At 64.1% G+C, this 64,145-nt stretch overlaps 9 protein-coding genes, 1 long non-coding RNA gene and 1 pseudogene across 16 annotated transcripts in view; 6 read left to right on the top strand and 5 right to left on the bottom strand.

Annotated features, from left to right (window-relative positions):
• Positions 1-4,797, top strand: part of MZF1 (myeloid zinc finger 1) — an 8,983-nt gene extending 4,186 nt beyond the window's left edge. For all 4 annotated transcript variants that reach the window (XM_081107259.1, XM_081107257.1, XM_081107260.1 and 1 more), the window contains one exon: positions 3,484-4,797. In XM_081107259.1, the coding sequence (XP_080963385.1) occupies positions 3,484-4,673 (1,190 nt within the window). In that variant the 3' untranslated portion in view covers positions 4,674-4,797. The remainder of the gene's footprint in view (positions 1-3,483) is intronic.
• LOC308530569 lies at positions 317-2,649 on the bottom strand. The gene is made up of 3 exons (XR_013996866.1): positions 1,818-2,649; positions 1,203-1,381; positions 317-665 (listed from the first exon to the last, which is right to left on the bottom strand). It is a non-coding gene; the product is annotated as an uncharacterized lncRNA (long non-coding RNA).
• A 1,955-nt stretch (positions 4,798-6,752) lies between the features above and the next one.
• UBE2M (ubiquitin conjugating enzyme E2 M) lies at positions 6,753-9,860 on the top strand. The gene is made up of 6 exons (XM_081107281.1): positions 6,753-7,436; positions 8,437-8,531; positions 8,660-8,698; positions 8,790-8,893; positions 9,199-9,262; positions 9,347-9,860. The coding sequence occupies exons 1-6, from the start codon at positions 7,328-7,330 to the stop codon at positions 9,485-9,487; spliced, it is 552 nt and encodes a 183-aa protein (XP_080963407.1). The 5' UTR covers positions 6,753-7,327; the 3' UTR covers positions 9,488-9,860.
• Positions 9,861-10,051: 191 nt separating this feature from the next.
• CHMP2A (charged multivesicular body protein 2A) lies at positions 10,052-12,647 on the top strand. The gene is made up of 6 exons (XM_081107279.1): positions 10,052-10,440; positions 11,023-11,223; positions 11,854-12,033; positions 12,101-12,231; positions 12,306-12,367; positions 12,457-12,647. Exons 2-6 carry the CDS (start codon positions 11,056-11,058, stop codon positions 12,582-12,584), a joined length of 669 nt encoding a protein of 222 aa, XP_080963405.1. The 5' UTR covers positions 10,052-10,440; positions 11,023-11,055; the 3' UTR covers positions 12,585-12,647.
• Positions 12,648-13,116: 469 nt separating this feature from the next.
• On the bottom strand, positions 13,117-18,632 carry TRIM28 (tripartite motif containing 28). 2 transcript variants are annotated; one of them, XM_081107245.1, is made up of 16 exons: positions 18,254-18,632; positions 17,796-17,911; positions 17,499-17,631; positions 16,051-16,186; positions 15,865-15,981; positions 15,665-15,779; positions 15,407-15,553; positions 15,221-15,335; positions 15,035-15,144; positions 14,915-14,951; positions 14,767-14,812; positions 14,443-14,692; positions 13,915-14,355; positions 13,735-13,821; positions 13,517-13,654; positions 13,117-13,439 (listed from the first exon to the last, which is right to left on the bottom strand). In XM_081107245.1, the coding sequence occupies exons 1-16, from the start codon at positions 18,618-18,620 to the stop codon at positions 13,263-13,265; spliced, it is 2,532 nt and encodes an 843-aa protein (XP_080963371.1). In that variant the 5' UTR covers positions 18,621-18,632; the 3' UTR covers positions 13,117-13,262. The 2 variants fall into 2 exon arrangements, with proteins under 2 accessions (XP_080963371.1, XP_080963372.1); XM_081107246.1 differs by having other exon boundaries at positions 17,796-17,908; positions 18,254-18,630.
• Positions 18,633-29,130: 10,498 nt separating this feature from the next.
• Positions 29,131-30,070, top strand: LOC308530556 (small ribosomal subunit protein uS2-like; annotated as a pseudogene). The gene has a single exon. The product of its transcript is annotated as a small ribosomal subunit protein uS2-like (transcript).
• Positions 30,071-31,684: 1,614 nt separating this feature from the next.
• On the bottom strand, positions 31,685-33,375 carry LOC308530553 (patr class I histocompatibility antigen, B-2 alpha chain-like). Its single transcript, XM_081107275.1, has one exon. The coding sequence runs from the start codon at positions 33,339-33,341 to the stop codon at positions 32,148-32,150; it is 1,194 nt and encodes a 397-aa protein (XP_080963401.1). The 5' UTR covers positions 33,342-33,375; the 3' UTR covers positions 31,685-32,147.
• A 140-nt stretch (positions 33,376-33,515) lies between these two features.
• ZBTB45 (zinc finger and BTB domain containing 45) lies at positions 33,516-40,127 on the top strand. The gene is made up of 3 exons (XM_081107268.1): positions 33,516-33,565; positions 35,726-36,995; positions 38,139-40,127. The coding sequence occupies exons 2-3, from the start codon at positions 35,726-35,728 to the stop codon at positions 38,393-38,395; spliced, it is 1,527 nt and encodes a 508-aa protein (XP_080963394.1). The 5' UTR covers positions 33,516-33,565; the 3' UTR covers positions 38,396-40,127.
• Positions 40,128-40,315: 188 nt separating this feature from the next.
• Positions 40,316-48,959, top strand: SLC27A5 (solute carrier family 27 member 5). Its single transcript, XM_081107290.1, has 10 exons — positions 40,316-41,021; positions 42,020-42,229; positions 42,536-42,694; positions 44,730-44,854; positions 46,132-46,326; positions 46,403-46,493; positions 47,298-47,496; positions 47,905-48,002; positions 48,112-48,242; positions 48,332-48,959. The coding sequence occupies exons 1-10, from the start codon at positions 40,331-40,333 to the stop codon at positions 48,506-48,508; spliced, it is 2,076 nt and encodes a 691-aa protein (XP_080963416.1). The 5' UTR covers positions 40,316-40,330; the 3' UTR covers positions 48,509-48,959.
• Positions 48,960-50,511: 1,552 nt separating this feature from the next.
• On the bottom strand, positions 50,512-54,487 carry ZNF446 (zinc finger protein 446). Of its 2 annotated transcripts, XM_081107273.1 has the most exons (6): positions 54,055-54,487; positions 53,786-53,972; positions 53,525-53,619; positions 52,315-52,399; positions 51,855-51,956; positions 50,512-51,717 (listed from the first exon to the last, which is right to left on the bottom strand). In XM_081107273.1, the coding sequence occupies exons 1-6, from the start codon at positions 54,394-54,396 to the stop codon at positions 51,305-51,307; spliced, it is 1,224 nt and encodes a 407-aa protein (XP_080963399.1). In that variant the 5' UTR covers positions 54,397-54,487; the 3' UTR covers positions 50,512-51,304. The 2 variants fall into 2 exon arrangements, with proteins under 2 accessions (XP_080963399.1, XP_080963400.1); XM_081107274.1 differs by lacking the exon at positions 51,855-51,956.
• A 4,014-nt stretch (positions 54,488-58,501) lies between these two features.
• Positions 58,502-63,915, bottom strand: ZNF324 (zinc finger protein 324). Its single transcript, XM_081107272.1, has 4 exons — positions 63,580-63,915; positions 61,399-61,525; positions 61,020-61,136; positions 58,502-60,446 (listed from the first exon to the last, which is right to left on the bottom strand). Exons 1-4 carry the CDS (start codon positions 63,595-63,597, stop codon positions 59,059-59,061), a joined length of 1,650 nt encoding a protein of 549 aa, XP_080963398.1. The 5' UTR covers positions 63,598-63,915; the 3' UTR covers positions 58,502-59,058.
• Between the last annotated feature and the right edge of the window lie 230 nt (positions 63,916-64,145).

Raw genomic sequence — 64,145 nt, 5'->3', positions numbered from 1 at the left:
TCCCCAGCCCACACCTCCCGGCTCTGGCATCCCATGGCCAAACTGGAGTGTCGGCATAGGGAGGGTCAGGAATGGCAAGGACAGGTTAGCAGACGGGGGCAGGCAGCACAGCGGGGGTCACACCAATCTCCCAGGTGTCCACTGGGCACTCAGCCCGAGGCTGGCCGTCACCCAGGTCCTGGTCTCTCTTCCTGTTTCTGTGACCCCTCCTCCCTGGTTCCTTCCCGTATTCTCAGACCTCGCTCTGAACTCTGGTGTGGGACTCAAGTAGCATTCGGAGACACACCCGTCTACACGCCCCGTCACACGGAAGCTTGCCAGATAAAGGATTCATTTTATTAACGCGCTCACAGGTTTTTCTATCACATGTTGGTGAGCCTGACCCATCTGAAAAGCACATTCGATCGTGGGACACTGGCTGGAGTGGTTTCTTTGATTTCCTTCTCATTGTTTCGTTCTGACTCCAACGTTCTTCTCACTCTGACCGTCGTCCCTTTCTTTGTATTCTGTGGTCCAGAGTCCTTCACTGACATCTTCCAGACCCTCCGCGGAGACGCTCGTATCTGCTCGTTGGTTTTAACTTCCAGGAGGTTCCATTCCCTGAGCTTTCGTTTTCATAGCCACTTCCTGTTGTCCTCACAGTTACAGTGTCTTTCCTTATTTCTCTGAGAATAGCAGTAACTTGTTCTAGGTTTTCTTCTCCCAATATGGTCTCTGTTCCCTCCAAGTTGTCTGCTTACGTTTAAGATGGGGACCACCAATCTGGGGGCTCTGAGCAGGTGGGTGAGGGGCTGGGAAGGACATGGAGGCATCACTCCCCAAGACCCACATCTTGGGGGATATGAGTGGGGAGAGGGGGTGTCAGTGATGGATCTGTCGGGTACTCTGGCTTGTTTGGGACACCCGAGCCCCCCAAGAAGGCACTTCCAGCCTTCTGCCAATATCCCAGGAGAGGCTGCTGCTTAGCACACAGTGTGACTTCACTTAACCCCTTAACTTCCTCAGTTGGTCTCCTGCCTCAACCCAGCCTTTTGCCAGATGGGAGGAGACCCAGAATCCAAGCAACAACAGAGCCCGCTGTCCGCTCAGCATCCTGTGCAGACAGCCTAGAGCTGGTCCTTGCCCTTGCCCTGCCCAGCTGCTATCAGTCTCCCTGACCTGCATGGCACCCCTCACCCTGAACGGCCAGATGTGCCTGGTACCTCCGACTCCTGAACTTTCTGAATCTTCTTTGGGGTAAAACAGGTTGATTTTGTTCGTTCCCCCGCTGCTGACTTGATGTTCGCCTTCTCCAGTCTCTACAGTCATCTGCCCCTCGGCTTTCCAGAGGACAAAACGTCAGTGGTGTTTCCTTTTCTCTTCATCTTTGGGGATTTGATGCCTTAAAAGAAAAACAAAAAGGATTTTATTGTCGTCTTAGTGCTGTTTCAGGATGGAGCAAATTTCAGTTGTTTTCCACTCGTCCCCGTCTGCTGTGTCACCAGCAAGGATCCAACTCACTCTCCTTTCATGTCTTTGTTTCAGAGATGCTGGTCCCCCTTTGAGGCTTTGGAATAATTTCGCTTCCTCCCCAGACTGGTTAGCTCGCTCGGTGTGCTGGGCTGGGTTCTCCCACTGGCTGCACGGTTGGCAGCTCGCTGGTCCCTGCCCTCAGCCTAGTCCCCGGTGAGGGGTGGCCACGGGGCCCATCGAAACCCTGCCGTGAAGGTGCACCCAGGCCCCAGCCCATCCGGGGCGCTCCCTCTGCAGCCCAGGTCTGTGGGTGGCCGGGGCGGACCCACCCCGGACCCACCCTCAGCCCAGGCTCTATAGCTCACCGCCAGCTGTGGATCCTGGGTCTCACCAGCCGGCCTTTCTTCCTTGGGCACTGCCCACGGTGTTCTTAAGTCACGTTCCGTGTTTTGGAGCCGAGAGCAGGATCGGGCACCTGCCCTTGCTGCTGTTTAATTCTCAGCTGCCAGCGAGGCCCAGCCTGTGCCACGCGGCTGACTCCCCCTCTAGCTGGGCCTGCTTCTCAGTTCACCGCCCGTCTTCCCAGCCCACCGGCAGCACCACCTCACAGCTCCCTTCTCTCCTCAGGCTGCACTCCCTAGACAGCCGCAGCGCCCACCTTCAAACACGGGTCCCCATCAGCTCCTGGCTGCTCCCCGGCACGTCCAGGGAGTGTTGTCTGTGTAGCCAGCACCTTCACCACGAGAATATTCCTAGTAACTCACACGTTAGAAAGTTCAAAAGGCAGAGGCAGTCCTCAGTGAGCCCCCCCTGCCTGTGACAGCCCTGCTCCCCCGCAGCCAGCGTGACGTGTCCTCCAGAGCGCGTGCACACAGGAGCAAACACGCTCAAATGCACTGCTCCACGCCTGGCATCACGTGCAGCCAGGCCGTCCTTGGACGGCTGCAGAGCCCCACTGTGCGCACTGCGTCCGTCCCGGCTCCTGCTGGCGTTTGGGTTACTTTCCAGTGATGAACCGAGAAACCAAGTGCGTAGGTCACTTCACGGGGGGAACACAGCTGCAGGACCAGTGTGGGGAAGGTGCCATCTGGCGTCTCTGGCAGTACGGGCTTCCCGTCTACGTCCACCAGCAGTGCACGCCGAGGCCTGGTCTGCAGTGAGGGTGGGAGACCGTGGGTGCGTGCAGCTCTTAGGTACAGAAGGGACTACGCGTATTTTGTGGTATTTCAGTGTTCGTCACGTTTCCTTCCCTGTTGGCATCCTTTGCCCACACGGATCAGGTTGTTGGTCTTTCGTGTCGGTTTACTAGAATTCTTAGATTAATTAGACCTTTGCCCCTGCAGTTTCTGATTCTCGTTTGTTTTATTTTTTACTCTTAAGTAGCTTTTGCTGTGCAGGTATCTCCTTTTATGTGGGTTAGCTGCCCTTTGATAACTTAGGGTTTTCCTGCTGCCATTGAAGCCGCTGCGACGCGGTCTCGTCGGTCTGACCTCCTCTGGGCTTCCTCTGCTCCGGCCCTGCTGCTCAGTGGCCTTTGCTTGCACCAGGCCAGTCGCCCAGCATCTCCTGCTCTCCACGCCCCGTCCGATCTCATGCAGGCCCAGGGCTCCCTGTGCCGTGCACAGGTCGCAGCACAAACATTCAGGTTCCCAAGAAGACCCCCGACTCCTGCACCCACAGCCTGCAGGCACCCACTGCCCCTCAGAGGCCCACTCAGCGCTGTGCTTTCTGAAGGCTCTCGCCCACCCGGACGGTGCCAGCGCCACCTTGCACCACAGCCCTTCCAGAAAGGTGGTGATTGCAGACTGAAGTGAGACCCGGAAAGCTTGTCCGGCTTCTCAGGCTTCCTCCTCATGCCAGGTCCGTCCCCTTGTCGCTCCCCGGGGAAGCTGCACAGATACAGTCCCTGCCCCGGCCCGGCCCTCTGCCTCCTTGGTCAGTCAGGAGCCTCCAGTTCACACTGCGGACCCAGGGCTGGGATGCCCCGGGCACGGCGGGCTGTCACCGAGTGGGTCCCCTTGTGCAATGCAGGGTCTGCGCCCCAGATGGACAGCGTGTCTGCCAGCCCGGGCGCTGTGAGCCAACGCCAGTCACGCTCCCGACAAGGTGGCTCCTCGCATGCGCTCACGCCCCCCAAAGACCCGGGAGACGAGCGGGACCGCACAGACAAGGATCCCCACCGGGGCACGGGCCGCATCGTGCGAGGTGGCCGTTGCGACGTGTGTGGAAAGGTGTTCAGCCAACGCAGCAACCTGGTGCGGCACCAGAAGATCCACACGGGAGAGCGGCCGTTTGTGTGTACCGAGTGTGGCCGCAGCTTCAGCCGCAGCTCGCACCTGCTGCGCCACCAGGTAACGCACACGGAGGAGCGGCCGTTCGTCTGCAGCGACTGCGGCCAGGGCTTCGTGCGCAGCGCGCGCCTGGAGGAGCACCGGCGCGTGCACACGGGCGAGCAGCCCTTCCGCTGCGGCGAGTGCGGCCAGAGCTTCCGGCAGCTCGCCAACCTGCTGCAGCACCGGCGCACCCACGGCGACCCTCCCGGCCCGGGCGCCGGGCCCCCCACGCCGCCCGGTGCGCCCGAGCCCCCGGGCCCCTTCCCGTGCAGTGAATGCCGGGAGAGCTTCCCGCGGCGCGCGGCGCTGCTGGAGCACCAGGCCGTGCACACGGGCGAGCGGCCCTTTGCCTGCCCCGAGTGCGGCCAGCGCTTCCCGCGGCGCGCCAACCTCACGCAGCACCGGCGCATCCACACCGGCGAGCGGCCCTTCGCCTGCGCCGAGTGCGGCAAGGCCTTCCGCCAGCGGCCCACGCTCACGCAGCACCTGCGGGTCCACACGGGGGAGAAGCCCTTCGCCTGCGCCGAGTGCGGCCAGCGCTTCAGCCACAGCACCAAGCTCAGCCAGCACCAGCGGGTGCACACGGGCGAGCGGCCCTTCGCCTGCCCCGAGTGCGGCCAGAGCTTCCGGCACCGCGTCAACCTCACGCAGCACCAGCGCATCCACACGGGGGAGAAGCCCTTCGCCTGCGCCGAGTGCGGCAAGGCCTTCCGCCAGCGGCCCACGCTCACGCAGCACCTGCGGGTCCACACCGGGGAGAAGCCCTTCGCCTGCCCCGAGTGCAGCCAGCGCTTCCGGCAGCGCGTCAACCTCACGCAGCACCTGCGCACCCACCGGCGCGAGAAGTGCTCCGGCCAGAGCGCCCAGCTCGCCCACAGCGTGCAGTAGGGCGCTCACCGACCCGGCCCACCTCAGCCTCTGTGCCCACGCGGGGCGGGGACGGTACACCTGCCCACGGGTTGTGAGGCCTCCGCCGCAGCCCCGGTAGATGCTCAATAAACAGCAGAAGGAACCTGGTCTGGGTCTCCGCGCGGGTCCCTCTCCAACCACTAAGTCCACACACCCACCCTTCCCACTGCGACCTCGCGGTCCCCGAGAGCCGTGACCCCCCAAGAGGGGGCTCCAAGCAGCGCCAGCACGTCTGTGGGTGCCTCCTCTTAGGACGCCAGTGCAGTTTGCACAAGACACACACACCCGCTGCCCGAGCCCGGTGCCGGGTGGGCCTGGAAGGCCTAGTTCTCCTTGGCTGGCAAAGCTCATCGGATGCAGAAGAAGCAAGCCGGTGCCCAGCAGCCCAGATACGGCCTGGCGTGTGTTTGTCAAACTTTAAACCTGGGAAGACATCCCTGAGGTGAAAAAGCTGGAAGGTTTTATCTGGAAATACACATTCTTGCAGACTTTCCCGCATCCTCCTATGGGAACAGGGTGGGGGCAGGCCCCAGGCCAGTTCCCAGCCCTCCAGCGGGCATTCCCACCCCCGCGCTGCACGTCCACCCTCATCCTCTCCATCGGGCCCTGCCTTCCCGCCAGGCTTTTGCAGGTGCCAAGCGCTTGCTGCCTCCCAAGGGCTCGGGCCCCTACACAGGCAAACCGGCTGTGCCCTCTGCACCTCCGGTGGCCAAAAGACGCTGCTGCACCGCTTCCAATCCGGCCCCCGCCTCAGTCCGGCCACCCCCTCCCACCCTCCCTCCCTGGTCCGGCCCCCATGGCCTCCTTTGCCCAGAATTGTTTGCACGGCTGAGTCGAAGCCATGACGTTAGCCCAGCGTCACCTCTCCAAGGCACCCACTCCCTATGCCCAGAGACGGACACGCGGGCCAGGCTGGCCAGAACCGCCACCCCTGAGACTCTGGCTGGGAAAAGGATGGTCATCCACCCGCCCGAGGAGACCAACACGACAAGAACAGGGCGGCCGGCAAGAACGGGGAGGCATACCCCTGACTCCCAGGACCAGTCCCGCCTGCAGCCTGGGAACGCCGGCGTGCACCCCCGCACATCGCCAGCACCCCGCTCTCCTGGGGCTGGAGGGGGCCTGTGGGTCGGCGGCAGGGAGGACGGCAAGGCCGGGAGGAGGGGCCGTTACAGAAACACAGCCGGGGTCAGTCCAGGGGGCCCGGGCGCCGAGGGGCCCGGCACTCACGGGGCACAGCCTCCGCCGAGGCCGCGGTAACTCGCCGGTTGAGGGAGGGTGTGCGGTGGATGCCGGTCCGTCCGAGGACGAGGAGGACGTCCGGGCGACTGCGCGGAGCTGAGATCCGCGCGCCTGAGACCGGCGGGCTGCGTCTCCCACAATGCTCCGGGCGCTCCGCTAGAGCTGCCCACCCGGGTCCTGCGCTCGCGACCCACCTCCTCACCGGCCGGAAGATTTCTGCGGTGACGCCGGAAATTGCGGAACCACCCACGTCACTGCCTCCCGCCCTCCGGAGCTAGCTGAGCCGTGATTGGGGGAGAAGCTGGGCCCGCCCACCGCGCCCGTGGCGGCGCCGCGGGACCCCGCCCCCCAAGTTCACTGCATAACACTTCACCGTGCTGACCGTTCTCTGGTACAATAGGTGTTTGGTTACTTTAGCTCAACTAGCATCTCCGCGAGCGGGTGGCTGGGGTTTGCAATGGGACATGAGGGTGCTCCATCCCTTACCCTCCGGACAACACCCCTGGCCTCACCCCAGGCCCTGTCCCCGGCATCACCATGCCCCTGTCTGACCTCCGGGACAAGGGCCTCATTTGACCACCCCCCGCCGCGGTCTGCAGTAGGGCAAGTGGGAATGGCCGGAGCGCGAGTGAGGCGGACTGCATCTGCCCCACTTAAAGATGGCGGCGACACCGTCCCCTGCCAGGAACCTCGAACGTTTCCGGAAGTGACCGAGGGACGCCCCGCACGAGCGGAAATACTCGAGCCCAGCCGAAGGAACCCGAACGCAGCCCCGTCGCTGACGAACGCTGGGCGGGGACCGCGGCGGCTGCGCAGGCGCACAGCGCAGGCCGGGCGGGAAGAGCCGAAGCGCGGACTGGAGGCGGAAATATCCGAAGTGGTGGGGCGCCCGAGGCCGTTGCGGACCTCCGCGCCGAAGCCGCTGCTGCCGCGGAAGCCGGCCTCCTCCAGGACACGGCCGCCGCCACTGCGGTCGCCACCGCCTCCTTTCACCTCGAGCCGCATCCTCTTCACGGAGGGAGCGAGGGAGCGGACAGGCGGTGCGGCCCAGGGAGCCCGCGGCCGCGGCCGCAGCGGGGCCTGAGCGACCGGAGCGGGCGAGGGGGCGGAGGGAGCGGCCGGTGGGGGCGGGGCGAGCGGGCCGAGGACAGCCGAGTCGGCCCGAGTGCCGCCGAGCGAGGCCGAGGCGCCGGGCCAGGCCGGAGCCGGACTACGGGAGCCGACGCGGGCCGCGCTGTGGGCGCGGAGCGGCGCGGCAGGCCGGACGGGCCGCGGCAGCAGCGGAGGAGGCCGCGTCGGCCGGTCCGAGTGGCGGAGGCGGCGCGGGCAGCGGCGGGGGGCCGGGCGGCCGGGGTCCCGGGCCCCGCGGCGGCGGCGGCGGCGGCAGCAGGATGATCAAGCTGTTCTCGCTGAAGCAGCAGAAGAAGGAGGAGGAGTCGGCGGGCGGCACCAAGGGCAGCAGCAAGAAAGCGTCGGCGGCGCAGCTGCGGATCCAGAAGGGTAGGGGTCGGGGGGTGGGGTGGGGTCGGAAGTCCGGGACCGGGGGCGGGGGGGTGGCGAGGGAGTCGGCGGGGGGGCACTGCGCGCGCGGGGGTCGGTGGGGTCGGAGGTCAGGGCCTGGGTGATGGGGACCAGCGGTGGGGTGATGCAGTCAGCGGCGTTTCAGGGACTGGGGGCACCGGATGGGGCATTCGGGGTGCTCAGAAAGCCGGGCGCCTGGTATTGGGGACCGAGGCGGGGGTCCGGCGGGCACCTGGATGGCAGGCAGAGGAGAGGGGAGAGCAGTGGGCTGCGCTGGGGTCCCCGGGAACATGCGAGTCAGACGGGGGAGCAGGTTTCAGGGCTTGGGATTCATGTGGTCTGATTGGGTGACAGGAGGAGGAGGCAGGGCTAGGGAAGCCAGAGAGGATCAGACAGGACTGGTGGAGGTGGGAGGCCGGGGCCTCCCGGGTGGGGGGGGGGGGTCAAAACGGAAGCTGGGTTTGGGGTGACAGGCAGGGAGAAGAGAGGAGGGATGGTTGGGACCCGGGATTGGTGAGGGGGTGATACCGGGTAAGAGGGGCAGGGTCCTTGAGTTTGGGTGGACAGGTGGGGGCCAGCAGAGTCCGCTAGATAATGGGTTATGGCTGCGGATCCTGGGGTTTGAGGCAGTCAGAGGCTTTTGGGGAACACCTGGGAGTGGGGCTGCTAGGAGCTGGGTTGGGGGGCCCAGCTGTTGAGTAAAGGGGTTTGGGACTGTGGGTCCAGAGGGCCTGGAGTTTACGCTCGGCAGATGCTAGGCCACAGGCACCTTTGAATTTGCATGTTTGGGGTGTGTGTGGATCCAGAAGATCCTGCTTGCAGACTGGGGAGGGGAGCATCGGGAGAGGGTTGGGGATGTGGGGCACAGCCCGGGACAGAGCCCCAGGGTCCGGGAGGGACCCTGGGGCCTGCTGAACACCCTCCTCTCTCCTCCCCCTTCCTTGCCTCTTTGTTCCCCGTCTCTGCTGTACGAACCCAGACATAAACGAGCTGAACTTGCCCAAGACGTGTGACATCAGCTTCTCAGACCCGGACGACCTCCTCAACTTCAAGCTGGTTATCTGTCCTGATGAGGTGAGGACACACCCCGCCCCACACCCAGGCACTGGCTGGGCCCTGGCCCGTCCTGAGGCGGGAGACCTGGCTCACCTGCCAGGCCCTGCAGGACGCGCGCTAGGGCCTTCCTCCTCTCTTCCTCGCAGGGCTTCTACAAGAGTGGGAAGTTCGTGTTCAGTTTTAAGGTGAGTCTCAGGTGGGCTGAGGAGGCAACGGCTGAGGCCCCGCCAGACCCTGCTGGGCGCCTCTCCACCTCCCCTCTCTTCCCGGAGCCAGGTGGGCCAGGGTTACCCGCACGACCCCCCCAAGGTGAAGTGTGAGACGATGGTCTATCATCCCAACATCGACCTCGAGGGCAACGTCTGCCTCAACATCCTCAGGTGAAGGCGCGGCCCCCCACCCCCCGCTCTCCCTGCCCTGCCGGCCGGGCCCCTCACGGCCTCGCACTGAGCCAGTGCCCAGCCCGTTCCTCCCGCTGTGGTCTGTGTCCCTGTGCCTCTGCATTGGTTTCCTTCCTTGTGGCTTGACCTTGACTGTCTCCCTGGCCGGTGCTGCTCTGTGTGCGCCTCCCCCCGGCCTCCTGGCCACCCTGTCCTGTGCCCTGGGCCTGACCTGTCCGGTCCCAGCAGGGCCTGTGGCAGCCGCCCCCCCACCGGCCCCTGAACCTCATGCTCTCTGCCCACAGAGAGGACTGGAAGCCAGTCCTTACGATAAACTCCATAATTTATGGCCTGCAGTATCTCTTCTTGGTGAGTAGGGGCGGTGCGTAGGGCTGGAGAGGTGGGCGCCTCTGCCCCTCAGGCCTGTTGACCCCCCCCTCCTACTGGCCACAGGAGCCCAACCCTGAAGACCCACTGAACAAGGAAGCCGCTGAGGTCCTGCAGAACAACCGACGACTGTTCGAGCAGAACGTGCAGCGCTCCATGCGCGGTGGCTACATCGGCTCCACCTACTTTGAGCGCTGCCTGAAATAGGGTCGGCGCACACCCACCCCTGCCAGGGCCACAGCCCCGGCGTCCCCTACAAATATTTATTGGGGGCCACAGGTGGAGGGATGGGGCAGCATGTGGGGCCATTCCACGCCCTGGCCTTGCCTCCCCTTCCTGCCACCGGCTCCTAGTTATTTTTTTTTTAACCACCATGTGATTAAGGTCGGAGCTGCCTCCGCCCGACCCGCTCAGCGATGGGAAATGAATTGGCTTGTCTAGCCCCCCGCTGGGTGCCGCACAGCCTCCCACTCTGGGCTCTGGGGTGGGTGGCCAAGGGGACTGGGTGGCTGGGGCCCCGCCACCCCATTCCTCCACCAGTGGAGGTCCCGCCAGGCTATTAAAGGGGAATGTTACTGCATGGCCTCCGCCTCTTCCTTCTGTGGGGCGGGAGGGCGGGCGAGGTCCACCTAGGCTCCTGGGACGAGAGTGTGGTCCCAGGGTGCCCAGTGCTGAGGGCTGGGTGGGGCCGTTCCGCTCGGGTCCCGCTGCCAGTCGCCGCCCCGCCCCCTCTGCCTTGGGGGGGGGGGGGGGCTGCCTGCTGCGACCGGGTGCCTGAGAGCCGGGGAAATCGGGGAGGAGTCCGAGTTCCTGAATTAGCCGCCCCTCGGTGCGTGGTGTGGCGGGATGTCGGACCCGCGGGTCCCGCGCTCCGGGCGTGGCTCGACTTGGGCGAACCTGTGCACACTCTCCGCCGGTCGCGGGGAAATGGGAACCAGGGCGCATGCGCCTGAGCGCCGGCCAGCGGCAGAGCGCGTGCGTGTTTTTACCGCCTCGCCTTCCGGGGGTGGGCGGGGCCTGCGACGTCAGAGCGTTTAATCCGGAAACGGCGGCGGCGGCAGAGGCGACTGAACCGAGGGGCTGTCGGTGGTGGGCGCTCACGGGATTCGAGCGAGAGGCTCGTAACCCGGAAGCGGAAGCGGGTTCCCGTCCCAGCTTCGGTAAGTGGCCCCTACCAGGCCTCGGGTCCCGGGTGGGCTCGTGGGCGGCCAGGTACGAGGGGGCCTCGCCCTTCCCGGGGCCCTGGCCTCACGGTCCGGGCGCCCACAGCCGCCTTGTTGTCGGCGCGCGGGGCCCCGCCCCCCGTTGGTGCAGAGGCCCCCGACGCCCCCCGCGTCCCCCCGTTTACCCTCCGCAACCGGGTTTCCTAAGCGTTCAGGTCTCCCGATCGGAATGGCGTCCCTACACTGTCAGCTCGGCACTCGGGGCCCCCACTACTGCCCTGAGCCCAGCGTCCAGGGGACCCCTGACCGCCCCCTTCCAGTCTCCCCCCGAGACAGCCGGCGTCACCCGGCTGCAGGGCTCCGGGCGCCGATGGAGAGGAGCTGGCGTGGTCGCGCTCAGTCCGCACCCTGCTGTCACCGGTGCCCCAGGGGCACCCACCCCCAGACTTCAGGCCGCGCGCTCTGGCTTCCATTCAGCCTCCTTCCCTGTTCCCCCTCCCCGCCTTGAACACTGCCTCCTGTCTGGCCCCTCCATTCCTGCTGCCTTTGCCGCCGCTCTGCGCCCCATGCCGACCGCAGCCAGGCTTCCCACCAGGGGCGGGCCCCGCCGCCATGGACCTGTTGTTTGGGCGCCGAAAAACGCCGGAGGAGCTGCTGCGACAGAACCAGCGGGCCCTGAACCGCGCCATGCGGGAGCTGGACCGTGAGCGGCAGAAGCTGGAGACCCAGGAGAAGAAAATCATCGCGGACATCAAGAAGATGGCCAAGCAGGGCCAGATGGTGAGCTCGGGGCGGAGGCGGGGCGCCGGGCGAGGTGCTTGGGCACTGAGGGCGGCCAGCAGCCGGCGGGCATCACCTCCAGGGAGGCAGGTGCTTCCAGGAAAGCGGAGGGAAGGGTGAGCTCGGCTCCCCCGTCTGGGGGCCCATAGGGCCGCCTCCCTGGAGGTGATGCCCGAGGCAAAGCCTGAGGAATGAAGATGAAGAGCGGGTGGCGGTCCAGGCAGCACATGTCAGATGAGAAGTGATGGTGTGGGGAGGGGAGGGGGAGCGGAAGGGCTGATGGCAGGAGACGCAGGCTGACCCTGCCTGAGCCAGAGCGAGCGGGGAGCCTGTGGTGGCTGAGGAGCTGGGTGAGCTGGGATGTGGGCAAGGCCAGGAAGGGGTTGGGGGCTGAGGGTCAGGCCTGGGGAGAGGTGGAAGGGCAGCAGGTTCATGGCCACATGGGAACTCGGAACGGGTGCTGTTTTGTCTTCTGGGCACTTAATGTGTTAAGGGGGGCCTCAGGCACAGGGTCCGAGAAGTGAGGAGCCGTGCAGTGGCTGCTGGGAGCAGTGTGAGCACTGGGTTTAGCCACGGGGAGGCCTCGGAAGTTCTCCACTGAACGTGGCTCCCTGCCACCTGTCCCCTCAGGACGCTGTGCGCATCATGGCCAAGGACCTGGTGCGCACGCGGCGTTACGTGCGCAAGTTCGTGCTGATGCGGGCCAACATCCAGGCCGTGTCCCTCAAGATCCAGACACTCAAGTCCAACAACTCCATGGCGCAAGCCATGAAGGGTGTCACCAAGGCCATGGGCACCATGAACAGACAGGTGCGTCCCTCCCGTCCCCCTCGCCGCCCCACACCTCGGGGCCACACTCACCCTCCCCCCATTGCAGCTGAAGTTGCCCCAGATCCAGAAGATCATGATGGAGTTCGAGAGGCAGGCAGAGATCATGGACATGAAGGAGGAGATGATGAACGATGCCATCGACGATGCCATGGGAGACGAGGAGGATGAAGAGGAGAGGTTTGTGGACACCAGGTCGGGGAGGGGATGGAGGCCTGGCCCCCAACGGACTGACCCGCGTTCTCCTTCCCCAGTGATGCTGTGGTGTCCCAGGTCCTGGACGAGCTGGGACTGAGCCTGACAGACGAACTATCCAGTGAGTGCGTCCGGCCTTGGGCCCTGACCCCACCCCGACCCCCCTCTGCCTTGCTGCTCTCACAGGGGCTCCAACCCCTCTCCCTGCAGACCTCCCCTCCACCGGCGGCTCCCTCAGTGTGGCTGCTGGAGGGAAGAAAGCAGAGGCCGCGGCCTCCGCCCTGGTGGACGCCGACGCAGACCTGGAGGAGCGGCTCAAGAACCTGCGGAGGGACTGACTGCTCTGGGCCTCCCAGGGGCCTGCTCGCTGTACCCCTTCTGCAATAAAAGCGATTGGACACTAGTCCCTGGGCCTGTGTGACTGGCCTCGTGTGGGTCAGACCGGGGTCCCTTGGGCAGGAGTCACTCAGGGCGGGTCAGTGTGGCTGCCCAAGGGATCAAGTGCCAGACGTGTTGGGGGGGTGGGGGGGGGGCTGGGAGGACAAGGATGGACTGACCCCTCCCAGGCTTCCAGCACCTCAGCCTCCATAGCATCACCTCCAGATGGGTGGTGCCCACTCCGCTTGGCCAACAGGAGTCGGCCCACCAAGCTCAGATGGTCACAGGCCAGTGCAGGACAAGCCTCGTGTGGGGCCTCCCAGAAAACGAGGGTGCTCCTCCATCACCAGGGCCGAGAGGGATGCTCCTCCCACTCCCTGGACATCGGACAGCTGGGAACGAGTGCCCCCGGCCCTACTCGGCCCACAGAGCTTGGGAGGGACAGATGTCGGCAGAGATCAGACCCAGAAAAACTGCCCCCACCAACCAGGACAGGAGGAACTTGTGACGTTTTTATTAAATCCACAGAAGTAAAAACCATATTGTGAGGGGCCGGGGAATGGGGCTACCAAGGAATGGGAGCCAGACCACCAGAGGGGAAGGGCAGGGCTGACAGGACACACCCAGGCTGAGCTGGCTCAGGGGCCATCACCAGGGCCACTGGACAGCTCCTGGGAGCTCAGGCCGGCACCAGGCAGGCTCAGCGGTGGGGGCTCCACCAGGACAGCAGAGAACTTGGTGTCACCGAAGGCCTCATTCATACGAGTCTCAAAGAAGCGCTGCAGGCCGATGATGGACTGCACGTCCGCCTTGTCCTGGGCACACACAGGTGGGCGGTGGGTTCCCACTCTCCCCAGCCCCAGCCCCAGCCCCAGCCCTCGCACAGACTCACCTCTGTCAGCTTGTTGAACTGCTTGAACATTCGGCCCACGTCCTGGGCAAACTCTTGAGGGGAGCTGTAGGGGGGCGACAGCTTCTCCTGGAGGCGGGCGCGGATCAGCGTCAGGTCCAATGTGCCACCAGGCTGATCCTAAAGGCAGAGGCCACAGACTAAAGGTGAGGCCAGGCAGCCATGGCCCCCCACACCCCACCCCAGAGCCCAGGACTCACCACAGAAAAGCTGGAGTCGGTAGCCAGCTGGTGCAGGGGCCGGCAGGGCTCGTGGCAGAAAAGGGCCAGCAGGACACGCTCACACTTCTGTGGACAGTCGGGCAGGACTCATCAGAGCACAGTTGCAAACGGGAGCGGAGCATGCAGCTGCTGAGCAGCCAAGGGAGCGGCCCCCCTCACCTGCTGGTTGGCTGGCGAGAGCTTGGCCACCACACCACTGCTGTCCCCACCGTCCAGGCTCAGGCTGCCATCCTCCTCCTTCAGATCAGGCAGCACGTGGCAGAGCGAGCAGCTCCACTCCTCCCCGGGCACATCCTGCAGGGCTGGCAGGTGGCAGTCCAGGTGGAAGCAGAACTCGCACTGGTTGCACATGACCAGGTCGCCTGGCTTCTGACAGACGCGGCAGATGGTGGCACTGTCATCCAGGGCACCAGGGCCGCCAGCTGGGGCTGAGGTGCCCTCTGGAGCCACCACCTCCAGGCCGGAGCTGGTGCTGCCACTGGGGGAGACCAGGCGGGGGCCCTCCGCACCGGGGCCCTCCGCCAGAGCCACCAGCACGGGCTTGGTCTCCGGGCCCTCGGTGGCAGGCGGGGCGCCGATGGCAGCCTCTGTCTCTTCCTCCTGCAAGGAGATGTTGGGGTTCAGCAGGGTGCAGGCCTCAGCAGAGGTCCTCTATGTACCAGCCACGTCAACTGGGGACGGGCTCACCTTGACAATGGCCATGCCAGGCAGGGGCTGGGCACCAGGGGTGCCAGGCGCAGTCCCTGGCTGCCCGGCGGCGGCAGCTGCAGCCCCGCGCTCAATGACGATCAGGTTGTAGTCCTCGGTGGTGCTGCCTGGGAAGACCTTGAAGACTGGCGGCTGGCTGTCAGCTGTGAGGTCAAGATCCAGGCGCTCGAGGCTCACCCGGGGCACCTTGCGCATGAGGCCGCTCACTTCCCCCTCACCTGAGCGGGACCTGCGGGGGCAGCTTGGTGTGAACACCCCTACCTATCCCTATGCCCACCGGCTCCAAAGGACAGCCACACTCACCGTTTCATGCCTGACACATGGGGCTCTGCACTCATGTAAGAGTCATCTGCTCAGAAGACAGAGGGGGGGACGGTGGGTGGGTGGGTGGGTGGAGCTGGCGCCCTGGAGCTCTCCCACCCACCCACAGACCAGACCCAGACCCACTCACCTGACGCGAAGCCAAAGCCTTCCTGCACGTCCATGGGCTGCAGACAGAGCAGATGGACCTCAGTGGGCAGGTGTCCCAGAGGACCCCCCCCTCCTCCCCAGAGCCCCTGGCCCTGCTCACCTGGCTGCCGCCAGAGCCCTGCTTGCTGCTCAAGGGTCCGGGAGCCCGGGGAGGGGCCATGGGCGCAGGGCCCGTGGAGTTGGTGCCAGGACGCTCCGCCACGATCTTGCCTGCAGGAAGGAGACACGCATGAGGCACGGTTCCTGGAGAGCCGGTCAAGGCAGCAAGAGGACGACCAGGACCCACCGAAGGCCTCGGCGCTCTTGGTCCAGGCGTTGAGGTCCCACTGGAACTTCATCTCGCCGTGGGGCTCCACGGGGTCCACGATCATCTTGAGAGCCCGGTGCAGCTGGAAGTAGATCTGAGGGTGGAGGGAGGGGCGTGAGCTCCCGGCAGGAGGTGCCTGAGCCCCCACGGGCACCCAGCACACACCAGCTTCTTGGAGAGCAGCAGGGCTGTGTTGTTGTCGCTCTCCAGAGCCCAGGAGGCGAAGCGCAGGATGTGCTCCTGGTGCTTCTGGATCTTGGTCATGGTCCAGTGCTGCCGCTCCAGGCGCTCCTGCTGCCCCTCCGTTACCTTCTGCGCCCGGGGGAGGGGTGTGTCAGGAGGGAAGAGGGCCAGGGCCCTCCCCATGCAAGGACAGGGCCAGCAGAGGGTGCCTGTCCCCGGGACCCTCCCCCGTAGGTGCACCTGGGCATCATTGACCAGCACGCGGCCCCGCTTGTTCAGCTCCTTCATGATCTGCAGAATAGCCATCTTCACGTCCACCTGGACGCGCTTCTGCACGTCGGACACTTGGCGAATGCTGGGGGAGGGTGGGCCAGGTTAGGTCTGGTCAGGCAGATGGCAGCAGCTCGGGGGGACGCCCCATGGCCCTGGCATTCACTTACGAGCTGCGAACCTCCTTGGTGTTCTTCTGCAGGGTGGCATGCTTGTCCCCGAGGCGCTTCACCAGCGAGGCCAGGAGCTTGCGCTGGTTCCTCACGGCGTCCTCCAGGAACTGGTACCTGAGGGCAGACAGAGGTGAGCCTGGGCGCTGAGCACGGAACAGGCAGGGCCCCACCCCGCGGACTCACTGGTGGTCCTTGTGGGCGTTGAGCTGGCAGTCCCGGCAGGTGAGGGTGTCGCAGCTCTCGCAGAACAGCACCAGCGGCTCGTGCTTGTGCACGCTGCAGTACACGGTGCGCTCCCCATCGCGGGACTTGGCTGGCCCTGGGGAACGGGTGCCGTGAGGACAGCGCATCCTCAGCACCTCCAGCTGCGGGGGCCTCACTCCCGTCTACTGTGAAGCCGAGGGCCCTGCCAGGGTGGCCAGGGAAGGGCCCAGGCCCCCGAGGCCAGGTCCTTGCTCTCAAAACCCTCTGCCCAAGCCTCGCTGAGACCCCCCACACACAGGTCAGTCCCACTTCCAGCTCCTCCAGGAGATGCAGTGTGAGGAGGATGGACACCAGGAGCTTCTCCGCCTCCAACAGCCCCCCTTCTCCTCCACTCAGCTGGCTGTCCAGCAAGGGGGGGATTCCAGAGGCTGTGGCAGCCCAGCACAAAGAATGTTTGCTTTCTGGCACACAGGCGTCAAACCAGGGCCTAGAGACCACTGCTGGGGGTGGTGCCCTCCCCGCTCCTACAAGCACAGGCCCACAGGGGCCTTGTGAGCCTGAGGCTGGGAGGTGAGTTGTCAGCCCTGGATGCTGGGACAGGTGCAGGCCCCTCCTGTGAGGGAGGGTGCGGAGCTCAATTAAACCACCCAATGGGGACACCTTCCTGTCCCACCTCAGAGCCTGTCACCAGGAGGAAGCTGTTTGGGAATCCGGTCCTTTCCTCCCCAAATCCACAGACATCCCACCTACACCAACCCCTCCCGACAGGCCAGCCAGGCTGGGTCCCTCCAACACTGCCTCCTCCTGCGCCCTGACCTCTGCCTGAACCCCAGGATCCTGAGACCTCCCTCCTCCCTCCCCCCTCCTCCCCCACCAGTACCGTCCTGGGCCAGAGCAGCCAGGGCAACTCCCGAAGGGCCACTGGTGGGGAGTTACAGACCAGAACCCAAGGCAGACTCAGGAAGGCATCCGGCCTGTCTTCACGCCACTGACAGCAGCCACAGGAGGTGTGTTAGCCCCGTGACCTTGCAGATAAAACCCTCCAGGACTCACTGAAGGTTACGGCCCGAGGGCTCTCTCAGCTCCTGAGGCAGATACAGCCACAGGCCTCTCGCCCACAGTCCTGAGCCAGGTGCCAGGCGCCAGGTCACCCCAGGTCCAGGAGGCCCCTCGCTTTCCAGGTCCTCACACCCACATCAGCCTCTGCACCTGCCAGTGCCTCCACCAGCGGCTCTCCCCTCCCTGGGGCTTCCCCGACCCACTCCCCACCCCCCCTGGCCGCGCCCCTCCCACCTGGACCAGTAGAGCCCCCACTCCTGCCCTGGTCTTTGCAGTCCTGTCCCCCAGAGCAGCTCCAGGGCCCACCCCCCGCAGCCACGTCATCAGCGGCGACAGCAGGCCCAGGGCCGGCCTCCGCGGGCGCGTACCGGTGGAGCGCACGGTGTGGTCCTTGGTGTACTTCACCCGCTGGTGCGCCTCCACGCAGGTCTCGCACAGGGGCTCGGAGCACTCCACGCAGTAGCTGGTGGCCGGGGCGTTGTCCTCGCAGCTGGTGCAGCACTGGGGGCGAAGGCACAGTCAGGGCGCCCCCCAAAGGCTCCCAGTTACACCGCGGGCAGCCTAAGGGGCTGGGGCGGCGCAGAGCCTCCTCGCAGGGGGAGAAGCTCGGAGCGGGTGCCGCTCCCCAGGGCCCGGGCCTCGGGGGTGGCTCGGGCAGCACCCACCTGGTTCGCGTCCTGGGAGTCCGCGGGGGCCTTGCTGCCGCTGTCGCGCATGAAGTAGTTCTCCACAATGTCTTTGGAGAAGCACTGCTGCTTGCACACGGGACAGTCCACGACTGCTGAGGGCGGGGAAGCGCCAGGCATTGCAGGTCGCAGCCGGGAAACCGGCCCTCCCCCGCCGGCCCCCAGCCTCGGCCCCACACAGGGCCGCCCCGCCCCTCCCGCCGGAGCCAGAACCTTCCATCAAACTGGAAGCAGACGCCCCTGCCCCCATCGCAGCGCCGGGCCCAGAACCCACGGCTCGCACCCGACCCGACCCGACCCGACCCGACCCGGCACTTCCCGGCCTCCACCCCTGTCCTGCGGCCGAGGCGGTCCCCCCACCGACGCCGCGCTGAGCGCGAACCCCAACCTGCGCGCAGCCGGGGATGGAGATGGGGGAGGGGCCCGACGGGACTCACCGGCTCCGTCGCCCGCCGCCCCGGCGTCCCCCGAGCTGTTGGCGGCGGCCGGCGCGGGGGGCCCGAGGCAGGCGCTGCAGGCCGAGTGCAGGCAGGGCAGCAGGCGCGGCTCCCGCTCGGGCCGCAGGCGCTCCCGGCACACGCCGCAGTGCTCCAGCAGCTCCAGCGCCTCGCCGCCGCCCCCCGCGGGCGACGACGCCGAGGCCGAGGCCGAGGCCGAGCCTGAGGCCGCTGCAGGGGCCGCAGTCGAAGCCGCGGCCGCGGCGGGGGCGCGCTTATCGCCGCCCGCCGAGCCCTCGCTCGGGCCCGGGCTGCTCGAGGCGGCTGTCGCCGCCGCCGCCGAGGCCGCTGCCGCCGAGGCCGCCATTCACACGCCGCCGGGGGCGCCCAGGGGGGGGAGGAGGGGCTCGGGCCTGCCGCGCAGGCGCAGACACGCTCGCCGCCAACGGCTGGGTCGGCGCCGCCGCTGCCGCCGCGAGGCCGACGCTGCCGTGCGCCGCCTGGGACGCCGCCCGCTGCGCGCGGGGCGCTGCCGAGGCCCGGTCGCCCGCTGCCTGCTCGCGCGCTTCACCGCCGCCGCCGCCCGCGTCCGCTCCTCAATGGCCGCCGAGACCCCGGACGCGCGCCACGCGACCAGCCGCTCGCCGCGCGCCCCTCGCAGAAAGAGCCGCGGCTGGGGGGCGGGACAGAAATAACTGGCGCCGCCGCCGCCGCGCACGCGCTCTGGCAGGCTCGCGGCCGGGGGCGGAACCCAGGCGGGGGCTGCGCGGCCGGACGCCAGTGCGCACGCGCCTCATCGGGGTCCGCCCACCGCCGCCTGCACCGCCCGGCCAGGTCCAGGAGGAAGGGGCGGGGCCTCCGTGTCGTCGTCTCTGCCTGGGGGCGGGGCGCGCGCGCCGCATTTAAAGCGCGTTCCCCGCCCCTCCGCCGCGCAACCCGCCCCGGGTCGGCTCCATCCTGTCGGCGGACTCCGCCTCCACCCCAGGCCCCGCCCCTTCGGCGGCCCGGAGACGTCACCGGCATCGCCAGACGGGGCGGGGCCGAGACTGGGAAGGGAGGCCGGCCAGGGAGAGGGGCGGGGGTCCCCATCCCAGAATGCCGTGCTGTCCAGAGCCCCGAGGCTGTTTCCTATTTTTATTGTTTTTTAAAAATGTATTTTCGCCGATTTAAGACGGGGAGGTAGAGGGAGGGGGAAACAGCCACGAAGAAGAAAGAAAACACCGGAGGCACCGGGGACCAGAGGGCGTCACCCAGCGGCTGCCTCCCGCGCGCCCCGCACGCCCCGCACGGGGATGCAGCCCGCAGCCCGGGCCTGTGCCCTCTGGGCTCACAGGCCGACTCTCAACCTCCCAGCCTCACCGGCCCGGCCCTATTTTTTAGTCTTTTTGTTGTTTAACGTCAAACACACGGGAGCCGGCCCAGCCCGCCGGCTCCCAGGAGGCAGTACAGGCTCGGTCCGCAAGGCCGGTCCGGGCGGGCGGGCCGATCCTCCCCGCCGGCCCCGGTCCCGGGCGGGAGGAGAGTCGGGGAGGATCCGGTGCGAAGGAGCGGCCCCGGGCGGGTGCGGAGCCGCCGGGCCTGCAGGTCCAGCCCGGACCCGCCCGCCTCCCGGGCTCGCACCCGCCTCCGGCCCCTCGGGCGCCCGCACGTGGCGGCGGGGGCGTGGCGGGCGATCGGGCCGGGTGCGGCTTTGTTCCCCGCGGGGCCGGGGCCGGGGCCGGGGGCTGTGTGCGCGCGGCCTTTGTTCCAGCCCCGGCCCCGCCCCTCCGCCCGCCGCAGGGCCCCGCCCCGCCCGCCGCCTTCCCCCCCCCCCCCCGGCTGGGACCCCCCCGCTTCCTCCCTGGGGTACCGGGACCCGGGAAGGAAAGAGGGTGCTGGCACCGCCCTGGGGGAGCCGGACGTCCTAATAGCTGCTGGACTCTGCACGGCCCCTCGCCCTGGGCTTCCGGGGGAGGGGGGTCCAGGGACCAGCGAGCCCAAAGGAGCAGGTGATGGTACAGAGTGTGGGCGGGGACCCCCATGCACCCCCCTGCCCCCCCCCCCGCCCCCAGCACCCGCAGGGGGGGCAGTTCCAGCAGAAGGAAAGGGCAGAGGCCTGAGGCTGGCGGCCCTGGGTGCAGGTGCGGAGGGTGGTGGGAGGCTCCGGGCTGCACAGCCGCCTGGGCACCCTGTTACACACAGGCCCTCACTGGCAACTAGGCCTGTGGCTTTTCTTTCTCTCTCTTTCTTTCTTTCTTTCTTCCTTTTCTTTCTTTTTCTTTCTCTCTTTCCGGACAGGGTGAACATGCACTAGGGTCTCTTGGGGCTCCCCAAACTCACAGTGGCTGCTTGCCCAGGAGCTCCCCGTCTCTGGCCACCAGGCCTGCAACTCTCTAAACAGTCCCCCCTTCCTCCCTCTGGGCCAAGGACCTTCCCTTCCCAGCCCAGAGCCCCCCAAAACCAGCAGAGTCGCAGCAGAGGCCTGAGGGCCCTTCACACCCTGGCCAGGCCACGCCCAGCCCCTGGCTTAAGTGGGGCAGCCAAGCCCCCTGCCCCCCATGGCTCAGAGGTTGGGCCTGGACCCATAAACCAGGAGGTCAGGGTTCCATCCCCTGTCAGGGCACATGTCCGGGTTTGAGGCTCAATCCCCAGGGGGGCCGGGCAGTAGGCAGTGATGGGTCCATGATTCTCTCTTATCATTGATGTTCCTATCTTTCTCTCCCTCTCCATTCCTCTCTGAAATCAATGAAAATGTATTTTTTTGAAAGTCCTAACCGGTTTGGCTCAGTGGAGAGAGCGTCGGCCTGTGGACTGAAGGATCCCGGGTTCAATTCCGGTCAAGGGCATGTACCTTGGTTGTGGGCTCATCCCCAGTAGGAGGTGTGCAGGAGGCAGCTGATCTATGTTTCTCTCTCATCCATATTTTTAACTCTCTATCCCTCTCCCTTCCTCTCTGTAAAAAAAAAAAAAAATCAATAAAATATATATTTTTTTAAAAGAAATAGAAAAAAAAACAGTGACAATCATTGACACCCAAAGAATCCACACTATCCATGAGTCCTTGACGGTTCTCAGCCAGAAAAGTAGCCCATCTGTCAGCATCCGACACCACCTCCCGCCAGCCCCTCGCCAGCCCCTGGCTCTGAGAAACCGGCCAGATCCCGCCTCCCAGGGGAGCTGTCCTCCAGAGGAACACATGGGCCGGTTCTGCTTTAGATAATGACACGCTAGGATCTGGAAAACATCCAACCGATAACGAGATTCCTGAGCAGGCCAGGGTTATCCGTGTGGACACCCTAAGGTGAACAGAGGGTCATGGGGCCAGCGTGGCCATCCAGGGAGGGGGCACATGAGTGGGCAGAGCCAGCCAGGCTGTGACTGCCCCCGAGTCAGGGTGTGGGAACCCTAAAGAAAGCACATCGATGTTCAAGGCCAGTGTGAGCCTGGGGGGCCTGTCCTGGGTACACGGGGGCTCAAGGCCGACGTTACCAGCTGCAGGTGCAAAAGCGAGGACACAGGACACTTACTTTCCTACCCAGGGGAGCCTCCATAGCCCACAGGCTGAGGTTCAGCAAGAGGCCTCCTTTGTCTAAATTGGTACAAAGTATGTTACTGACCAGCCCGTATGTGGCTGCTTGGTCCACTGCTAGGCTTGTTTGTTTCTTTTTCAATATATTTTATCGATGTTACAGAGAGGAAGGGCGAGGGAGAGTGAGAAAAAAATCAATGAGAGAGAAACATTGATCAGCTGCCTCCTGCACACCCCCTCCTGGGGATAGAGCCTGCAACCCAGGTACATGCCCTTGGCCGGAATCGAACCCGGGACCCTTCACTCCAAGGGCCAACACTCTACCCACTGAGCCACACCGATTAGGGCGGGGCTGCTCCGCGGACAGACTATCGGCCCCAAGACGGAAGGGTCCCAGGTTGGGTTCGATTTCCGTCAAGGGCAGGTCACTCGGTTGCAGGCTCAGTCCCCCGCCCCTGTCGGTGCACCTGGGGGAGGCAACCAATCAACGTCTCTCAAATCATGTTTCTCTCTCTCTGTCCCTCTCCCTTCCACTCCCTCTAAAAATCAATGGGAAAATATCCTCGGGTGAGGAATAACAACAAAAATAATAAACAATATATATATTCTTAAACACATCACTTATAAAATAAATAAATAAATATATATATATATATATATATATATATATATATATATATCCTTGGGTGAGAATTAACAAAAAAAAAATAAGGTGCTGGGTCACAAGATGGTCAGCTCACTGACAATGGTCGATTGTACACACACTGGGAATGAGAGAGCCCTGGGAGCCAGGTGTCCCGCGGGAAAGGCTGGGAAAGAGAGAGAGAGAGAGAGAGAGAGAGAGAGAGTTGGTTAGAGCATCTTCCCAATATGCCACGGTTTGGGCTCCAATTCCCACTCCGGGCACATACAAGAAGCAACCGATGAATTCGTAAGTCAGACGTGGAACAATAGGTTGTTAGGTCTGACCAAATAAATGAATCCAGCCCTGGCTGGTTTTTGCTCAGTGGGTAGAGCGTCGGCCTGCAGACTGAGGGGTCCCGGGTTCGATTCCAGTCAAGGGCACATGCCCGGGTTGCGGGCTCAATTGCCATTATTCGGCGTGCAGGAGACAGCCGATCAATGATGGCCATCATTGATGTTTCTCTCTCTCTCTCCCTCTCCCTTCCTCGCTGAATCAATAAAAATATATTTAGAAGAAAAAGCCAGCCTAGAGTCCTTAAGACCTCTGACTCCTGGTCCCTGGGTGCTGGAGCCATTTTGGGGCTCATCTCATAATAATAAAAGTGTAATATGCTAATTAGAATGCTAATTAGACCGATGTCCTTCCAGACAAAGTGGGAGAGGGCAGGGGGGTGCGAGGGAAGCCAGGGTCCCAGGTGCCAGAAGGAAGCCGGTGCTGGTACCTGGCAGCCGGCAGAAGGATTGCCTACTCTTTTTTAAAAAATATATTTTATTGATTTTTTTGCAGAGAGGAAGGGAGAGGGATAGAAAGTTAGAAACATCGATGAGAGAGAAACATCGATCAGCTGCTTCCTGCACACCTCCTACTGGGGATGTGCCCGCAACCAAGGTACATGCCCTTGGCCGGAATCGAACCTGGGACCCTTCAGTCCGCAGGCCGACACTCTATCCACTGAGCCACACTGGTTAGGGCAGGAAGGCCTAGTCTTGCACCAATTTCGTGCATTGGGCCTCTAGTACATTTATAATCCCCTCACCACCCTCAGCCTCCTCGTTCCTCCTTCAGGGACCCTAACACAAATTGATGTCTCTCTCTCTCTCTCTCTCTCTCTCTCTCTCTCCTCTCTCTAAAATCAATCAATAAAATAAAAATTAAAAACACTTTTGGGCTCAAATTTTGCTTTTAGTAAATACAGGAAACACACACAAAAAAGACAAGGAAAATAAATTTCTGGCTTGCGGATGAAAGTGTCCCAGCGTGTTCTCCATGTTTCCTGGCCTTTTTAACTTTTCAAAATCAACCCCAGCCCTAACCAGTGTGGCTCAGTGGATAGAGCGTCGGCCTGTGGACTGAAGGGTCCCAGGTTCGATTCCGGTCAAGGGCATGTACCTTGGTTGCGGGCACATCCCCGGTGGGGGTCGTGCAGGAGGCAGCTGATCGATGTTTCTCTCTTATCAATGTTTCTGACTCTCTATCCCTCTCCCTTCCTCTCTGTAAAAAATCAATAAAATATATTTTTTTAAAAAATCAACCCCAACAGCCCAGGTGTGTGGGGACCCTGGATGGTGGAGGTACTTGCTATAATAGAGATGATTTCAATGCAAGTCTCCTGCCCTCCCGGTTTCCTCAGGCAGGAGGCCGAGAGGACGTTCTTGATCTTCGCGTTTTACATATGAAAGCAAATCAAACCTTTCTGTGTTGCAAATATTCCTCACCCCTGCCCCACCCGATGCCCTCATGGGCGATCCACTGATACTGGCTGCTTCCCTTTTCCTAAATCTTTTCTCCATCCGATCAGGGAGACTAAACACCTCCCTGCTGACACCTCCCTTCTCAGGGGCCACCCTGTCTCAACCCTGTCCTGGTATCAGGATGTATTGTTTTTTAAATATATTTTTATTGCTTTCAGGGAGGGAGGGAGAGGGGGAGAGAGACAGAAACATCACTGATGAGAGAGAATCATGGATCGGCTGCCTCCTGGGCCCAACATGCCTTTTTCCTGGGGACATGCCCATTGTCCCAGGGAGGCTGCTGGCCTCCTGAGGTGTGTGTCTGGGTCGTGGAACCCGCATCCCACACCTGGCACAGCCAGAGGGCTTGGTGGCTGAGGGCTGGGCTGCAGCCAAGGGCAGATTGTGCCTAGAGGGGACCCTGGCTGGGAAGCCTGCCGGCCTCAGGGCAGCGGATGGTGCAGGGAGCTGGGGGCCCAGGCTGAGGCCTGAGGGGAGGGAGGGCCCTGCCTCAGCTGCTGAGTTCACCTCTAATGCTCTTTCCTGTGAGTCTGCGATCCTTGGGGCTTCCCCCCTCTTCCCTGGCTGCCCAGCCTGGTCCCTGGCCCCTTTTCACCCTTGGGGCTTCCCTGGCCCCACCCTGGCAAACCAGCCTTGTCCCCGGCCCGACGGCCTCGGAGATGCTGACAGGCCTGGAATTTTCAGTCCTTCAGGCCACGCCAGCCCCTCCCTGGCTCACTAAACCTGTGCCCCAGGCGGCTCTCTCTAAGGAACACATTTAAGCTTCCTCATCGCCCTGTTACTGGAAAGGGGGCCTGGCCCTTGGTCCAGATCTGCCTAGGGCTGGTGTGTGGGTTCTTGACTTCCTGCAGGAGAAATTTCACAACAAAACTCCAGATGACTGTGAGGGAACATTTATTAAAGCCGGGGACAATCAGACAAGAAAGAATCAACAGGAGAGCTAAGCTGGGCTGCCCTAGCTTTCGGGAGAAGTCAGAGAGAAGGCAGCCTGGGGACCAGGTTCAGGGGTGAGCCTGGGACGAGCTGCTGGTACCCAGGGCTCCGCTGGTTGCAAGCCTCGTGGGGTCCTTCAGGGTTCGGGAGGAGCAAGGCTGTGGGGGAAGAAACGGAGGACGAAGAGGGGTCAGGGAGTGGGCGGGCTGTAGGGAGGGCACAGCCTGGGCCCTTTGTCCTGAGTCCGGTATCTGGAATGCGGAAGCCCTAGGGGAGGTCTCCGGGGAAGGTTTCAGTGTGTCAGTGTTTGAGGGGTGCTGCTTCAGGGCCGGGGCCTCCTAGGATTGGCCAGTGGCAGGGGAGGGAGCTGTCAGTCATCACAGCTGGTCCTGCTGTCGCCCACCTGGTTCGGCTGCTTTTCTGGGCCTGGAGCTCTGTTATTTCCAGGGCGGCGGCCTTCCGGGTCGGCTGTGAATTGCTCTGGTTTGTTCAGCTCTTGTTTGTTCAGCTCCCGGTCTGTTTCCCATTCATTCCACTCCTCCTGGCTCACCGGCCTGCGTCACCCCCACCCTTTCGCGCCCACCCCTTCGCCCAGGGGCAGCTTCCTCACCTCTGTGGGTTTCTTTTCCTTTTCTTTTTTCTTTTAAATATATTTTATTGATTTTTTACAGAGAGGAAGGGAGAGGGATAGAGAGTTAGAAACATTGATGAGAGAGGGACCAAGGCACATGCCCGTGACCGGAATCGAACCCGGGACCCTTCAGTCCGCAGGCCGACGCTCTGTCCACTGAGCCAAACCGGTCACGGCCTTTTCCTTTTCTTTTAAACCATCGATGCCAAAACACATACAAATAAAGCATCCATGCGTGGCCTGTGCGGCTCAGTGGTTGAACATCGACCTATGAAACAGATCACAGTTCAAGCCCCGGTTGCGGGCTTGATCCCCCAGTGGGGGGCGTGCAGGAGGCAGCCGATTAATGTGTCTCTCTTATCATTGATGTTTCTATCTCTCCTCCCTTCCTCTCTGAAATCAATAAAAATATTAAAAAATTAAAATCCTTATTGATTCTAGAGAGAGAGAGAAACATTAATGGAGGAAGAACTGGCCTGTTGCTTCCTGTACCATCAAACCCACACCCTGGTTATGTGCCCTGACCGGGAGTCGAACCCTCAACCCTTTGGGGTTTAGGACGGCACTCTAACCAACTGAGACACACTGGCCAGGGCCGCCTTACTGATTTTCTAAGTAAACTCTCTCTCTCTCTCTCTCTCTCTCTCTCTCTCTATTTCAGAGAGGAAGAGGGTGAGAGGTGAGAGAAGCATCAATGATGAGAGAGAATCATTGATCCGCTGCCCCCTACATGCCCCACACTGGGAATCGAGCCCGCAACCTGGGCACGTGCCCTTGACCGGAATCAAACCCGGCACCCTTCAGTCCACAGACCGACACTCTGTTCACGGTGCCAAACCAACTAGTGCTGAACTTTCTCTTATAATTTGGAAAAATAAATAAATAACCATAAACCTGTGCCCTGGACTGCACTATTCCCCCAAATGCCCCCATAACCACGGTGGCAAAGGCCTTTGGAGAGAAAAGCAAAACATGTTTTCCCAAGGCCTGAGCGGAGTAGGGGTTTGGGGGTTCTCCCTCCTGTTCTGCACCCTCCCTCCTCAGCGTCCTCACGCATTCCTTTCCACCTGCCCTGATGCTGTTCCAGCCTCTATGTCTGGACAGTTGGTTCCCCTCTGACCCCCAAGTCCCCCTGCACGTCGGACTTCCTAGGATGGGAGAACAAGACGGTGGAGGTGCCTGACACGCTGGTAGGCAGAAAGGAGGCGTCTGGCCTGAGGGAGGCCATGGGAGGGTATAGGTTTGATGGAAACAGTGGCCTTGGCCAGACGCTTACCAAGTGCGGGTCCGGAGTCTCTGTATTTGATTTTTTTAAAAAGATATTTTATTGATTTTTTACAGAGAGGAAGGGAGAAGGGATAGTTAGAAACATCGATGAGAGAGAAACATCGATCAGCTGCCTCTGTATTTGATTTTAGGGAGAGAGGAAGGGACAGGGAAAGAGAGAGAAACATCAGCTGCGTCCTGCACGCCCCCTACTGGGGACTGAGCCGGAAACCCAGGCAGGTGCCCCGACCACGCAGCCTGGTGACCTCTGTGCCTGGGACAGGTCCAGTCAACGGAGCCACACCAGCCAGGCCTGCTGCTTCCTAACCAAGGACCAGGGACTCCGTAGCTTCCAACAGCACCTGCCTGCACCCGCCTCCTCGCTGCAGCCAGAACCCCAGGCTGCGGCCTTGCTCGGTCTCACAAAGGCTGCGCCCAAGGGTGGGCCGGCCCAGGCCCTCGCGGGAGCTCTGGGGAGAAATCCGCTTCCCAGCTCATCCAGGTGATCAGCAGGAGGGATCCAGGTCCCTGCAGTTGTGAGACTGAGCCCGTTTTCTCTCTTTTTTTTCTTTTTAAATATAATTTTATTAGCTTTGGAGAGGAAGGGAGAGGGAGAGAGAGAGAGACATCAGTGATGAGAGAGAATCATGGATCGGCTGCCTCCTGAACGCCCCTCACCAGGGATTGAGCCCGAAACCCAGGCATGTGACCCCAACTGGAATCGAACCCGGGACCCTTCAGTCCACAGGCCCATGGATGTTGTTTGTTTGTTTGTGTGGGGTTTTTTGTTGTTGTTGTTAATCCTCACTTGAGGATATTTTTCCATTGATCTTTTTAAAAATATATATATTTTTATTGATTTTTTACAGAGAGGAAGGGAGGGGGATAGAGAGTTAGAAACATCCATCAGCTGCCTCCTGCACGCCCCCCACTGGGGATGTGCCCACAACCAAGGTACATGCCCTTGACCGGAATCGAACCCGGGACCCTTCAGTCCGCAGGCCGAGGCTCTATCCACTGAGCCACACCGGTCAGGGCTTCTTGCTGTTCTTCAGCTCTTCTCAGATTCCGGACCCCACACTCACCCCTATATTCCCTGTCACATGGCCCCTTCCACCTTCAAAGGCCCCAGAGTCCTTCTAACTCAAGTGCCTCTCCTGTTCCTCCTCTGCCGTGGTCGGCAAACTGCGGCTTGCGAGGCACATGCGGCTCTTTGGCCCCTTGAGTGTGGCTCTTCCTAAGCCTGAGGAGGACCCTAATTAAGTTAATAACAGTGTACCTACCTATAAAGTTTAAGTTTAAAATATTTGGCTCCCAAAGGAAATTTCAATCGTCGTCCTGTTGATATTTGGCTCCGTTGACTAAAGAGTTTGCCGACCGCCGCTCTAAGGGCCTTGCTGATTGTCCTGGGTCGACCCTCACATCCCGGGATCGTCTCCATACAGTGAGGTCAGCTGACTCATAACCTCAGTGACAGCTGCCGTTTTGTGGGGGTTCCGGAGGGAATCCCGGAGGGGGCATCTTTAGAATTGTGCCCCCTTCCAGGACATGACTCCCGATGCATTAGATCCAATGGAGTCGGGTCCGGGACAGGCTGACGCAGCTGTGGGCACCTCCATTCCTGTTTAGGTGGTAGAGACAGCGGCTGTCTGTCCAGGTGAAGGGCAGCGTTGACCTCTGCCCTCACAGGCCCCGTGACAGAGGATGGGGGGGAAACTCGAGATCAGGGAGGGCCCCCGAGGGAGGTGGTGGCAGGTGAGCAGTGTGAGAGGGGACTGCGCAGGCCAGCCTGGGGGTGGGCACGGCAGGAGAGGGGTGGCTGAGGTTGAACGGAGCAGACACAGGGGGCGAGGCAGGCCATGGTGAGGGGCCACTTTCTGAGCGGGGACAATGAAGCCATTAGGAACGAGTTTTATTATTTATTTATTTATTTATTTACAAAAAATATATTTTTAAATATATATATTTTTTACTGATTTCAGAGAGGAAGGGAGAGGGAGAGAGAGACATCAATGATCAGAGAGAGCTTTTTCCGCGCTACCCAGGGAGGGCTCCATACGGCGTTGTTCTCGGTTCCCACGTAACTTAAAGGGAAACTTCACAATGTCCGGAGCCCTTGGTGTCCTGCAAATGAAGGAGGTGGATATCCTCAAGTTCCTTGCAGCAGGAACCCACTTAGGTGGCACCACCTTGACTTCCAAATGGAACAGTACATCTACAAAAGGAACAGTGATGGCATCTACATCGCCAATCTGAAGAGAACCTGGGAGAAGCTTCTGCTGGCAGCTCGGGCCATTGTTGCCATCGAAAACCCAGCTGCCGTCAGTGTCCCATCGTCCAGGAATCCTGGCCAGCGAGCTGTGCTGACGTTTGCTGCTGCCACTGGAGCCACTCCTATTGCCGGCTGCTTCACTCCTGGAAACTTCACCAGCCAGATCCAGGCAGCCTTCCGGGAGCCAAGACTTCTGGTGGTTACTGATCCCAGGGCTGACCACCAGCCTCTCACAGAGGCGTCTTACGTTAACCTGCCCACCATTGCTCTGTGTAACACGGACTCTCCGCTGCGCTATGTGGACATCGCCATCCCTTGCAACAACAAGGGGGCTCACTCAGTGGGTCTGATGTGGTGGATGCTGGCCCGGGAAGTGCTACGCATGCGTGGCACTATCTCCCGTGAACACCCGTGGGAAGTCATGCCGGATCTTTACTTCTACAGAGATCCTGAAGAGATTGAAAAGGAAGAGCAGGCTGCTGCTGAAAAGGCTGTGACCAAGGAGGAATTTCAGGGCGAATGGACTGCTCCTGCTCCCGAGTTCACTGCTGCTCAGCCTGAGGTTACAGACTGGTCTGAAGGCGTGCAGGTGCCCTCTGTACCCATTCAGCAGTTTCCTACTGAAGCCTGGGGTGCTCAGCCTGCCACTGAAGACTGGTCTGCAGCTCCCACTGCTCAGGCTACTGAATGGGTAGGAACAACCACTGAGCGGTCCTAAGCTGTTCTTCTACAAATTCTTAACAGAACGGAAATAAGGTTGATGGAAAATAAACAGTTCCTAAAAAAAAAAAAAAAAAGATCAGAGAGAAAACCATTGATCAGCTGCCTCCTTCAGGCCACCACTGGGGATCGAGACTGAAACCCGGGCATGTGTCCTGACCGGGAATCGAACTGTGACCTCCTGGTTCATAGGTGGATGCTCAACCTCTGAGCCACGCTGGCCAGGCTAGACTTGAGTGTTTTTTGTTTTTTTTTAATTTATTTTTTCATTTTTAATATATTTCTATTGATTTCAGAGAGGAAGGGAGAGGGAGAGACAGACACATCAATGATGAGAGAGAATCATTGATTGGCTGCCTCCTGCACATCCCCACTGGGGATGGAGCCCACAACCCAGGCATGTGCCCTCGGCCGGAATCGAACCTGGGACCCTTCAGTCCGAAGGTCTATCCACTGAGCCACACCTGCTAGGGCTGGACTTGAGTTTTAATGACCTTCCTCAGGTCATGGGCCATAAGAAAGGCTGCGGTGGGGACAGTGAGCCCCTGCCTGGCATATTCCCCTTCCCCTCCACGACATGAGGCTGCTGAGGTTCTGGGGGATCTTCCGACCTGAGGTCCAGGTCCTCCTGCTCCCTCCAGCCCCCAAGGGTAGAGCATGAGGTCGGGCTGGCCCCAGTGCCGCACACCATGGGGTGGGCCTGGTTCATGCATGCCCTAGACCAGTGATGGCGAACCTATGACACACGTGTCAGAGGTGACACACAAACTCATTTTTTTGGTTGACTTTTCTTTGTTAAATGGCATTTAAATATATAAAATAAATATAAAAAATATGTCTTTGTTTTACTATGGTTGCAAAGATAAAAAATTTTCTATATGTGACACGGCACCAGAGTTAAGTTAGGGTTTTTCAAAATGCTGACACGCCGAGCTCAAAAGGTTCACCATCACTGTTCTAGACAGCCAGTCTGGTCAAGGCCATGCAGACCTAGGCTGCTCCCTGTGCCCAGACAGCTCTTCCCACAGCCTCTGCCCTTGTGACTTCCGGCCTTTGGGATCTGGTAGCTCACGCCCTCCTGCAGAGGTAAGACCCATCACCCCCACCCCAGCCCCTTTTCCGAGCTCTGGGGCAGGTCATTCAGGTCCATATGATTTCATTTATTTGTCAGGACTCGCCCTGGGGCAGGAGGAGGGGGCATAAGGGGCATCCAATCAGGCTACCTCCATCTTCAACCTGGACCCAGGACCCAGGACCCAGGCTCAGGCACGAGGCAGAAAGTGGGCATCAAGGTCGGATGGGGTCTGCTCCCCCCCACTACTAGCGAGCCCTCCTACTGCTTGCACCCCCACTCCTGCTTGCGCCCCTCTCCTGTTCACACCCCTCCATCTGCTTGCACCCCCGCTCTTTCTTGCACCGCGACCCCTGCTCGCACCTCCCGGCGTCCCAGAGTGCCTTCCGACCCTTTTTTGTGGTGCAGCACCTCCAGCACCGCCCCGTCCAACACAGGGGCCTGGCCCGTTGATTGACAGCGCAGGCCCCGCCTCCTCCCCGTCTCTAGGGCGACGCAGGAAGCATACTGCGGCCCAGAGAATCCTCGCAGCCCGGCCATCCCTGTGCCTGCGTCTTTTTTTACTTTCTTTCTTTTTTTATTTTTTTAAATATATTTTATTGATTTTTTACAGAGAGGAAGGGACAGGGATAGAGAGTTAGAAACATCCATGACAGAGAAACATGGATCAGCTGCCTCCTGCACACTCCCCACTGGGGATGTGCCCACAACCCAGGTACATGTCCTTGACCAGAACCGAACCCGGGACCCGCAGACCGACGCTCTATCCACTGACCCAAACTGGTCAGGGCAGGATCTTCCCCTTTAATTAACCCCCCCAAACCTTCTTGGCAAGAGATGAACAAACAGAGTCACATCCAGAATCTCAATTCAAGGCGGGAGCAGGAAGTGGCAGCTCAGAGCACCAGGGAGTAAAGGCAGGGAGGGCCCCGCCCGCCTCTGCTGGCAGGAGAGTGTGGGGAGCAGGGCGGGGCCGCCCCCCATCAGAGGTTCTTGAGTCAGGAAGTGGGAGCGTGAACACATCTCCCATCACCCGGTCCCCACAAGGCAGCTGCCTCACGCTCCAGAAGCCGAGAGAGGCACGTCAGAGCCCTGGGCGCGGCCACTGCTGGCAGCCTGAGCGTAGCTCCCTCCATTCCCACCTGAGCGCCTCCTCCCCCACAGCACAGCTCCAGCCACAGCCCCCAGCAGAACCAGGCCCCCAGCGATGCCCGTGATGATGATGATGGAGGTCTGAGAAGGCGGCTCCCATCTCAGGGTCAGGGGCGCGGGCAGCCCCTCGTGCTGCACGTGGCACGTGTATCTCTGCTCCTCTCCTGGGGGCACCCCCACGGCCGCCCACTTCTGGAAGGTCCCGTCCCCCGCAGGCCTGGTCTCCACCAGCTCCATGTCCTGGGTCTGGGCCTCCCCGTCACGCTGCCAGGTCAGGGCGATGTCCGCAGGGTAGAAGCCCAGCGCCCAGCACCTCAGGGTGACCTCACGGGCGGAGACGGGGTGGCGGGTCACGTGAGCCTTTGGGGGGTCTGCGCGCTGCAGGGTCTCCTTCCCTTTGTCCAGGTACATGAGCAGCGACTCCACACACAGGCCCTCCAGGTAGCTCCTCTTTTTCTCTGCCTCACCGGCCGCCTCCCACTTGCGCTTGGTCACCTGAGCCCCCATGTGGGCCGCGGTCCAGGAGGTCAGGTCCTCGTTCAGGGCGATGTAGTCGGCGCCGTCGTAGGCGTATTGCTCGTACCCGCGGAGGAGGCGCCCGTCGGGGCCCACGTCGCAGCCAGACATCCTCTGGAGGGTGTGAGGCCCGTCCTCGCTCTGGTTGTAGTAGCCGCGCAGGTTCTGCAGTCCCACTCGGTAAATCTGTGCGGTTTCCTTGTTGACCTGCGTGTGCCAGTCCCAATACCCCGGATACACCCGCTCCACCCACGGCTGCTGCATCCACGGCGCCCGCGGCTCCATCCTCGGACTCGCCGCGTCGCTGTCGAACCGCACGAACTGCGTGTCGTCCACGTAGCCGACGGAGAGGAAGCGGGGCTCCCCGCGGCCGGGCCGGGACACGGCGGTGAGGAAATACCTCAGGGAGTGGGGGCCTGGGGGGCGGACGGGGGGCAGGGCCGGGGCTGGACACGCGCCTTCCCGGCCCCGCGCCCCCGCCGGGTCCCCTCGCTCCTCCCCGCACTCACCGGCCCAGCTGGGGGTCAGGACCAGCGCCCCCGAGAGCAGCAGGAGGAGGGCCGGGGCCCTCAGGACCCGCATCCTCGGTGTCGGAGGCACGATCTGGTGTGTCTGCGTCTTGGCTTCCCCCGGAACTGCGGCCTGGCGGCGTCGTCTCGTCTCCATGGAAACACCGGAAACGTGCTCCCAGTTAGCGCTCCCCAGCGCCGCCGCGGCTGCGGATTGGGTTCCGCCGGCGTCGCGGCTGGGAAGCGCGGCCTTGCGGGTGGTGGCGGCCGGGCCCGGCGCCCGCGGAGGAGCTGGTGGTGAGGTTGGGCGGCGGGAGGCCGGGGCGCGCCCGGGAGCGGCCCCCACGCTGGGCCGGGAGCGCAGGCTGCGGACGGGAGGGGGCGCTGTCGGGCGCGGGCGGGGCGGACCGGGAGGCCTGGGGCGGGGGCAGCCGGCGCGGGCCTCAGGGGGACGCTGGGCGCGGGGCAGGGCGCGTGCCGGGGCGCAGGGCGCGGGGTGCGGGCGCTCGGGGCTGTGCGTGGCGCGGGCAGAGGGGTGACGGCGGCACCGCGGCGCGGCCGGGCCTGGGGGCCGCGTCCTCGGGCGGCCTTTGTTCCGCGGCGCCTGGGAGGCCCTGCTGCCGCTGCACCGGGGAGTCGGAGCCTGGCGGGGAGCAGGGCGGGGGGCGGGGGCGGAAAAGGAAGGGCAGCTCCCCCGCGGGTCGATGCACAGGTTCCTGCCCCCACCCCGCGCGCACATTGCGAGTCCTTAGACGCCGGGGAGGACGGACCCGGGGAGGTTCAGAACGGACCCGGGGAGGATGCTGGCGCGGAGGCCACAGCACGTGCAGACTTGGCGCATTTGCGAAATTGCCAGGAATTAATTCTTCGTACGGCAGCCTCTGAGCCGAGGCGGGGCCCGGACCTGTTAGGAGGGAGCAGGCGCCCCCTGGCGGCCGCTTGGGGAACAGACCGCGAGTGGGGGGTGGGGTGAGAAGGGGCGGTCCCTGCATCCAGCCAGCAGTCCCCGCAGGTGGGGGCGGGGGGGGGGCGGTGGAGGTGTGTGCAGTGGTCTCAGGGGCTCGTGCAAGGAAGGGGGGTGGGTTCTGGTCCCAGCAAAGAGGGTTCGGGCTGGAGGAGCTGCAGGGGTGAGTCAGATCTCCGTGGGCCAGGCCGGGCTCACCTCCTCCCCGACCTGGAGGTGTGTGGCCTGGGAGTGGGGTGAGCGAGGTAGATGGAGGGGAAACTGAAGCCGAGAGAGCGTGGTGCCCACTTGACGGGGGAAACAGAGCTGCTCAGATTCCCAGAATCCCTTGGGGGGGGGGGGTAACCCCTCTTTCTAGTGCCTGCGGGTGGGCAGTGCGGGGATAGTGAGGCCACATTGCTCAGCGATGCTCCACCTGCACCCACGGTCACACACCCCTGCACAGGCCACACAAGCCCCTCCCTGCACTCAGGCCCCCTCCGTATTCCCACCCATGGGGGGGGGGGGCAGAAGCCACGTGTTTCCCTCCCCTGGGGCAGCTGCTTGGCCAATGCCCCTCCTTCTCCGAACCCTGTGTGACTGTGCACACCCCTGGTCACTCAGTCCAGGGCACACTTCCTGCCACCCCACCCCACCCCGCGAAGGCCTCCAGGTTAAACCCCCGGTTCTGAGGCAGCAGACGGGACCCCGGCCGCGCATGCTCTGAGGTTGGGGTGTGGGGCAGGGGCGGATCAGGAAGCAGCCACAGTGGAGGGGGTGCAGCCATCTGGGGTGGTCAGTGAGGCAGTTCTGGATGCAGGTCTCCGCCCTCGTCTCCGCACAGCTGCCCCTGGAGGGGATGCGGGGAAACTGATTGATAGGTATTGGAGTTGGGGGGAGGGTGGGTGGGTGGGTGGTCTAGACAGGGGACCCGGCCCTGGAGCCTCGCCTGCCTGGGTAGTAAGCAGCACTGGGGGAGGGGGAGGCGGGGTGTACACCTTTAAAAATATATTCATTTTTTAATATATATGTATTTTATTTCAGAGAAGGGAGAGGGAGAGAGATGGGAACATCAATGATGAGAGAGAATCATTGATCGGCTGCCTCCTGCACGCCCCCTACTGGCTGGGGATGGAGCCTGCAACCCTGGCATGTGCCCTTGACCGGGATCGAACCCGGGACCCTTCAGTCTGCAGACCTATGCTCCATCCACTGAGCCAAGGCCCTGGGTGTAGAGTAGACCCTTGATATTCCCACCCCTCTCCCATGGGTCTGCAGGGAGCTGTGGAGATGGCCAGACAGGCAGGAGTCCTGGAGAGAGAGAGGGAGAGAGAGTGTCAGAGTCGTGCTGAGGCCTGGGCGCTGGGTGGAGCCCTGCTAGGATCCGTTTTTGGGGGGTGTGGGGGGAGGGGCGCTGCGGTTCGTCCTGTCCCGCGACCAGGGCTGGCGGAACGGGGACACCAGGGCAGAGGGAGTCCCTGTCTGACCTCCCGCTCCCCCCTCATCCGGTGCAGATGGCGGCGGCCGAGGCGGTGCATCACATCCACCTGCAGAACTTCTCCCGCTCGCTGCTCGAGACCCTCAACGGCCAGCGGCTGGGCGGGCACTTCTGCGACGTGACCGTGCGCATCCGCGAGGCCTCGCTGCGCGCGCACCGCTGCGTGCTGGCCGCCGGCTCGCCCTTCTTCCAGGACAAGCTGCTGCTCGGCCACTCGGAGATCCGCGTGCCGCCCGTGGTGCCCGCGCAGACGGTGCGCCAGCTCGTCGAGTTCCTCTACAGCGGCTCGCTGGTCGTGGCGCAGGGCGAGGCGCTGCAGGTGCTCACGGCCGCGTCCGTGCTGCGCATCCAGACGGTCATCGACGAGTGCACGCAGATCATCGCCCGGGCCCGCGCCCCCGCCCCCGCCGCGGGCGCCCCCGCGCCCCTGCCCCTGCCCACGCCCGTGCCCCCGCCGCTCGCACCCGCGCAGCTGCGCCACCGCCTGCGCCACCTGCTGGCCGCGCGCCCCCTGGGCCTCCCCGGGGCGGCGCACACCCGCAAGCAGCGCCAGCCCGCGCGCCTGCAGCTGCCCGCGCCCCCCGCGCCCGCCAAAGCCGAGGGGTCGGTCGCTGACCCCGCCCTGCCTGCCGCCCCAGAGGAGGGCGGGGACGAGGAGGAGGAGGAGGACACGGAGGACGAGACGGACGGCGAGGACGGCGAAGGCGGGGGCCCGGGCGAGGGCCAGGCGCCCCCTCCCTTCCCCGACTGCGCCGCCGGCTTCCTCCCCGCGGACAGCGCGCGCGAGGAGCCGCCTGCGCCCGCCGGCCTCTCCGACTACGGCGCCGGGAGGGACTTCCTCCGCGCGCCCCCGGGGGCCGAGGACGTGTTCCCGGACAGCTACGTGTCCGCGTGGCCAGAGCAGGACGCCCCCGCGGCGGAAGGCTGTCCCCCCGAGGCCCCGGCCCCGCCGGACTGCGTCCTGCCCGGGCCCCGCCAGCCCGCCGTGAAGACCCCGGCGCCCCCGGTGGTCCTTTTCCCCTTCCACCTGGGCGCCCCCGGGCCCCCCGCGCAGCCCCCGCCAGCACCCTCCGAGCCGGCCCCCGCGCCCCCGACCGCCTTCTACCCGGCGCTCCAGCCCGAGGCGGCGCCCAGCGTGACTCTGGGGGAGGCCCTGGCGCCGCCCGCCGCCCCCGCCCCCGCCGCGCGCCCCGCGGGCTCCGAGCCGCCCGCCTACGAGTGCAGCCACTGCCGCAAGACCTTCAGCTCGCGGAAGAACTACACCAAGCACATGTTCATCCACTCGGGTGAGCGGGGTGGCCTCGGGGCGGGTGGGTTTGGGCACCGGGCGGGGGTGGCAACTCCGGCGCGGCCTGGAAATGGAGCCCCCAGGCGCTCCGTGTGGCAGCTGGCGCTCCTGCGGGTTTCCTAGCCCCGCGTCATCGGGGCGGGGTGTGTCCTGAGCCGGGTTGTGGAGCAGGAGCCTGCCCCGGAGCCTTGGGAACCTGGCGGTGGAGCTAGGATGGAGCTGGGAATGGTGGGCGGTCGGGGTCGGGGGCATGGCCAGGTGGGGAGAGGGTTGGGGGGTCATGCCCGGGGGGTGGGGGAGAGCAGTGCTGGCACCTCCCGGGCCCCTGGGCCCAGTGCCTGGGGCTGGATGCAGAGCAGTGGGCTCTGGGTTCGCTGGCCGTGGGGCAGCGTGGGGAGCAGGCAGAGAGCGGGTCTGACCCGGGCTGGCGGAGAAACTGGGCTCCCCACGGCTGCAGGGAGGCACTCGGGGACCTCAGCTGGTCAGGGAGGCGGCTCTGAAGCGAGGCAGCCGGGGTTGTGGAGGGAGGCCCAGGTGATGGCCGGCAAGACCTGGGCGGTCGCAGGTGCGGAGCCCCTGGGAGGACAGGTGTGTGCAGTGCCACGGGCGGAGCTGGTGTGAAAAGCCGGGATGGGTCCGGACGGCAGGTGGGAGTGGCGAGGGGAGACCTGGGCCAGGGGCTGGGTGGGTTTCGCTGTGAAAGGTGGGAAGGCACCTGTGTTCTGGGAGCGGAGTGAGAACTGAGATGCGGTTTACATTTGAAATCGCCCCCTGGCTGCCTCGGGGAGGAGGGAGAGGGCAGTGCCACGGTAGTACCAGCCAAGATTTGCCAGCTTCGCGGGGCCTGAGCCGGGTGCCAGGCCGGTTGGTTTGGGAGAACCCCTCCCAGGCACTGCCGCTGAGAAGGGCTTTTTGTTTGTGCCGAGGACTCCAAGGGCCAACAGCTTGCCTCCTGGTCTCAGCCTCGTGAGGGGGTCACCCTGCTCTGTCCCCCCCGGGACATCACGGTGGTCGGCGGGCAGGGGTGTGGGCAGCAGCGGTTCCAGCGGAAAGGGAAGGGGGGGGTCCCTGCCTGGCAGAGGCGCCGGGCGGGGGGGTCTCCTTCCGGCTGACACCCGCGCGCCCCACTTGTCGCCCGCAGGGGAGAAGCCGCACCAGTGCGCCGTGTGCTGGCGCTCCTTCTCGCTGCGCGACTACCTGCTCAAGCACATGGTCACGCACACGGGCGTGCGCGCCTTCCAGTGCGCCGTCTGCGCCAAGCGCTTCACGCAGAAGAGCTCCCTCAACGTGCACATGCGCACCCACCGGCCGGAGCGCGCGCCCTGCCCAGCCTGCGGCAAGGTCTTCTCGCACCGCGCGCTGCTGGAGCGCCACCTGGCGGCGCACCCCGCGCCCTGACCCCGGCCGCGCCCGTGCGGGGTTGACCACGCCCACTGCCGGGCTCCTAACCTTCCTGCCGGGCGGGTCAGACCAGCAGGTACCTTGACCACAGCCGGCCACAGTGTCCCCTGAGCACAGGCCCTACCCCTGCTCCACCCTCATCCCCACTGACCAGGGGCCCAGCGCGCCTGACTCCTCCCACACTCGGACCCTTCCAAGTGGTGGCTGGTGGGGGATCCGACTGCCTCAGAACTGGATCGTCACGCTTGGGGTGGGGCCCAGGATTCGTGCCCCAACTCGCCCAAGTGGGGTGGGGTTCAGAGCTGCGTCCCTACTCCAGCTTCAGACGGCGAGATCCGGGGTGCACTCCCCCAGCCGCCCTCACCTGGCACCTAAGGGCACCAGGATGGACCCATTGTGGACCAATGCAGGACTGCCGCCGGGCCAAACCCAGGAGCTGTGAGCTCCCGGACTGGGGTTTCTCGCTCTCACTGGGGAAAGACAGAACTGTCCACTTGGTCGTCCGGGGCTGTTCTCTGGGCGGGAGGGGGCATGCATATGACCAAGCCTGACTCCTGGCCCGCGGTCCTGTGGGCAGAGGACAGGCCAGCCCCTATGTCATAGGGCCTATGAGGTGTGTCTTCAGAGAGGGAGGCCGTGTGCGGGACCCACCCCCGCGGCCCTTACTGCTGCCTGGGAGGAACGTTTCGTCTCGAAGCCTGTTCCCCTCCCTGTTCTGATGGGCATCATGGGGGCACCTTATTCTGGGGGCCCAGGAGTTCTCTGGGGGCTGGCCTGCCATGAGGGGACCTGAGCCCTAGCACACCTGCCCTGGCAGGCCAGGTCTGCAGTGCTGGGCGGGCAGGTGTCGGAGCTGCAGCCGGGACCCTGGGGTTGCCTGCTGGGTGGTGCCGCTTTGTCACCAAGCCCTGCGTCAGCTTGGCGGGCACCCCAGAGGGAGGGTGCTCCTCTCTTGCCTCCAGTGCAGGGGGCGCCCCTAGGGATTTGGGGCAGGTTGAGGGGGTGGTGCAGCCGGGAGGGGGTGATCTGCTGGCTTCCGGGCCAGTGGCAGCGCCTTTCCAAACTCCCCCGTGACTGCCTGCCAAGGGTGCGGCAGAATCTGCCCCCCTCATGAGCAGGGGGCAGGTACTCCAGGTATTCCTTCCATTGTTTACTGAGCACCTACTGTATACCTGGCTAGCGTCCCGGTCCGGCCAAACCCCACCGCCCCACAGGTGAAGGGGGAGTCGCAGGTGAGGTGTGAAGGGCGTCAGGCTGTGCGGGAAGCCCACGGGCCCTGCTGCCCTGCTCGTGGCCCTGGCCAGCGGGTGTCCATCGAGGCAGAAGGGCACAGAAGACCCTGCAGAGCTAAACAAATAGGTGAGGGGGGCCGGGACAGGTGGGGGCCGGTGGACAGGGTGAAGGTGAAGAAGGAACAATGTCAGTTACAAAATAGGAAGATGTCCAGCCCAGCGAAGGGATTAATCGATGCTCAGCACCTGGACGGGGCCAGGGGCGGACTAGAGGAGGGATCGCCTCGGAAGGCATGAGGGTGTCCAACCGCCCAGCCCACTTGGCTCAGTGGATAGCGCCTTGGCCCGTGGACAGAAGCGTCCGGGTCAAGGGCACGTTCAGGGGTTGCGGGCTCCAACCCCAGTTGGGGGCGTGCAGGGGGCAGCCGATCAATGATTTTCATCTTTGATGTTTCTATCCCTCCCTTCCTCTCTCTGAAATCAATAAAAGTGTTTTTAAAAAACAACAAAGTGTTTGGCCACACCCCAAGCGAATCTGCTGTTGAATGTTAACTATCTTTGAAAAATAAAAACAAGTTCTGGGGGCGGAGTCCCGCGGCGGGTCGCTCCGCCCCGATGCCACCTGAACCCCTGCCAGGGGCCAGAGGTCTCCCCGCGGCCCGCGGCCCGCGCTCCGCTCGGAGGACAGACAGCCGGTGCCATGGGCGCGGGACGCCGGTCGCTGCTGCTGCTGCCGCCGCTGCTGCTGCTCCTGCGGGGCGCGGAGCTGCCCGCCTGGCCCGTGGCCGCGGCCCCCGCGCTGCGCTGGCTCCTGGGCGACCCCGCCTGCTGCGCGCTGGTCGGCCTGGCGGCGCTGGCGCGGCCCTGGCTCCGGCCCTGGATGCCGCCCTGGCTGAGCCTGGCGGCCGCGGCCCTGGCACTGGCCCTGCTGCCGCCCCGGCCGCCCCCCGCGCTGCGCTGGCTGCCCGCGGACCTGGCCTTCGTGGCGGGCATCCTCCGCGCGGGCCTGGCCATCCGCGCGCGCTTCCGCCGAGCGCCCCCCGACACCTTCGTGGACGCCTTCGAGCGGCGCGCGCGGGCGCAGCCGGGCCACGCGCCCCTGGTGTGGACTGGCCCCGGGGCCCGCGCGGTCACCTACGCGGAGCTGGACGCCCGGGCCTGCCGCGCGGCGTGGGCTCTGAAGGCGGAGCTGGTCGCCCCCGAGGGCGCGGGGCCCCGGGAGCCCGCCGCCCTGCTGATGCCGGCGGCGCAGGCCGTCCCCGCGCTGGGCCTGTGGCTGGGGCTGGCCAAGCTGGGCTGCCCGGTGGCCTGGATCAACCCGCACGTCCGCGGGGCGCCCCTGGCGCACTCGGTGCTGAGCTCCGGGGCGCGGGTGCTGCTGGTGGACCCTGGTGAGGACCCCGAGGCCGAGGGGGTGGGGGGCGGGAGGGCGCAGGGCGGGGGGCACAGGGGCCAGGAAGGGGCCGCACGGGAGCCCCTTGAGCCCGGTCTCCCCCCCCCCCCCCCCCCGCCGCTGGGAAGGAATGCTGAGGGCGCCGAAAGGCTTTTGTGTTTTTTCCTTTTTTAAAAAAATATATATTTTATTGATTTTTTACAGAGAGGAAGGGAGAGAGATAGAGTTAGAAACATCGAAGAGAGAGAAACATGGATCAGCTGCCTCCTGAACATCTGCTACTGGGGATGTGCCCGCAACCCAGGTACATGCCCTTGACCGGAATCGAACCCGGGACCCTTCAGTACGCAGGCCAATGCGCTATCCACTGAGCCACACCGGTGAGGGCTGCTTTTTCCTTTTTTAAAAATTTTTTTTAAAATATTTTTATTGATTTCTGAGAGGGAGAGGGAGAGAGAAACATCCATGAGAGAGAATCATGGATCAGCGCCTCCTGCACGCCCCAAACTGGGGGTCGAGCCCACAACCCGGGCAGGTGCCCTTGACCGGGAATCTATCCGTGACCTCCTGGTTCATGGGTCAGGTCAACGCACAACCACCGAGCCATGCAGGCTGGGATCCTTCTTCTGCGCCATGGCTATTTCAATCCTTTTTGCCAATACTAACCTTTTTTTTTAATCCTCACCGGAGGATATTTTTCCCATTGACTTTTAGGGAGAGTGGAGGAGATTGGTTGCCTCCTGCACGTGCCTTGACCAGGGTCCGGACAGGGGAGGAGCCCGCAACCAGGGTACCTGCCCTTGATGGGAATCGAACCCGGACCCTTCGGTCCGCAGGCCGGTGCTCTATCCACTGAGCCACACTGGCCGGGCCATGGGGTTCTTTACAAAAATGCAGAAGCGTCCTCTGCCGGCTGCACCCTCTGCGGCTTGGGTTTCCCCTCGCCACCTGGAAGGGGGGCCTTGCCTCAGGTTCCCCTCCGGTGCGTCCCTGCAGACCTCCGCGAGAACCTGGAGGAGATCCTCCCGCAGCTGCAGGCGGAGCACGTGCGCTGCTTCTACCTCGGCCTCACCTCCCCGACGCCGGGGGTGGAGGCGCTGGAGCCCGCCCTGGACGCCGCGCCCCCGGACCCCGTGCCCGCTGACCTGCGCGCGGGCATCACACGGAAGAGCCCTGCCCTGTTCATCTACACCTCAGGGACCACCGGTGAGGGCATCCGGCAGCCCTGCCCCAACCTCTGACCTCTCACCCTGACCTGACCCAAGCCCGGCCTCCAAAACACAGGCTGCGCTTCCATGGGGACATGTGGCCTGGACTCTGCCCCGAAATGTCATTGGAGGGATCAGGGCCAGAATCTTGCCTTTTCCTAGCGGGCAGCCGCTGAGGCCCTAATGGAGCTCTGGGATTCGACCTCTGAACCCCAAACCCAACCTGACCTCCTTAAAGCCGCCCCCCCCCCCCCGTGGAGACCCAGCCCTGCAGCCCCCCACCCTCCCACTCTCCATCCCCCAGGGCTCCCGAAGCCGGCCATCCTCACGCACGAGCGGGTGCTGCAGATGAGCAGGATGCTGGCCCTGAGCGGGGTCACAGCTGACGATGTGGTCTACTCCGTCCTGCCCCTGTACCACGCGATGGGCCTGGTCCTCGGGGTGCTCGGCTGCCTGGAGCTCGGTAAGCCCTTCCCTGGGGACGCCTCCTGTCCCCGGGGGTGCAGGCTGGGTGTCGGGGTGACAAGGCCTCACAGGTCGCCCAGCACCCTGGGTGCTCACCTGGAACAAGGAGCATACAGCAGGGAGCCCCAGGACCCCTGGGCAGAGGGGCGGGCACCCAGGTGGCTCCCCAGGGCTGTGTTGGGGTCAGGAGGTGACCGCAGCTGTGTGAGGTCACATGTCAGTGAGGACGTGCTCAGCAAACACTGCTCTGGCCGCCTCCCTGGACAGCTGACTAGGAAGTCACCTGGGGCCTTTCCATGGTCATTTTTTTGTTTTTTTTTTAAATATATATTTTATTGATTTTTTTACAGAGAGGAAGGGAGAGGGAGAGAAAGTTAGAAACATCGATGAGAGAGAGAAACATCGATCAGCTGCCTCCTGCACACCCTCCACTGGGGATGTACCCGCAGCCAAGGTTCATGCCCTTGGCTGGAATCGAACCTGGGGCCCTTCAGGCCGCAGGCTGATGCTCTATCCACTGAGCCAAACCAGCCACGGCAAAGCATTGATTTCTTGTTCCACTTACCTATGCATTCATCGGTTGCTTCTGTATGTGCCCTGACTGGGAATCCAGCCGTCAACCTTGGGCTATCAGGATGACGCTCTAACCACCTGAGCTATTCAGTTAGGGCTTAAAAGGTTGTTGTTTTTTTGTTTGTTTGTTTGTTTTTTTAGATCATGTGCAATTTCAAACCTACACAAGAGCAGAGCAAAGCGTTTGATGAAGTCCCCAGTGTACTCACCCAGCCTCCACAATGACCATGTTGCCAGTTTTATTTCATAGGCACTTCTCTCCTTCCGGATTATTTTAGAACAAATCTATTATTTTAGAACAAAACTATTGCAGTAGGAATCTCTAACATACAAGGACTTACGTGAACAGCAACTCCATTATCATCTGATGTGCGCTTCCTGTTCAGATGTCCCCAATCACCAAACTGTCTTTTTATCGCTATTCTCCTCATTGGTCTCTGCTCCTCTGTGACCAGTTAGACTGGAAATTCCCTCTAGAGCTGTTGGTACATTCAGTTCAACTATTCTTTTGTTCTTTGTTTTGAGAGAGAGAGAGGGGGAGAGAGAGAGAGAGAGAGAGAGAGAGAGAGAGAGAGAGAGAGAGAGAGAGAGGAGAGAGAGGGAGATTGTTGTTCCACTTATTTATGCATTCACTGGTTGATTCTTGTGTGTCCTGACCGAGGATCAAACCCTCACGCTTGGCCCCCTGGGACGACGCTCTAACCAAGTCAACTACCCAGCCAGGGCCTTCAGTTAAATTATTCCTGGCAAGCCCTAGCCGGTTTGTCTCAGTGCATAGAGTATCGACCTGGGGACCAAAGGGTCCCGGGGTTCAATTCTGGTCAAGGGCAGGTACCTCAGTTGTAGGCTCCTCCCCAGGCTGGGGCCCTACATCGTCGCTGTTTCTGTCTGTCTGTCCCTCTCTTCTACTCTCTCAAAACCAATGGAAAAAATATCCTCGGGTGAGGGTTAAAAATAAATAATTCTTGGCAGGAACCTGGGGGGTGTCCTTTCCAAGGACCCAGCACCCCTTCTATATGTTACCTCCCTGTCAAAAACACAGCATCAAAGAAGACACCACTGCTACTAACCAAACTCATAAGCAATCGTCCCTTTGGGTTCAGGGATAATTAACCCACGTGAGCTCCCTTCCAAACACCACCCACTCAATTTTCCATCTACCTATCTACCCACCTATCCATCTGCTCGGCGAAACATTCATAAAATATGTATCATAATCAAGAACGACTGATGCTCACAGCCCTTACTGAGCCGTGCGCACTGTGTCGGGCACCAAGCTTCCCACACATTCTGGAGGCAGGATCTGAACCCAGGCCCAGCCCACCTATGCCTGGCTGGACCAGGGACCAGGGACCAGAGAGGAGCCCGGGATCACCCTGTGCTTCAGGGGCCACCGATCAAGGCAGCTTCTCACGGAGGCTGGAAGCAGGGCCTGAACCCGTTCCTCTCCCGCCTCCCAGGAGCCACCTGTGTCCTGGCCCCCAAGTTCTCCGCCTCCTGCTTCTGGGAGGACTGTCGGCGGCACGGAGTGACCGTGATCCAGTATGTGGGCGAGGTCCTGCGGTACCTGTGCAACGCTCCCCAGGTGAGGCGCCAGGCGAGGGCTCCAGGTGCACACCGTCGGTGTAAAACCGCAGCTGCCACCCTGGGCGGCGTTGACCGGTGGTTAGAGCGTTGGCCCGTGCACTGAAGGGTTGTGGTTCGATTCCCAGTCAAAGGCACGTATGTGGGGTTGCAGGTTCAATCCCAGGCAGGTCCTGGCACGTGCAGGAGGCAACCAATCAGTGTGTCTCTCTCACATCAATATTTCTCTCTCTCTCCTCTCTCTTTCTCTCTCTCTCTCCTTCTCTCCCTTCCATTCTCTCTGAAAGGCAATGGAAAAAATATCCTCCTCAGGTAAGGATTAACCAAAAACAAATCAAACAAAAATAATTGCCCGGCTGGCATGGTTCAGTGGTTGAGACTTGACCTATGAACCAGGAGGTCACCGTTTGATTCCCAGTCAGGGCACATGCCCACTTGCAGAAGGCAGCTGATCAATGATTCTCTCTCATCAGTGATGTTTCTGTTTCTCTCTCGCTCCCTCTCCCTTCTTCTCTGAAATGAATAAAGATATAATTTAAATTGCAGCTGTCACACCAGGTAAAGGTCTCAGGTACATTCAGGTACAGGACTTGAGCCAGTCGCTCAGGTAACACATCCCAGACCAGAGCCACATACACTGATCACCCAATATCCTGGCTTCTTGGATGATCCCCTGAACTGCCTTGAGCAGGTGACTTCACCACACCCAGATTTAGGGTCCTCATTTGGAAATCGGGGGTAACCTCCGAGGGGATATTGTGAGAACTAAACGTGCAAAGTGCCTAGAACACGATGGGGCTCAGGGAAACCCCATTAGAGGGGCGCAGCCTCATCCGTACAATGAGTTACCCCGGTAACTGTCTCCAGGCAAGGCCCCCCGTCCCCTCTAGGTAAAGCCTCCAGGCAAGTCTCCAGGTAACTGCCCCGAGGAAGGCCCCTAGTAACCCCCCAAGATGAGGCTTCAAATCACCCCCAGGTTACTTGCAGGTAAAGGCCCCTAACTAACGCCACCAGCTACAAGCTCCAGGTGTCTCTCCCCACATGAGACCCCAGGTGAGGCCCCCAGTCACCCTAGGCATCCCTCCAGGTGAGGCCCTCAGGTAGTATCTGCAGGTAACCTTCCAAGTACAGATGCCAGATATCGGATCCCAAGTGAGCCCCCCTGGAGCCCCCCTGGGTATAAACCTCCCACCCAGAGATAGCTCCCAGAGAAGGGCCCAGGGCACCTCCCACCGACCGAGGGCACCTCCTCCTGACCCTGCTTGGGCATCTCTGCAGCGACCCGAGGACCGGACGCACACCGTCCGCCTGGCGATGGGCAACGGGCTCCGCGCAGACGTGTGGGCGGCCTTCCAGCGACGCTTCGGCCCCATCCGGATCTTTGAGGTCTACGGCTCCACGGAAGGCAACGCCGGCTTCGTCAACTACCCCGGGCGCCGCGGGGCCGTGGGCAAGACGAGCTGCATCCTCCGAGTGAGTGGGTCGGGGTGGCCGGGACCCTGGTGGGAGCTGAGCGCCCAGCGCCTCTGACACCCCGCCCGCCACGCAGGCGCTGTCCCCCTTCGAGCTCGTGCAGTTCGACACGGAGGCGGCGGAGCCCGTGCGGGACAGGGCAGGGCTCTGCGTGCCCGTGGGGCCAGGTACCTGGGGGACCCTCCTGGGAAGCAGGGACCCCGTCTCCTCCGCGGCCGGAGGTGCTGGGCGGTGGTGTCTGCAGCGCTCACCCGACCCTGAGTCCCGTCGGTCCCCCGGGGGCCCCTGTCCGGCCCCCCTGCCTCTCAGCTTCTCGGTTCTCGCGGGCACCCCGGCCTCCGCCTCTCTCTGCTGAGCCTCCGGGTGCCCGCGGGGCCTGTTCTCTCCGCCTCCCAGGCACCCAGCTTCCCCCACCTTCTCCTCGGGTCTTCTCTGCTGGCCACACCCTTTCTTCCCGCCACCACTTGTCTCCATCCCTCAACCATCCGTGTTATCCTTTCCCTATTTTTAAACATATTTTTATTGATTTCAGGGAGGGAGGGAGGGAGGGAGAGGAACATCGATGATGAGAATCACTGATCCGCTGCCCCCTGCAGGCCCCACACTGGGAATCGAGTCCACAACCCGGGCAGGTGCCCCGACCCAGAATCGAACCCTGACCTCCTGGTTCAATCCCTGAGCCACGCGGGCCGGGCATCCTCTTCCTATTTTTTTTATGTTATTAATTTAATCTTATCTTATTTTTTAGTTTTTTTCCTTTTCCCATGTTTAATGGGCACCCCATGCCACCCTCTCTCCCGGTCCGTCCCTCCTCTTCCGTCTCCCTGTCCCCGGGTCTCCCCGTCTCCATCGCTGGGTGTCTCTCCTCTGAGGGTCCGGGAGGTGGAGTCCACCTTGTTGGACTCTCGGGCGGGGGCCGTGGGCTCCGAGAGGCCTGCCCTGGTTCACGCCCGCCTCCCGCTCCCGCCCAGGGGAGCCCGGGCTGCTGCTGACCCGGGTGCTGGGCCGCAACCCCTTCCTGGGCTACCGCGGGCCCCGGGAGCTGTCGGAACGGAAGCTGGTGCGGAAGGTGCGGCGCGCGGACGACATTTACTACAACACCGGGGACGTGCTGTCCATGGACCGCGAAGGCTTCCTCTACTTCCACGACCGCCTCGGGGACACCTACCGGTGCTGGGCGGGGCTTCGGGGGCGGGGCCCCCGGGACATTCCGATCCTAGAGGGAGGCGGAGCTTCTGGGGCGGGGCTTGGAGGCGGGGCCACCAGGGCTTTCAGATCCTACAAGGAGGCCGAGTAAAGAGGCGGGGCTTTCAGATTTCGGGGGCGGGGCTTGGGGCGGGGCCACCAGGGCTTTCAGATCCTACAAGGAGGCCGAGTAAAGAGGCGGGGCTTTCAGATTTCGGGGCGGGGCTTGGGGGCGGGGCTTGGGGGCGGGGCCACCGGGACTTTCAGATCCTACAGGGAGGCCGAGTACAGAGGCGGGGCTTTCGCATTCCAGGGGGCGGGGCTTGGTGGTCAAGGGGCGGTGCCCGCTCGTTCCCAGGGGCGTGCTCTCAAGCACCTGCTCTCACCCCGCAGATGGAAGGGTGAGAACGTGTCCACGCGGGAGGTGGAGGGCGTGTTGTCACTCGTGGACTTCCTGCAGCAGGTGAACGTCTACGGCGTGTCCGTGCCAGGTGCGGAGGGCGCCCCTCACTTAAACCGGCAGCAGCGGTGCGGGTGGAGGTGCGCCGTCCGGATGCGAGCGCAGGGGGAGCTGAGAGCGCCTGGCGGGTGCGCTTCCAGGGTGTGAGGGCAAGGTGGGCATGGCCGCTGTGCAGCTGGCCCCCGGCCGGGCCTTCGACGGGCAGAAGCTGTACCAGCACGTCCGCACGTGGCTCCCGGCCTACGCGGTCCCCCATTTCATCCGCATCCAGGTGAGCTCGGGGCAGGGGGGGCCGTGGCTGGGAGGCGGGAGGTCGTGGCCGCGGGAGTCGCGGGTGGAGTTGCAGCCCCGCCCCTGCAGGACGCCCTGGAGATCACCAACACCTTCAAACTGGTCAAGTCCCGGCTGGTGCGCGAGGGCTTCGACGTGGGCGCCATTGCGGACGCGCTGTTCGTGCTGGACGGCCAGGCCCAGACCTTCCGGCCGCTGACACAGGACACGTACCGGGCCGTGTGCGAGGGCACCTGGAAACTCTGAACCGCTGGCCGGCGGACGGGCACGTGAAGGGGCCAGGCCAACGCTGACCGCTGTCGAAAAGCAATAAAAAACGGGAGCACTTTGCCATCGAGCTGCCGCTGCTCTGCCAGCGGAGCCACCGTGCAGGTCTCACGTCTCAAGCCTTTTGACTGTGAAGACGGGGCCAAATCGACCTTGTGTCCTGAAGATCTGTTTGCAGGAATAACAAGAAAGCAGTTAGGACCGGTGGACTGGTGGCTACAGAGCTGAAAAATGAAAAGCAATGGCACTGCCTCCCGTCTATGGATGTAATTGCGCCCCTGCCCTTTCCCATGAATGTCCCTGGCCTCTGTCTCCTGATCTGAACACTACTGGGCGTCTGCCTGAATCAGTACTTCAGGAATAGTTATTCCCCCCCCCCGACCCCCACCTGCCTAATTTTCAAATAAACGCTAGTTTCGTCTCGCTTTGGAAGCCTCTTTCTCTTTTTCATATTTTTAGTAGTTTCAGAGAGAAAGAGAGAGAAATCGGTTGCCTCCCGCATACACCCCAACCGGCACCTAACCCAACCCGGGCAGGTGTCCGACTCCAACCAGCGACCTTCAGGTGCAGGGAAGACTCAGCCAACTGAGCCGCACTGAGCAGGAAGAAAAGGGGGGATCGCTGGGGGGAAGGCGGGTGCAGAGGCCTCTGAGGTCGGGGTCTGCAGGGTCTGCAACCGGACGTGCCCTCAGGGCGCAGTGGGCGCTGCAGACCAGAGGTCACGAGAAAGGAGCCCCAGCGCAGAGGCCTCCGAAGGGTCCCCAAGGCTGAACGTGTCCCCCGGGGCATTGTGGGAGCTGCGGGCAGAGGCCAGAGAACGTCGAGGCCTCTATGACGTATGAGGTCTTTGTGACGTAAGGAGTACCGTCACAGTCCCGAAGTGCGGCCTGGAGCATTGTGGGAGCTGCGGGCAGAGGCCAGCGGATGTCCATGCTCCTCGCTCCCGGCATGTGGAGTCGAGCTGCTGCCAGAATCCATCAGGAACGAGGGGACCCACCAGGGACTAGCGACCACCCAGGGCCACGGGAATTCCCTGAGGTCAGGGACCGGAGACACCCCCCCCCCCCCGTCCTCGTCACGTCCCCTGCGGATCTCGCCCGCTTGCCCACCTGTGACCGCTCCATCTCCAGCCCGGACGCTGCCGCAGGCCCAGTGTGAGCCCCGGGTCGGAAGGTCCTCGGATTCTGGGGGTGGTGGAGGCGGCCCCCGCCCTCTCCGGGCTCCAGGCTGCAGCCAGGTCCTGCCCTGCTCAGGCCATCCCCCAGGCCGCCCATGTCATACCCCCCCCCCCCCCCCGCTTCCATTCTTTCTGAAAATCAATGGGAAAATTGGTGAGGATTTCAAAAAAAAGGGGGGGGGGAAGGCAATAAAATGGATTCTCCCCTAGAGCCTCCAGGAGTGGCCTGCCCTGATGACACCTGGATTTAACTCAGTGAAACTGTTTCACAGTCACGAGGGAACAAACGTGTGCTGTCTGGGGCCCCCACGCTTGGCTTGTTGAAACTAGAAGTGCACTGAGAATGTCGGATGCCTGCGGGGACCCAGCTGTGCTCGGTGGGCAGCAGGCTGCTGGCCCTTTGCTCCCCGGCTCTCTGCTGACCAACTGCATGGCTGTGGGGGCACAGACCCGACCTGCAGCTGTGCGGGCGGAAGGGACTTGTCCTCTGAGCCCCTTCCTACTCGTGCTTAGAGGAGGCCCTGCTGGACCTGGACAGCATGATGCTCAGCGAAATAAGCCAGTTGGAGGAAGATAAACACACATGACCTCACCCATGTGTGGGGTATAATGATCAACATAAACTGATGACCAAGAATAGACCCAGAGACAAGTGGCAGGGCAGGGGGATAGAGAGCAGCCAAAGGGCTTGTGTGCACGCACATCAGCATCACCGATGGACAGACACAGGGCGGCGGGGGCTTGCCCGGGTGGGGATGGCTGGGGGGAGGGGGTTCAATTGGAGAAAAAGGAGACAATGTAAAACTTTAGACAAAAAAAAGGCTTTAGAGCTTAAACAAGATCTAATATGTTCTATAACATGAGAGAAACAATAAATAAATAAGCGTGTCACCGAGAAAAAAAAGAGTCCCTGCTCTGACCGAAGCTCGGCTGGTTGGAGGTTTGGGTTTGATCTCCCGCCAGCGCACAGGACCCAGCCGGTGAACGCACGTCAGTGGACCGGCAACTTGATGTCTGTCTCTCCTTCCCCTTCTCTTTAAAGTCAGTTTTAACAAATAGTAAGTCCCCTCGGCGTCCGCTCAAGCTGGGACTCGGGAGCCCAAGGACAGCAAGGCGGGAGGAGCCGCTGACCGCTGACCGCCTGACCGCAGAAGCCAGAGGCCAGCGTCGCCGCCAGGAACCTCCCGACGGGGAAAGCGGGGTTCATTGCAAACCCGCGGCCGCGGAGAGCGTGCGGCTCCCTCCCCGGCAACAGCGGCCCTGCCTCCGGGCTCCTGCGTCTTCCAGGGGAGACCGGCAGCTCGGGGCGGAGGAAGAGGTGGTTTCTGAGCATCGCACCGGGGCTGGCGGGTCCCGGGGCAGGAGCGCCGTCAGCCTCCGTCAGTCCCACGTGGGGAGAAGGGAGCCGGGAGGTCACCCTGGCGACCCAGGCCCCAGGTCGGGGGAGGGAAGCGGGCTTCCCGGCGCCGGTGGCTTTCCGGAGGGCTCTTCCCGGGCACTCGCCCCGCTCCTGCGCCCTCGGCTGCCCCAGGTCCTCCAGGCGGCAGCCAGCAGGCTGGTCCAGGCCCCGAGGCCCGAGGGGGGCCGCCGCCTCCCGCTCAGGGGTCCCCGGGCCGGTGGCCCCGCCGGTGGATGACCAGCTGGGATTTCCAGTCGAAGCCGCGGCCGCAGTCCCCGCACACGTGGCGCTGGCGGGCGGCGTGGCTCTTGCGGTGGATCACGAGCTGCGACTTCCAGCTGAAGCCGCGCCCGCACTCGGCGCACGTGTAGCTCCGGGCGCCCGGGGGCGCGCGCCGGGGGTGGCGCGGGGCGCCCGGCTCCCGGGGTCCCTGCAGCGGCCGCGGGGCGCCCGGGCCGCCCTGGTGCGCGCGGTGGTGGATGACGAACACCGACTTCCAGTCGAAGCCGCGGCCGCACTGCTCGCAGGTGTAGGGCTGGCTGCGCGCGGCGTCCGGCTCCGGGGGCGGCGGCACCGACGCGGCGGACCCCGACGGGCCCTCGCGCTCAGCTCCTGGGGAGGACGGGCGGCCCGGTGGCCCGGCGCTGGGACACTGGTTCCCCTTCCCTCTGGGCCCCCCGCGTGCGCGCCACACCAGCCGCCACCCGCCCGGGTCCGGTGCCGCGTCTCATGGGCGGGGCTGCGCTCACCCGTGCGGAGGCTGCCCGGGCCCTCGGCCCCCGCGCTCGGCGACCCCGGCTCCAACCCCGGCTCCAACTCGGCCCGCGGGTCCGGCAGGGGAGGCGGTAACCCTGATGGGGGCGGGGGCGGGTGAGGGCCCAGCTCACCGAGGGGCGGGGTGGGGCCTGGGCGCCCCTCTGGAAGGAGGGAGAAGGCGGGGTGCAGGCAGCGGGGGGCGCGCAGGGAGGCGGGGTGCAGGCAGCTGGGGGGCGCGCAGGGAGGCGGGGTGCAAGCAGCTGGGGGGCGCGCAGGGAGGCGGGGTGCAAGCAGCTGGGGGGCGCGCAGGGAGGCGGGGTGCAGGCAGCTGGGGGGCGCGCAGGGAGGCGGGGTGCAGGCAGCTGGGGGGCGCGCAGGGAGGCGGGGTGCAGGCAGCTGGGGGGCGCGCAGGGAGGCGGGGTGCAAGCAGCTGGGGGTGGGCGCCGTCCTCACCCTGGGAGACCACGGAGCCGTACTTCTCCAGCATCTCGTCCCAGTACAGCTCCTTCTGCGACGGGTCCAGCAGCCCCCACTCCTCCTGCCCCGAGTTGGCCATCACTGCGGGGCCTCCATCCGCCCCCCCCCCCCGCCCCTCCACAGCCTCAGATGACTCCGAGATGGGGTGTGAGGGCTGGGGAAGCCGGGCAGGGAGGGAGCGGCCCCACCCCACTTCTGGCCGGACAGACCGAGCTCAGGACCCCTGGGCTGTGGGGAGGCAGAGACAGGCCAGCCCGCCCCGCCCTGTGGCTTGAGCAGTGTGTCCCCCGCAGAAAACCAGGGGCCTCCAGACACCTCTCCCCCCGGAGACCCTCCTTGGGGTCACGGCAACCAGATGTGGGCGCCTGGCTGAGGGGGGCTCAGACAGAAGGTGCAGCCGCACCCCGGGGAGCAGTGATGCAGGTGCAGGTGCCGTACATGGGTGGGGCGATGGACTGTGTCCTCTGTGTGCACAGGGGAGCGCTTTGGGGCTCCCCCACCCCTGGACGCACTCCTGGCCCATGGGGTCCCCCCTCCTAGCCTATGCGGTGTCCCCTCATCAGCTCCCAGAGTCCCATCGCTGGGAGGGGCTTTGCTGGGCTGGGAAAATAAGTGGTGACAGGGCAGGCCGCAGCCACAGCCAGGACGGTGCTGGCTGGAGGTGAGGAGGACTTGAACTCTGCCTCTGCCACCCCCTCGATTTCCTAGGGGCCATCAGGCGTGGAAGGGGCTTCCAAGCTCATCTGAGCTGGTCCTTCCACTGGCACGCGGAGGGGAGCGGCTGAGGAGCGAATTGTGGGGCGGGGGGACTGCTGCCCACACTCAGAGCAAACACTCCAGGCAGCAGGGCCCGCGGAGCCCCCACACCCGGCGGAGGGAGGAGCTGCGGGCAGTTCCCAGGGGGAACCTCCCACTGACCCCCGAGGGGCTGGGAGGCAGGGCTGTCCCTCCCCCCTGCACACCAGGGTGCAAATCCCCGGGGCCGCAACCCCCCACTGACTGCTTGGTGAGGAGGCCAGCCCCCAACGCTTCCCCTCACTCTGAACCCCGTTTCTAAAACGCCCCCAACTGCAGAGACACCCGTCTGTCCCTCTGTCCCGCAGGGAGATCTGACCCGACTCCAATCTGGACAGCAGAGAGCCCACCATGGCTGGCCAAGGAGCCTGGAAAACCTGGGGCTGCTCACCTGCATCCTGGGCGGGTGGAAGGACGCCGCGTCAGGTTCCCCAGGTCCAACTGGCCCCTCTTGGGACTGGACCGGACTTGGGGGGCTGGCGGAGGCTAGGAAGTGAGGCCGATGGGTGTCAGGGCAGCCTCCAGCTGCAGCTGCTGCCCTCCTCCGCCAGCAGGCACAGGGCTCACAGCCATCCTCCCGCCTCTCGGGGCCCCTCGGGGTCCCCACCCGGCGATGGCTGCCCACACTCCCGCCAGGAGCCCCCACGCTCACCCATCTCCTGCGCCTCAGCCTCAGGCTCCCTCTTCACAGGGCAGCCCCCGAGCTGGGCACCCTCCGGCCCCTCCCCAGCAGCTGCCCCGAGGGGCTGCCCTCTCTCTGGGGAGTGGAGACTGGCCAGGGAGTCCTCTGCCTTCTGTGCCTCCGGGGGCACCGCCTGCTTCAGGACCTGGGCTGTGATCTGAGGGGGGGAGGCTGGTCACCGGGGGCTCCCGTCTCCCTCCGTCCGTCTGTCCCTCCACAGGCCGGCCGGCTGCACTCACCCAGCCCAGCAGCTGCCCGGGGTCCCGCTGGAGCCCCTCCACCAGGGCCGCGGCCTCCTCGGGGCTGCCCGGCCCCTGGCCCTGCACCCAGGCCTGGATCTCGGGGGGCAGCGCGCCCAGGAACTGCTCGAGCACCAGCAGCTCCAGCATCTGCTCCTTGGAGTGCGCCTCGGGCCGCAGCCACTGGCGGCACAGCCCGCGGAGCTGGGCCAGGGCCTCCCGGGGACCCGCCACCTCCCGGTAGCGGAACCCCCGGAAGCGCAGGCGCGCGGCCTCGGGGTCCTCCGGGGCGGGCGCGGGGCGCACGGAGGGCGGGCGCGGGGCGCCCAGCGGGGACGGCATGGTCGCGCCGGGAGCCTTCCTGGAGCCGAGAGGGACCTGCAGAGACGGAGGGTCAGGGCGCCGATCTCGGGCCACGAGCTTGGAGCAGGTTGCTCAGTGGAGCGTCCGGGAAAGCGCCAGCCTTTGGGGACAGGGAGCGGGGGAGAGGTCGGTCCCGGGTCAGGCGGTGCAGCCGCGAGAAGTGGGGCCGGGAGGGGGTGGGGGTCGGAGGGGAAGGGCCCGTGGGCGGAGGTGGGCGTCCTGCGGGGCGGGCTATGGGGGGCCCCGGCGGCGCCCGGGGTCGAGGCTGGACTTGGGGGCTCCGTGCTCGCCGACCACAGCGCGCTGAGCGTGCCGCGCGCAGCCTGGACCGAGCGTGTGAACGGAGCCGCGAGCCGGACACTGAGAAACTCGTCCACCTGGGGGGCTGCCCGACCCGGGAACCAGCCTCCGGGGCTCGTCTCCCGCAAATGGGAGGAGGGAGGAGGCCTTCCCGGAGGAGGCGGGAGAAGCGCGGGAGGTCGGCGGCGCCCCCGAGCGCAGGGAGGAGGGGCCGGGTCGCGGGAGGTGGGGAAACCGCGCGCAGCCCAGCCCCACCGCGCTCACCGCCGCCGCCGCGCCGGCGCTGGAGGCCGCTTCCGGGTCAACGGCACCGCGACGCCCCGCCCCTCCGTTCGTTGCCCTGGTGACGTCGCTCTGGCCAATCAGGCCCCTGCTCCCTAGGCACCGCCCTCCCTATGGACTACATTTCCCATGAGCCTCCGTAAGCAAGGACGGGCGCGGCATCCGCCGGCGGAGGCTCATTGTCAGAGGCCTCTCACGCCTGAGAACTGCTCCCGTCCTTGGGGAGAGGAGTCTGCAGAGCAGCTCAGTTCGCGGGACTCCCCTCCCTCACTGGCGGCCGTTCTCTTTGCATCCGGGTCTTAGGACTCACCAACTGCTCGGGCCGTTAAAATCCTGCGCATGTGCAAATCGGACCGAGGTCCTATTGGTTAAGCGAGGTGAGAGACCTGCCTTTTCGACCAATCAGAGTTGGCCCACTGCGCAGGCCCCACCCCCAGCGCGCTGCAAGAGGCTCGTTTTTTGGTCGCCGAGTCGTCGCCTTGGTAACGGCGTTCCAGCGTCCGCGCGCCAGAAGCAGTTTCTAAGGCAACAGCGGGAGCGTCGTCCGGCCCTGCGCAGAGGCCCGGGTCGTGTACTAGTTCGGCAGACTCGTCTCCGGGTGGTCGCACAAGGAAGCGGGGTCCGGCTAGGACGGCCCTCCTGATCCGTGGCTTTCTCCAGCGAGGAGGGTGCTGGTCCCTCCCTCGACCTCCGCGGGGCGCCCTTCCCCGGTGGGCACGTTTACCGAGGAGGAAACTGCCCCATGATTTACATCCCGAGTCTGACACACCTTCAGATAGCAGAACTGTACTGCAAGGTGAAGGCTTATGGGACGTGCTCAGCCTCTCACTTACTTTGGGGGCCAGAACTAGTAAGCTGACCTTTATTTTTAGTTTATCTCAGTAGGCAATGTACTCGTTTTTATAATCTGACCGGGGTGAGGCCAATTTTGCTTCCACACATCAAGTGGCTGGAACACGACCTATTCAATCCCAAAATGCATCTACCTGTTTGTCTGGTTTCTTCTGAGGCCGAGGAACCCCTGGCTGCCAGCTCGAGATAAAGAGCTGTGGTCTTTCTTCATCACCGACTGGAGGGGAGCTCTGAGCGGTGCATGGCTGGGCTTGTCAGCTCTTCCCAGCAGCAGCATCAGATGGGGCTGTTGTGTGGGGGCTTAGGGAGTGGGGATCCCCCAGAAACGACTCTCACCGTTCCCACTTAGGTGCAGAATGCCCTTGCTATGGGGGTGTGAGTTGGGGGCACAGAGAGGGGGTGCGAGTTGGGGGCACAGAGAGGGGGTGTGAGTTGGGGGCACAGAGAGGGGGTGTGAGTTGGGGGCACAGAGAGGGGGTGTGAGTTGGGGGCGCAGAGAGGGGGTGTGGGTTGGGGGCACAGAGAGGGGGTGCGGGTTGGGGGCACAGAGAGGGGGTGTGAGTTGGGGGCGCAGAGAGGGGGTGTGGGTTGGGGGCACAGAGAGGGGGTGTGGGTTGGGGGCACAGAGAGGGGGTGTGAGTTGGGGGCACAGAGAGGGGGTGTGAGTTGGGGGCACAGAGAGGGGGTGTGAGTTGGGGGCGCAGAGAGGGGGTGTGAGTTGGGGGCACAGAGAGGGGGTGTGGGTTGGGGGCACAGAGAGGGGGTGTGAGTTGGGGGCACAGAGAGGGGGTGTGAGTTGGGGGCACAGAGAGGGGGTGCGGGTTGGGGGCACAGAGAGGGGGTGCGGGTTGGGGGCACAGAGAGGGGGTGTGAGTTGGGGGCACAGAGAGGGGGTGTGAGTTGGGGGCGCAGAGAGGGGGTGTGGGTTGGGGGCACAGAGAGGGGGTGCGGGTTGGGGGCACAGAGAGGGGGTGTGAGTTGGGGGCGCAGAGAGGGGGTGTGGGTTGGGGGCACAGAGAGGGGGTGTGGGTTGGGGGCACAGAGAGGGGGTGTGAGTTGGGGGCACAGAGAGGGGGTGTGAGTTGGGGGCACAGAGAGGGGGTGTGAGTTGGGGGCACAGAGAGGGGGTGTGGGTTGGGGGCACAGAGAGGGGGTGTGAGTTGGGGGCGCAGAGAGGGGGTGTGAGTTGGGGGCACAGAGAGGGGGTGTGAGTTGGGGGCGCAGAGAGGGGGTGTGAGTTGGGGGCACAGAGAGGGGGTGTGAGTTGGGGGCGCAGAGAGGGGGTGTGAGTTGGGGGCGCAGAGAGGGGGTGTGAGTTGGGGGCACAGAGAGGGGGTGTGAGTTGGGGGCACAGAGAGGGGGTGTGAGTTGGGGGCACAGAGAGGGGGTGTGAGTTGGGGGCGCAGAGAGGGGGTGTGAGTTGGGGGCGCAGAGAGGGGGTGTGAGTTGGGGGCACAGAGAGGGGGTGTGAGTTGGGGGCGCAGAGAGGGGGTGTGGGTTGGGGGCACAGAGAGGGGGTGTGAGTTGGGGGCACAGAGAGGGGGTGTGAGTTGGGGGCACAGAGAGGGGGTGTGAGTTGGGGGCACAGAGAGGGGGTGTGGGTTGGGGGCACAGAGAGGGGGTGTGAGTTGGGGGCGCAGAGAGGGGGTGTGGGTTGGGGGCGCAGAGAGGGGGTGTGGGTTGGGGGCACAGAGAGGGGGTGTGAGTTGGGGGCGCAGAGAGGGGGTGTGGGTTGGGGGCACAGAGAGGGGGTGTGGGTTGGGGGCACAGAGAGGGGGTGTGGGTTGGGGGCGCAGAGAGGGGGTGTGGGTTGGGGGCACAGAGAGGGGGTGTGAGTTGGGGGCGCAGAGAGGGGGTGTGAGTTGGGGGCACAGAGAGGGGGTGTGAGTTGGGGGCGCAGAGAGGGGGTGTGAGTTGGGGGCACAGAGAGGGGGTGTGGGTTGGGGGCGCAGAGAGGGGGTGTGGGTTGGGGGCGCAGAGAGGGGGTGTGAGTTGGGGGCGCAGAGAGGGGGTGCGCGTTGGGGGCACAGAGAGGGGGTGTGAGTTGGGGGCACAGAGAGGGGGTGTGGGTTGGGGGCGCAGAGAGGGGGTGTGGGTTGGGGGCGCAGATAGGGGGTGTGAGTTGGGGGCGCAGAGAGGGGGTGTGGGTTGGGGGCGCAGAGAGGGGGTGTGGGTTGGGGGCGCAGAGAGGGGGTGCGAGTTGGGGGCGCAGAGAGGGGGTGCGAGTTGGGCACAGCTGAGCCAGGCCCAGCATCCAGACAGCTCACTTCCACCCCCAGGCTCTGGTCTGCTGGCTGTGAGGGGGGCGGGGGGGCCTGGTCGGCTCCCTGCAGGTGGCCAGCCCACAGGAGGTGGAGGTCTGGGGAGACAGAGCGATGGCTCCCAGCCATGCTCCTCCCGTCTGCCCTGCTGCAGGTTCGCATCCGGGCCTCAGCACTGGCCTGGCCTGTTACCAAAGTCCAGCTTCCAGGAGCCTTTACGTCCTCACTGCCCTGACAGGAGGAGACAGGATGGGTCTCTGCCCGTGTGTGGCGCCCTCCTGAGGTCCCCCCTCAGCGTGACACCCCCACGCGGTGGGGACACTGAGGCAGGCAGGGGGGGGGGCCCTTAGCACACCAGGGCCCGTGTCGACCTTCAGCCTCACTCCCAGGAAAGTTAATTGTCTTTTTACTGAGGAAAAGGGTAGCAGTTGTACTCGGAACAGACATAGATGGTCAATCTGGCACAGCTTCAGCCGCCCGCCCACCCGGTCCGGAGCGGCTCCCGACAGACCACGTGGGTGGTAACAGCCCGCAGACCGGCACCAGGGCGTGTGGCCCCCCACCCCCCAGAGCTGCAGGGACTTGGTTTCAACCCGGGTCCCTGTGAGAGGCCACAGGTAGAGCTGCAGCCTGTCTGTGGACCATGGGGGGTGGGGGTGGGTCCCCTTGGCAGCCAGGGATGCACCACCTCCACTCCCACTCCCCCGGGTCCAGGCATACCCCGGGACAAGGGGCGCCACCATGCGGCCTCCCCCCGGTTCTGACCGCCATGCCCCGGCCCCACCGAAGTGCCCGCCTCCTCTCCGTTCTGCAGAGCGGTCTCTGGGATGGAGGCGGCGCAGTGCCAATCCCGTCACCACTGGGGCTGGAACCCGAGCGCGCGCACAGGCTTCGCCAGGGGGACCCCCGTTGGCCGTGGGAGGGGCTGCACGGGCGGAGCTGGGCCTCAGGCCTCCGCCTGCTTGGACGCCGGCCCCGCGGCCGGGCCTGCGGCGAGGGCGGGCCGGTCCCCGGGAGCCCCACGGCGCCGCCGCGCGGGCTTCTCCCCGGTGTGGATCCGCTGGTGGTGGAACAGGGCCGGGCGCTCGCGGAAGGCGCGGCCGCACTGCGCGCACACGAAGGGCTTCTCGCCCGTGTGGATGCGCCGGTGGCTGAGCAGCACGGCGCCCTTGGCGAAGGCCTTGCCGCAGTCGGCGCAGCGGAAGGGCCGCTCGCCCGTGTGCAGCAGCTGGTGCTGCGTGAGGTTGGAGCTGTGGCTGAAGGCGCGGCCGCACTGCGCGCAGCTGAAGGGCTTCTCGCCCGTGTGCACGCGCTGGTGCTTGAAGAGCGAGGAGCCCTGGCTGAAGGCGGCCCCGCACAGCGCGCAGGCGTACGGCTTCTCGCCCGTGTGCGTGCGCTCGTGCTGGATGAGGTGCGAGTTGCGGCAGAAGCGCCGGCCGCAGCGCGCGCAGGCGTAGGGCCGGCCGCCCGCATGGATCTTGCGGTGCTGGCTGAGGTTGGAGCCGTGGCTGAAGGCCTTGCCGCACTCGCCGCAGCGGAAGGCCTTCTCGGCCGTGTGGATGCGCTGGTGCCGCACCAGCGAGGAGCTGTGGCGGAAGGCCTTGCCGCAGGCCGGGCAGGCGTAGGGCGTCTCGCCGCTGTGGATGCGCTGGTGCTGCGTCAGGTGCGAGGTCTGGCTGAAGGCCTTGCCGCACTGCGCGCACTCGTAGGGCCGCTCGCCCGTGTGCGTGCGCAGGTGCTTGAGCAGGTCCGAGCTCTTGACGAAGACTTTGCTGCAGGCCCGGCACTCGAAGGTCTTCTCTCCGGGCAGGAGGCCGGGGCCCGCCGCGTGCAGGGCCTCGCCCAGCTCCGCCCAGGGTGGGGGCTCCCGGCCGGCGGCGGCGAGGAGCGTCCGAGGCTCGTGCCAAGCTGCCCCCAGGCCTAGCTGCCCCGTGGGGTGGCCGGCCCCGAGGCCGGGGACGCTCTGGAAGGTCCTCCCCGGGGGCTCCCGCCCCGGGGGCTCCTGCGGCTGCGGGCCCGGCTGGGCCAGATCGGTGAGAGCGGCCCCTGTGGGTGCGCTGCCCGCGGGCGCCCGCAGCTGGGGTGTCAGCCGCAGGCTCACACCCGCCTCCCCGCTGCCCGGGCCCAGCAGGAGCCGCTCCCAGTAGATCACGGAGACCCCCGTGGGCTTTCTCTCTCCAGACGAGGAGCTGCCCCGACGCCCCTCCAGGCGATCTCCGGGCTCACAGGCAGCAGGGGTGCGGGGGACCCAGGGAGGTGTCAGGGGGCGCCTTTCCGGGAAGGGCCATGCTGCTTCCCCAGAACCAGCTCTGTCCTCCGCCGGGCGCTGCGAACCTGAGGGACCAGAAGCAGTGGGTGCCTGGGTCACCTGACCAGGAGGAGGGGACCCGGGCGGGCGGGCGGGCAAGGGGGGCCCCAGGTCTGGGGCTGGAAGCTGCAGAGAACTCAGCCGTCCTGTCGGCAGCGACCCCGACTTGTGGCTGCCTGAGCCGAGAGTTTGATCATGGACCCTGTTTGCTGCCTCCCCTCCTCCAGCACAGCCAACGCCAGGCCGGCAGTACCAGGAACGTCCCGGCCGAGGCAGGGTCCCTGGTGACCCCGAGAAGCGGCCTGGCCACTGCAAGTGCTCGAGAAACAAGGAGCGCGGGAGGGAAAGTGAAGGGCCGGCCGCAGAGGAGGCCGCGAGGGGAGACAGGGAAGGTGTGAGGCCAACACGCTGGCTGGGGTGGGATTCTGAGCTCTCACCGCGGCCTGGGTGCCCTCGGAGCTCCCCCTTTGAGGGCAGCCAAGGCTGGAGCCTCCAGGAGAGGCTCATGATGGAAGGAGAACAGGAGGGAGTGAGGGGGGAGGCAGCAGAGTGTGGGGAAGAGGGACCCCCCTCCCTGGCCCCCGGGGGGTCCCACTCACCAGGGCTGGGCCTCCTCTGGGCGTCCCTGGCCAGGGCCACATCCAGCCCCCTGAGAACCCAGGGCTCCTCACCGCGCTCTAGCTGGAGGACTATCCGAGGTCGGGAGGCAGACAGTCCTGCAAGGGGCAGGCGAGCGAGTGAGGGGCAGGCTCCAGTTCATGCCAGCCAGCTGCCCGACAGGACTGTCCGCATCAGGGCTCCCAGGGACAGCTTCCTGTGCCCGTGGGGAGGACCGCGTCGGCAGGGCCGGAGGAAGAGCGCGGAGCCCAGGCCCTGAGGTGCCACGGCCGGGGGAGTGGGGCTGCTCAGAGGCCCATGGGAGGTGAGGGGGTTCGTTCTGGCAACGACAAGCTTTCCCGGGGGGACCCAGGGCCTTACCCAGCGAGGCCACGTGGGCGAAGTTCTCCAGCATCACCTGGCGGTACAAGGCCCTCTGGGCCGAGTCCAAGAGCCCCCACTCTTCCCGGGAGAAGTACACGGCCACATCCTCGAAGACCATCAGCGCCTGCGACAGTGGGCGGGGGGAGACCGGCACGGCCTACGTTACGGCCCTGTGACCCAGGACTCCCTGTCCCTACGGCCACTTCCCTCAAGGGCCCTCAGACATTCCCCCTCCCCACCAGGGCTCTGCAGGTGCAGCCCCCCTCACCCATGTGGGCCCCTCTTTGTCTGGTCAGGGGTGGGACCCTTTTTTCTGCCAAGGGCCATTAGGATGTGTATAACGTCATTCACAGGCCATGCAAAATTATCAACTTAAAAAGTAGGCCCTGACCAGTTTGGCTCAGTGGCTAGAGTGCTGGCCTGCGGACTGAAGGGTCCCGGGTTCGATTCCGGTCAGGGGCATGTACCTTGGTTGCGGGCACATCCCCAGTAGAGGGTGTGCAGGAGGCAGCTGATGGATGTTTCTCTCTTATCGATGTTTCTAACTCTCTATCCTTCTCCCTTCCTCTCTGTAAAAAATCAATAAAATATATTAAAAAAAACAAAGTAGCCTGCGCTATTTGGTCAAACATTTCATTAACTCTCCCCTCGTGCCTTGGCAGGGCCAGATCAAATGACTTCACGGCCTTCTGTGGCCCGCGGGCCGGGCGTTCCCCACCCCTGGAACGTCTTAGATGCCTCCTCGCCTGCCCGCTGGCCACTCCAGACACCCCGGCCGCCCACTGGCTGCCACCCCACGGGCAGGCCCAGGCCATCCCACAGCTGGTGCTCCAGCTGCGCCTCCCCAGATGTGCTCCCACTGCTCTCGCCATAAGCAGCTGTAGGATTAATTCCTAGTGGTCCCGCCACACGGCCTCGCTGAAACTGCCCGAAGGACTGGCTGGTCCCCTCAGTCTCCACTCCGGCGGGCAGACAGGAGCCAGTTCCTCCCCTCCTAGCCACGCTCCTTCATCTTTTTTAAAAATATATTTTTATTGATTTCAGAGAGGGAGAGAGAGAAACATCAATGATGAGAATCATGGACCGGCTGCCTCCTGTATGCCCTGCACTGGGGATGGAGCCCACAGTCTGGGCATGTGCCCTGATGGGAATCAAACCATGACCTCCTGGGTCATAGGTTGATGCTCAAGCCACTGAGCCACGGTGGCAGGGCCATGGCCTTTCTATGTCCTTCTCACTCAGCGCCACCTGCCAGCCTTCCTGAGACCCGTGGGCACTGCGGGCGTCCTCCTCTCCTTGGGGCACTGACTGCCCGTCTCTGGGAGGTGGTGGGATCCCCTCCCCGACCTGACTCCCTGCCTGGGCTCAGGACACCACTCGGAGGTGGGGCAGACCCCTGCTGATTGCCCCCTGAAGCCCGACGTCCCTGCAAATTCCGGATTTCGTGTCCAGCAGCTCCATTCTTCCGGTGCTCAGACTAGGAAACCTGTGAAGGTCCGTCCCTCAGGGCACCGCCCCCTCACATGCCTGGAACTGGATAATGGGCCTCTGTGCTGGGAATGCAACCGATTTTCTGTCTCCAGTATGGTCCGCCTGCCATCATCGCCTGCTCCCTGCACCCCTTGCCCCCCGGCCTCCCACCACGCAGCTACCCTCCACGCGGAAACGGCGAGACAGGTTAAACCTAACGGCCCAGGTGGCTCAGGGTGGGGCGTCCACCTATGTCCCGGTCCCGGCACAGGCCCGGGTTGCAGGCTCATCCCCAGTGTGGGGCCTGCAGGAGGCAGCTGATCAATGAGTCTCTCTCATCATTGATGTTTTTGTCTCTCCCTTCCTCTCTGAAATCAATTGATACATATACACACGTATATTTAAAATTTCTGACCTAAAGCATCTCCAAACCTCCCGCAGCTCCCGCGCCCTCGCCATGGTCCATTCTTGGCCTGGCCAGCCATCCTCTCCCCAGGGAGCTCCACGCGGCGCAGCTCTGGTCCGGAAGTGCCTCCCACCCCAGCTTTCCCACGTGGGTGCCCCCTCCCCGCTCGGCCTCCAGAGGTGGGGACCCCGCCCGCGCGCGCTCCGCTGGCCTGGCACCGTGCCCAGGGCGCATCCGGGAGGGGAGACCCCGCTGGGGCTCGGGTCCGAGGGGCAGGAGGAGGAGGGGGTCCTCCTACTCACCTGCGTCGCCGCGGCCATCGGAACCGGCGCTGGCGACGGCCCAGCCGGACCCCCGCTCCTGGCCTCAGTCCCCCGGTGCGTCCAGGGCGCGGACCGCCACGCGCCAACCCTGCGGCGCCACGGAGGCCGGAGAGCGCGCGGGTCGGCGCCGCCCCGAGGCCCCTGGGGGCTGCCCACGCTGCACCCGAGCGACCGCGGCTGCGGGGCGGGGGCGTGGCCGGGGGCGCGCGTGGAGCGGGCCGGGCCCCACGCCTCCGGCCTCCAGAACCTCCCGGAGAACCGGCCGGGCCAGCCGCGCTCCGGCCCCAGCACCGGGGACGGCCCGACAGCCCTGAGCCCAGTGACAGTCTTGGAGGCCGGAAGTCCAGCCCCGGCCAGCGCTCATTGGCCCCGTGCGGGAGGGGCTCACGCGCTGAGCCTTCTGGGAAAGGTAGTTCCGAGTGCTTGCCGCCCAAGGTATCCATGGCAACGGCCAAGCGTCACCGCGTGGGAAGCTAGGAAGCGGAGTGGGGGCCGGGAGGCTGCTTCTCCTGGCTCACTCCTGGGCGGGCTCCGGGCTGCGAGGC

The sequence above is a fragment of the Myotis nattereri genome, assembly GCF_964212035.1.
Source record: "Myotis nattereri genome assembly, chromosome: 15".
NCBI lineage: Eukaryota > Metazoa > Chordata > Mammalia > Chiroptera > Vespertilionidae > Myotis > Myotis nattereri.
Note: the sequence above shows the minus strand (reverse complement) of the source record. Positions and strands in the feature narration are given on the sequence as shown.

Coding starts and splice junctions, on each gene's coding strand:
- UBE2M (XM_081107281.1), top strand. CDS start 7,328: ATGATCAAGCTGTTCTCGCTGAAGCAGCAGAAGAAGGAGGAGGAGTCG. Junction 8,894..9,198: donor GTCTGCCTCAACATCCTCAG/GTGAAGGCGCGG, acceptor CTCTGCCCACAG/AGAGGACTGGAAGCCAGTCC. Junction 9,263..9,346: donor GCCTGCAGTATCTCTTCTTG/GTGAGTAGGGGC, acceptor TACTGGCCACAG/GAGCCCAACCCTGAAGACCC.
- CHMP2A (XM_081107279.1), top strand. CDS start 11,056: ATGGACCTGTTGTTTGGGCGCCGAAAAACGCCGGAGGAGCTGCTGCGA. Junction 12,034..12,100: donor TGGGCACCATGAACAGACAG/GTGCGTCCCTCC, acceptor CCCCCATTGCAG/CTGAAGTTGCCCCAGATCCA. Junction 12,232..12,305: donor GAGGAGGATGAAGAGGAGAG/GTTTGTGGACAC, acceptor CTCCTTCCCCAG/TGATGCTGTGGTGTCCCAGG.
- TRIM28 (XM_081107245.1), bottom strand. CDS start 18,620: ATGGCGGCCTCGGCGGCAGCGGCCTCGGCGGCGGCGGCGACAGCCGCC. Junction 13,822..13,914: donor TCTCGCCAGCCAACCAGCAG/GTGAGGGGGGCC, acceptor GACTGTCCACAG/AAGTGTGAGCGTGTCCTGCT. Junction 13,440..13,516: donor AGTTCAACAAGCTGACAGAG/GTGAGTCTGTGC, acceptor GTGTGTGCCCAG/GACAAGGCGGACGTGCAGTC.
- LOC308530553 (XM_081107275.1), bottom strand. CDS start 33,341: ATGCGGGTCCTGAGGGCCCCGGCCCTCCTCCTGCTGCTCTCGGGGGCG.
- ZBTB45 (XM_081107268.1), top strand. CDS start 35,726: ATGGCGGCGGCCGAGGCGGTGCATCACATCCACCTGCAGAACTTCTCC. Junction 36,996..38,138: donor GCACATGTTCATCCACTCGG/GTGAGCGGGGTG, acceptor TGTCGCCCGCAG/GGGAGAAGCCGCACCAGTGC.
- SLC27A5 (XM_081107290.1), top strand. CDS start 40,331: ATGGGCGCGGGACGCCGGTCGCTGCTGCTGCTGCCGCCGCTGCTGCTG. Junction 44,855..46,131: donor ACCTGTGCAACGCTCCCCAG/GTGAGGCGCCAG, acceptor GCATCTCTGCAG/CGACCCGAGGACCGGACGCA. Junction 47,497..47,904: donor CGCCTCGGGGACACCTACCG/GTGCTGGGCGGG, acceptor CTCACCCCGCAG/ATGGAAGGGTGAGAACGTGT.
- ZNF446 (XM_081107273.1), bottom strand. CDS start 54,396: ATGCCGTCCCCGCTGGGCGCCCCGCGCCCGCCCTCCGTGCGCCCCGCG. Junction 53,973..54,054: donor CCGGGCAGCTGCTGGGCTGG/GTGAGTGCAGCC, acceptor TCCCCCCCTCAG/ATCACAGCCCAGGTCCTGAA. Junction 52,400..53,524: donor TCCACCCGCCCAGGATGCAG/GTGAGCAGCCCC, acceptor AACTCGGGGCAG/GAGGAGTGGGGGCTGCTGGA.
- ZNF324 (XM_081107272.1), bottom strand. Junction 61,137..61,398: donor CGCCCACGTGGCCTCGCTGG/GTAAGGCCCTGG, acceptor TGCCCCTTGCAG/GACTGTCTGCCTCCCGACCT. Junction 60,447..61,019: donor CCAGAGGAGGCCCAGCCCTG/GTGAGTGGGACC, acceptor CTGGTCCCTCAG/GTTCGCAGCGCCCGGCGGAG.